This window comes from Lathyrus oleraceus, chromosome 4 (genome assembly GCF_024323335.1).
Source record: "Lathyrus oleraceus cultivar Zhongwan6 chromosome 4, CAAS_Psat_ZW6_1.0, whole genome shotgun sequence".
NCBI lineage: Eukaryota > Viridiplantae > Streptophyta > Magnoliopsida > Fabales > Fabaceae > Lathyrus > Lathyrus oleraceus.
In genome coordinates this window covers 472,847,952-472,920,040 of record NC_066582.1, presented here as the reverse complement: position 1 = coordinate 472,920,040, position 72,089 = coordinate 472,847,952, and the positions used below count along the sequence as shown (strand labels likewise).

Here is a 72,089-nt window from a genome sequence, read left to right as displayed (position 1 = left end):
CAAATTCCTCAAAGGATGATGAGAAGAAGAAAAGTAAGGGTAGAATTACATGCTACCATTATGGAAAAGAATGTCACATTAGGCCGGAGTGTCCTTAAATCATGAAAGAAAATGAAAAAGGTCATCACAAAAGATCAAATAAGCCTAGAAGGGCTTATGTTGCTTGGGAAAGCGAAAATGGTTCTTCAAATGGAGAAAGTTCTAGCTCAAGCGACGAATAAAAAAAGATGTGTTACATGGACAACAAAGGAAAGAAAAATAATGTAAGTCACTTTAAGCCTAAATCTACTCATGACTTATTTTATTCTAAATTGCAAGAATCTTTTGAAAATCTACAAAAACAAGCCATAAAAGCTTTCAAAAAGCTTGCTTCAAACAAAAGAATTTTCTCTCACTTGCAAGCTAAAATGTTAGAAAATTAAAAGAATATGGAAGATCTAAGGAAATCTATGATAAACATTTTAAAAGATAATTGTGATGATAATAAAACCTCATGGTTTGGGTGTGAGACTTGTCATATTTGGAAAAAAAAGTCAAAAGATCTTAAAGCCAAGTTGAAGAAGGCTTTACAACCCAAAGTCACTTTTGCTATTGACACTTCAAAATATGATATGCCTTCTCATAATCCTTATAGAAGGTATAGCTATGTTGAAAAGAGTTCAAATAGAAAAAGAGCATCTTATCACAATGTTTATTGCTATTATTGTTACATGAAGTGTCATACCATTACAAAGTGTAACTTTAGGAGACTTTTGGTCCCCAAAGACACTAATAAATGGTTACCTAAGTGAAATCAAGGTTTCACTAATCATAAAGGACCCAATGAAGATTGGGTACGTAGCATTAGTCGTTAATCTTGCAGGATAAATGTCTCGACACTATGAAGAGAGTATGGGATCTTTTTTGTGGAAGCTCAAGAGATAATATTTGTAACACTTCTCTGTTTCTTGACTTTGTGACAAGGAAGATACAATGTGTTACTAAAGAGGTTAATATTTAGTGTTCTTTTAATTGGCAAAAGTGTATTGATTATTACTAATGACTTCTATCTGAGAAGTGTCAGAAAATGTATTATTCTTAATGATGTAGGTTATATTTGACAAGACATACTCAAGTTCATCAAATTAGGGATTGATCAACCTAAGTTGAGAAAATGTGATGAGGAGCAAGATGATTATAATAATTGAATAAGATTGAAAGTCCAAGTATTAGGATGATCATCAAGTCAATGAGATTCTTGGGTGTATTATTAATAACACTCTCAAATACTTGTATAAAGAGAAAAGTGGTAAGAGAGTTTTGGTTCTGTCTGTGTTTGTGGTACTTGTTCTGTTTGTGTTTAAGCCCATTAGGTCACCTCTACCACTATAAATACCAGCTCCTCAGCCACGAGAAAAAGGGGGGACAGACGGACGGACACCGAAACGGAGAGACCCGGACGAAGGACGGAAACCCTGGTGCAAAAACCCTGCCAACCTGAAGGCAGCCCATCCGCGCCGAAGCTACCGCCGCCTAACTCAATCCGGCCTCCAAGCAATCAGTCCTTTTCAATATCGCAATTGCACACAGGTTTGCTTATCACCGCTGTTTTACGTTTCCAATTGATATTCTTTACATACATGATGCATTCCGATTAAAGTTTTGATATGTAATTCGATTTCGTACGGGAATCTAAGTATGAACATCCTGTATAATTGTCTATGCTATGCCTGTGATCAAATGCCATAAGAGTGCAGGTTTTCGGAAGTCATGCTGCTGTCAAATTCCAAACCCGTGGCCGCTCGCTAGCTCATCGCTAAGCGAGCCTGCAGCGAGCATTCGCTGAGCCTTCGCTAGGCGAAACAGAGGCGAACGGGGCAGTGGCCGCTTTGTCTCTTTGCTGTTCTATCTTATGTTTATTCAATTGCGATTTTCGCATCACTTGGCCTGAACTCATAACTGTTATGTCTATTTTATGGTGCAATTGTCAAATCATATTTTATCTCAATGCTCTAACCGGTGTGTTGAATGGTGTAAAGGCTTCCATATCCTCAATGAAGTGGCCGGCTAGGTACTCCACTTTACGTGTGGGAGACCTTAGTGGAGATGGATTCTAAATTACTTCACTTTAATGTGAAGATTCATATTGATTGCCTAATTAATCTTAATGTATTAATTTTTAATGTATTGATTTTAATGTGTTGATTTTAATGTGGAGATTCATCATAATTACCTAATGAACTTAAAATATGGACTTTAAATAAATGATATCGGACCGCTCTTCGTTACCCCACGATTACGTAATACGGTCATGTCCCACGAATATGGGGATACCCTTAGCAAAGACCCTTCGGTTAAATCATCATAAAATAAATCATGGTCCCTCGGATGTTGCCTTCGAAAATACGATTTTGCCCCTCGATGACCCTTCGGTGTAGCCTATGGCTAAATGATGATAGTCCCTTCGAATGCTAAGGTATCCTCACTACTGTTGCCTTCAATGACCTATCGATGACCCTACGATGACCCTTCTACATCCCCACGGATAAAGCTACTTACTTCTCAATAGTAAGGATAGTTTTACCCTCACAAGGATAGGAAATACAGTAAAGACCTCGGACAGGTATAACCCTTAATTGCTCATTCATAACCTAAAATACTTTTCACACCTCACACATTTCAAAACACCCTGTTAGAAAATCACCACTTGGCATACATCCGTACTAAGATCATTGCCGAGTTATATTTTTCTAAACTATTTCCAAAACTAAACGAGATAACCACTTTGGATACATTCATACAAGAATCATTACAAAGTTAAATTCTCCTTTTCAAAACACCTCCTACACATTTCTCAAACACTTTTTTCAAACAAGGAAAACATAAATGATTGAGCAATTAAGAGCCCATGGATAACCATGGATACAAAGGGTGCTAACACCTTCCCTTTGTATAACGTACCTCCCGAACCTAAGAATCTAAATTAAGGTCTTTCCTATTCTTTTCCACCTTTCCTTATGGGATAAAAGAAAAGTCGGTGGCGACTCTTGCTAACCGCGACATTGCGATTAAAAATCCATAAAGTCAGTTCACCGTATGACAGAACTGGCGACTCTGCTGGGGATTTACAAAGAGAGGTCCATCTTAAAAAAAAATCATTTATGTTTTCGGATTGTTCCTTCTTTTAAGGGATTGTTTGAGTGAAAGATCCTACACCCGGATCTAGTGTACCTTAGGTAAGTAGCAATAGATCATCGCGACTATCCGGCGTATACTGGAATGGTTAAAATGATGGCTACGGTTAATGTGACACTTTGGATGTCCTGATGTTCCTCGTGTTCACTTGAGGAAAAATTTGGCTTCCGCGTGGTGTCATCAAAGCATTAACCAGACCTTTAGAACCCTAATTGACTCATCCTGGCCATTAGAAAGTAGTGAGATAACTGACTTCGGTTTCGACTGGGGTTGGTTGAGACTCGATACTACACTCCTTGAGATTGGACTTTAGGGAAGCTTCGGTCAACCACTTGGTGTTGCACTGAAGTGGACTTGAGGGAAGGTCAATGATTGGAGATCCTTTTAGAACCCGGTTACTATTCTAGGACAGGTTGAACCAACTAAACTTCAGTGGGGAGGGTACTTACCTATGGAACTCATGCAAGCCTTAAAACCTAGGAATGATGGTTGTGTGACTTGCTTGTGCTTGTTATTTATTTAACCTCATAACATCATAACATCTTAACATCATACCATTTCAAGGACTTAGGGATTTAACTTTGCTCTGTTTTGTATAAAAAAAAAATAAAAGTTTCCTTTTTTGGTAGTTTATGCAAAGTTAAATTCCAAAAGTCCTTGAAAACATTTCATACATTACATAGCATAACATTGCATAACAGGTGTTCTAAAGGGATCAATGTTCTCACGGTTTTCATGCAAACAGAAAAATGGACCTCGAACAAATTGTCAAAAATCTCCAGGCTCAGAATGCTCAACTCCAGGAGATGATCTTGAAATTATCCAAGGGGCAGGAGGAACTGAAAGCTCTCTTGCTCGAGCAAAAGGAAGACAAGAAACCGGTGAGTTACATTAACCCGGGAAGAAGGCTCAAACGACAGACCGCAAGAGTCGAGATTCGAATTCCGAAGGATCAAGAAGAGGAAACAGAGACGGATTCAGAAAATGAGAATGCTGATCCTTTCAACCCTGAGGATGACGATGAAGATTACGAGAATGAACAGTACTCTCCAAAAGATGACAAGTACAAGTTGTTGGAAGAACGCATGCTAGCTATGGAGGGTCGGAAGGCGCCCGGTCTGGATTTCGAAAGTTTGGGTCTAGTCTCCGATGTGATCATTCCTCGCAAATTCAAGGTCCCCGCTTTCACTCAGTATGATGGGGCATCTTGTCCTCTGATGCATCTGAGAGCTTACGTGAGAAAGATTCAGCCGCACACCACTGATAGGAAGCTATGGATCCATTTCTTCCAAGAGAGTTTGTCTGGCACACAGTTGGAGTGGTATTATCAGCTCGAGAGCTCTAACATCCACACATGGACTGATTTAGCGACAGCTTTCTACAAGCACTACCGGTATAATTCTGAACTAGCGCCTACTCGGCTACAGTTGCAGAATATGACTATGGGATCTAAAGAAAGTTTCAAAGAATATGCTCAAAAATGGAGAGATTTGGCTGGCAGAGTCAAACCCCCTATGACCGATCGAGAATTGGTGGACATGTTCATGAGCACACTGACTGGCCCATTCTACAGCCATCTATTGAGGAGTTCCTCATTGGGTTTCACTGAACTTATATTAACAGGTGAACATGTTGAAAGTGGCATTCGAAGTGGGAAGATACAGGCGACTACCTTTGATCCTCCGGAGACTCCTAATGGCATCACTGCCCCTCTGCCTAATCATGACGAGACTGTCAATGCTGTGGAAGATACTGATAACGATTATGACTTGGATAGCTGGATTTTCCCAATAATTGATGACGGACTCAATAATTGGAAGGCTGAGGACATTATCCCGATTTCCTTTAGTCACGAGTAATTGTTATTGCTATTTTTGTGTTTCAAAGCATTGTGTCTATACCCGGGGCACAATGGTTATTTTTTTCAAGGGTTTTTGTCATTTTCATAAGCATATTCATATTCAATAAATCAATGGACTTTTTGCATTCAAATATTGCGCTCTTTATCTTTCCTGTCATTTTTCAAACAAGCTATGTTTTCTTGCACACACTCACGTCACAATTTTCTGATTCATATCCACTATGGATCCTGTTGATAATAGTTCTGCTACTGTTCATTATGACTTTGAAAATCCGGTCTACCAAGCCGAGGATGGAGGTGAGGAAGATTGTGAAGTCCCTGGAGAACTTGCCAGACTGGTACTACAAGAAGAAAAGACCATACAGCCGCAGGAGGAATCAATTGAAATTGCAATGGGTACTGAAATAGACAAGAAAGAAGTCAGAGGTTTCTTGGGGCACTTGAACTACATTGCCCGATTCATTCCACACTTGACTGCTACCTGCAAACCCATCTTCAAATTACTGAGAAAAAATCAAGAGATGGTACGGAATGATGAACGACAAAATCAAGAAGTATCTCCAAGAACCTCCAATTCTGATGCTGCCAGTTGAAGGAAGACCTCTAATCATGTATTTGGCCGTGTTAGAAAATTCAATAAGGTGTGCTGGGGCAACATGACGAGTCTGGTCGAAAAGAGCATGTCATACACTGCCTTAGCAAAAGGTACCGACTGTGAAACAAGATACTCACAGCTCGAGAAAGCTTGCTGTGCTCTGGCCTGGGCTGCTCGCCGACTAAGACAGTATATGTAGAATCATACCACTTTATTGATTTCTAAGATGGATCTTATCAAATATACATCTGAGAAACCTGCTGTCTCCTGAAAGAGTTATCACTGATAATGGTACTAAACTGAACTCTGCATGCAGTTCAAAATAAAATACCATAACTCTTCTCCGTACCGGCCAAAGACGAACGGCGCCGTGGAGACTGCTAATAAGAATATCAAGAAGATCATACAAAAAAAATGACATAACGTACAAAGACTGGCATGAGATGTTACCTTTTGCTCTTCATGGTTGCCGCACTTCGACAGGGGCAACCCCTTTCTCTTTAGTTTATGGAATGGAAGCCGTTTTACCAGTGGAAGTTCAGATTCCCTCCCCAAGAGTCATGAAAGAGGCGGGCTTAGGCGAGGATGAATGGATTCAAACTCGGCTCGATCAGATAAATTTGATTGATGAGAAGAGACTTGCGGCTATTTGTCACGGGCAGATATATCAGAAGCGCATGACCCAGGCATTTAACAAAAAAGTCAAGAGACAGGTGTATCAAATTGGCGACTTGGTGATCAAGCATATCATTCTACCACAAGGGGATCCCAGAGGCAAGTGGACTCCCACATACGAAGGGCCATTTGTGGTTAAGAAGGTATTCTCCGGTGGAGCCATGATGCTTGCTACAATGGATGGCGAAGACTTCCCGCATCCTGTGAACGCGGACATAGTTAAAAAATACTACGCATAAAAGAGACCCGCTAGGTCGACGTACCTAGGCAAAAGTAAGGGCATCCCGGCGAACCAAAAGGGTTCGGGCAAAAATTAGGGATAAATATAAAGACGTACACCCGGCAGGTCGAAAACCTGGAAAGGCGGCTTGGGCAAAAAGGGGTATCCCGGTGGACTGAAAACCTGAAAAGGCGGTCCAGGCAAAAATTAGGGATTAAAGCGTATGACTATGTCCCGTTTTCTGTCAGCTTCAACCAAGTTCGAGGGACTGAACAAGCCAATCCCCTCTATCCGACAGCAGGAGATGAGATGCTTGAAGACATAATGACAGTAGAGGAATTAGAATCGATAGGACTTTTCCTTCATAGCTTGTTTTTTGCTTTCTTGACAATTTCCTCTTACCAGGATTTCTGTCTCTTTGTACATAAATTGTCTCTTTGTAGGCCTTCTTTCAAAAATCAATCCAATTTTATTTCCAAAAGATGCTTTTGTTTTACTTCCTCCGTTTTGATTGCATAAACGTCCATTGATTTAATTTGAATTGATTTGTGCATTTGAATATGATCGATGTTTACCAAAAATGCGTGCATAAAATAGGAATAGCGATTACTACTAGGCTTCAGGATCGAGGAGAAGGTCTAATCATGCTTTCCAATGAATCCGTTGCTAATCCTATTCCCCAGCAAAGCCAGCTATTTTCCAGAAGAGGTCGGCATCACCAGACAGACTGGTCATCTCTTCTATCCCCAGCCAGGCCCTGTTGAGTGTTTCCATCGTCAGACAGAAATCAAGTATTCCCCAGCTACGGAAGGATCATCAGTACAAATGTCTCCGACCAGAAGACTGAGATTTATTCCCCCAGTAGAGTCCCCTGGAAGGACGTTTCAGACGCATAGTGCATTCATTACATCATTTCACATCACATACCTACATACAATTTTCATTCTGCATCATATACATTACATCATTTCATAACATATACATGCATACAATGCTCGCATTTATCCCAGGCGCATAATTCACTCATCACATCATTTCACAGCACACGCATGCATACAACATTTGCATCTCATGCATCATGACATTGCATGAAACTAACGTTATTTTTCAGGCTAATTATCCTCCGGATCACATTCAAGATTCTAATACAGCTCTCAGATATAATCCATCTGACGAACGTTCTGACATCCTCCCAATGGTGGCATCTCTAAGCCCACCCCAGATATTCACTGCAAATACAACAAATATTATCAGATACAGCCTAATGTACAGTTCATTCTGATTCGGCCCAACATATCAGCTCAGATACGGTCTAACGTACGATCCATTCTGACTTTCAATAACTCCAATACGGTCTAACGTACGACCCATTTGGACCTTCAAATCCTCAGATGCTGCCTAGCGTACGGTACATTCCGGGGTGTAGTCTAGCGTACGACTACTTTCTTCTTCAGATACAGCCTAACGTACGGCTCATTCTGCAACTCCAATACGGTCTAACGTACGACCCATTTGGACCTTCAGCTCAGATACGGTCTAACGTACGATCCATTCTGACTTTCAACCAACTCCAATACGGTCTAACGTACGACCCATTTGGACCTTCAAATCCTCAGATGCTGCCTAGCGTACGGTACATTCCGGGGTGTAGTCTAGCGTACGACTACTTTCTTTTTCAGATACAGCCTAACGTACGGCTCATTCTGCAACTCCAATACGGTCTAACGTACGACCCATTTGGACCTTCAGCTCAGATACGGTCTAACGTACGATCCATTCTGACTTTCAACAACTCCAATACGGTCTAACGTACGACCCATTTGGACCTTCAGCTCAGATACGGTCTAACGTACGATCCATTCTGACTTTCAACAACTCCGATACGGTCTAACGTACGACCCATTTGGACCTTCAGCTCAGATACGGTCTAACGTACGATCCATTCTGACTTTCAACAACTCCAATACGGTCTAACGTACGACCCATTTGGACTTTCAACTCAGGTGCGATCTAGCGTACGATCCATCCTGATTCCACCTTCGTCAGATACAGCCCAGTGTACGGCTCATTCTGCAACTCAGATACGATCTAGCGTACGATCCATTCTGATCTTTCATCCCCAGCAAGGCCATCCGCCCAATGAACAACTCACTCTGGTATTCAGACACGGTCTAACGTACGATCCATTCTGATCCCTTATCCCCAGCAGTATATAGCGCACTCTGACTCCCCAGCGAAGTCAACAGCATAATGGATGACTCACTATACGGTCTAGCGTATGACCCGGTATGACACCCATGTCTCCAGGTATCGTCTAACGTACGACGCAATCTGGAACCCTCATCATCAAACTACCTGGATGGCATCTTTAAGCCCATCTCCATCAAGACTAATGGACAGGCGCAAATTTTTGGGGCATTCTAGTGTTCAATAATCTTTCACCTCCAGACCACGAACGGCACATACCATTCTACTCTCTCGGTTCAAGAATATTGAACAGGGGCAGCTGTCATACCCCAAAATTTGCCCGTTGATATTACAAGGCATCTTTCAAAGCATCCCTCAAGACCCTCCGACTTGCTCTGCAAGGCACTGATATCAAATGAACAAAAGCCCAGCTCACAACAGGCCCAATCCCGAAGTGGCCCAAACTAGCTTGTTCGCTAGGCGAGCAATTCCTTCGCCTAGCGAACACTTCATCATGACACTCGCCCAGCGAAGCATCAGATCCAGAAAAAAGCCCAAAATAGCTTGCTCGCTAGGCGAGCAATTCCTTCGCCTAGCGAAGCTGGCGAAAATCTGAAGTTTTGGACCTCATTTTAAGCCCATTAGGTCACCTCTACCACTATAAATACCAGCTCCTCAGCCACGAGAAAAAGGGGGGACAGACGGACGGACACCGAAACGGAGAGACCCGGACGAAGGACGGAAACCCTGGTGCAAAAACCCTGCCAACCTGAAGGCAGCCCATCCGCGCCGAAGCTACCGCCGCCCAACTCAATCCGGCCTCCAAGCAATCAGTCCTTTTCAATATCGCAATTGCACACAGGTTTGCTTATCACCGCTGTTTTACGTTTCCAATTGATATTCTTTACATACATGATGCATTCCGATTAAAGTTTTGATATGTAATTCGATTTCGTACGGGAATCTAAGTATGAACATCCTGTATAATTGTCTATGCTATGCCTGTGATCAAATGCCATAAGAGTGCAGGTTTTCGGAAGTCATGCTGCTGTCAAATTCCAAACCCGTGGCCGCTCGCTAGCTCATCGCTAAGCGAGCCTGCAGCGAGCATTCGCTGAGCCTTCGCTAGGCGAAACAGAGGCGAACGGGGCAGTGGCCGCTTTGTCTCTTTGCTGTTCTATCTTATGTTTATTCAATTGCGATTTTCGCATCACTTGGCCTGAACTCATAACTGTTATGTCTATTTTATGGTGCAATTGTCAAATCATATTTTATCTCAATGCTCTAACCGGTGTGTTGAATGGTGTAAAGGCTTCCATATCCTCAATGAAGTGGCCGGCTAGGTACTCCACTTTACGTGTGGGAGACCTTAGTGGAGATGGATTCTAAATTACTTCACTTTAATGTGAAGATTCATATTGATTGCCTAATTAATCTTAATGTATTAATTTTTAATGTATTGATTTTAATGTGTTGATTTTAATGTGGAGATTCATCATAATTACCTAATGAACTTAAAATATGGACTTTAAATAAATGATATCGGACCGCTCTTCGTTACCCCACGATTACGTAATACGGTCATGTCCCGCGAATATGGGGATACCCTTAGCAAAGACCCTTCGGTTAAATCATCATAAAATAAATCATGGTCCCTCGGATGTTGCCTTCGAAAATACGATTTTGCCCCTCGATGACCCTTCGGTGTAGCCTATGGCTAAATGATGATAGTCCCTTCGAATGCTAAGGTATCCTCACTACTGTTGCCTTCAATGACCTATCGATGACCCTACGATGACCCTTCTACATCCCCACGGATAAAGCTACTTACTTCTCAATAGTAAGGATAGTTTTACCCTCACAAGGATAGGAAATACAGTAAAGACCTCGGACAGGTATAACCCTTAATTGCTCATTCATAACCTAAAATACTTTTCACACCTCACACATTTCAAAACACCCTGTTAGAAAATCACCACTTGGCATACATCCGTACTAAGATCATTGCCGAGTTATATTTTTCTAAACTATTTCCAAAACTAAACGAGATAACCACTTTGTATACATTCATACAAGAATCATTACAAAGTTAAATTCTCCTTTTCAAAACACCTCCTACACATTTCTCAAACACTTTTTTCAAACAAGGAAAACATAAATGATTGAGCAATTAAGAGCCCATGGATAACCATGGATACAAAGGGTGCTAACACCTTCCCTTTGTATAACGTACCTCCCGAACCTAAGAATCTAAATTAAGGTCTTTCCTGTTCTTTTCCACCTTTCCTTATGGGATAAAAGAAAAGTCGGTGGCGACTCTTGCTAACCGCGACATTGCGATTAAAAATCCATAAAGTCAGTTCACCGTATGACAGTCATCATATGTGATCTATATCTTTTGCCAACTCATGCTTACTCTTGTGTTTGCATGTTAACTACTTTCAAACCATTAAATCATTGGATATGCATAATCTCTTATTCATTAGTCATGCGTAAGTCATTGTGAGTCATCAAAAATCATTTCATAAGTCATAAATGTGGGTTTTGTCAAGTTTTGTCCATAATGCATCAATACATGGTCGCATAGGTCGACGTATAATTTGATTTTATTTGTATTTTTAAAAAATGCTTCAGGATGTGTCGACACATCCGTGGATAGGTCGACCTGTGGAACTAATTTTTCTATTCTTGATTAAATGTTTCAGTATGTGCCAACACATAACCTTAACAGGTCGGCACATTAACTCAGAGGTCGACTCATATTCCATCTTTGGTAAAAAAAAATCATTTCACATTCATGCACTAAAATCTCTAAAGTCTCTAGCTTCACCTCATCTCATAAAAGTCATTCATTTTCGTCAAATCTTGTTTGTCTCTCTCAACCCATTTCACCTTCCTTCACATTTTCATCAAATCTCCTCCATTCACCTTATTTCTTCTCTTGCACTTTCAAACCCCCTCTTTTCACCCTAAGTCACAAAAAGTTCCAGATTCTTACTTGTTTTTGGATTATTTTCTCATTATTATATACTGTTGTGATTGTGTGTCTTGCTTAAGTGTGTGGGTATTCAAAAATATTTCATACTCATTCATTGTTCATTCAAACTTTTTATGAAACACATGGTGTGCATACCTTTGCTTCAATTTTTTATGGCTTCAAAGATTTCTAAATCCAAGAGTGATGCAAAGGGTAAAAAAAAGGCTACTACCTCTACTACTGCTGCTGAAAATCCATTTACTTTGGTTTCCAAGAAGTATGTCAAGGAGTTTGAGCTAAAGTATCAAAACCGTCTTGTAGTGAAACAATTTATGTGGAAGCATGTTATTGTTTGCTGTTTGGATATACCTGATATTGTTAAGCTCGTTGTGCATCAACATATTGACTATTTCCTATAATTTGCTCAAGATTACAATGAGGATCTTATTCGTGTATTCTACTCAGGTCTACATGAAAAATAAGGTTCTTGCTTCAGGTTTTCGATAGGTAACAAAGTTTATTAATTTACCAATGATTTATGGAAAACTTTGTTTAGAATTACTATGAGTTATCATATATGTTATATACATGTAAGCATATTTCTTGTCTTTGCAAATTGCCTCTGTATTCTTTACTATGTATATGTGATTATTCTAATTGTGTGCTTGGTCTCTTTTTGATGTTGTCAAAAAGGGAAAAGTATGATGCATACATTAAGAGGGAGCTTTCCATGAACAAGAACGCATTGTCTCAAGTTTCGCCATCATCAAAAAGGGGGAGTATGTGAGTGCATTCTTCCATTTAGATATGTTTTACATGATTTAAAAACTAGGAAGTAGCATTTATGTATATTGGACGATATCATCCAGGTTTAGTTGTGCATTTTAACGTTCTTGCATTAGGAAACATGTCAACATTGTTGGAAATGGTCTACAAAACATTTGTGCATCAAAATAGTGTGTTGAGCATGAGAAACTTGGTTTTAAGTGAAAAATCCTCATTATAGGTCGACACATACGACTACAGGTCGACCTATAGATGAATTTTTAAAACTTAAGGTCGACACAAAGATGGTACAGGTCGACACGTGTGCTGTAATATTAAAGTCTGCAGCTTCTGTCTCATGTGCCAAGTCTTCAGGTCAACCTATGGGAAACACATAACCTTACAGGTCGACACATGACTTGAATAGGTCGACACGTGAGTCGTATAGGTCGATATATTGACTAAATTTTCCCTTAAATCACCCATGCATATAAATACTTCATACATGCATCATTCTTTAGTAAGGTTTCTAGAGTGAGTAAAACCTACATGAATCCAGGAATTCAAAGCATCTCATCATATTCAATTCAATCTATGCATACACACAATCAAACTACACATAATCATTTTTTGATTGAGTTCCATCTAGATTAGGATTGATAACGTCCAATTAGGTTTGTTGTATTGAGAATATTGGGTTGTGATCTTTGAGGGATTCAAATAAGAAAATTGATTTAGGGGTTTCCTTAAAGATATTTATGGTTTGAAGGTTTTTGACAATATTGTTAAATTCGAATCCGATCGAGTGAAAGCCTTGAGACTAGGTGTGTCGATAAGGGAGTAGCGTGAAATGATGGATCGTGTTGACAAATCTTGGGTTCAATAACAGTCGCTTGGGATTAATTCAGCCAGGTGAAAGCCTTGAGACAAGGAGGTAGTGCAAGAACGTAGCAACAACAGGTGAATTGAAGCGACATTGTTGGTTACATGATCATGCGTTTGGGATTAATTCAGTCGGGTGAAAGCCTTGGTACAAGTGGTGCCTTGTAAGGAAGTAGCAACAATAAGTGAATTGAAGCAACATGGTTAATTACTTGATCAAGATTGATCAAGGTTATTGGAGGTGCTAGAGTCAAGAAAAAACTTAGGGTTTGTGGGAAAACGTACAGATAGCGAGTTCGATTAGGGAACTTCCTAAACAAATCCTTGCATAATCTCTCTCTCTTTCTTTATCTCTTTTATTTTTTTATTCTCAAATTATCGATTGCTTTGATCACCAAATCAACATAGATTGGATCATAATTTTGATTATATTTTGAATCTTATGTTTGTTATATTGATCATTAACCATTTGGTTGTGATTGGATTTCTTAGAACAACAAATATCATATAAAATTCCAAACTTTGTTTTTCGCACACCAAGTGTTCGACACATTGTTTGACTTAGTTTTTTTCTGTGTGGATATCGTTGGAGATAAACTTTTACTATTGTAGAGTATTTAATTAGTTGTGCTTAATAGTTGTTGATTGACTTGTGGATTATTGTCATTCTATTAGTATTATTACACATATCCGAACTTTTCAATAGTATGTTCGGTTAGACGAATTTGGATCCGGGATGTAGCACCTCAAATTTGCACCCTCCCATTTGTACATTCATTTCATTTTAGGTCATTAACATTGCATTCACATTGCATAGTCCATTGCATTGCATCAGTCAGGACTGGCATCAGGAGAAGTCAACTGTGCAAGAGATCAAGTTTTTCCATGAGACAAAGGCCCTATGGGTGTTCCAATGAGCTTATGTGAACCCAAGGTTCATTTTGATGCAATTTGGCCAAGTGTTGAAAGCTCAAAGTCCACAGTGCATGACCAAGTCATCTGAGGCCCATAAAAGTCAACTGTAAGTCAACTGAGGGCTAGGAGGTGGAGAGATGGGTTGAGACGCTTCCTTCATGTCCCAAAGAAGTTCATCTGTCATTACAAATACTTATCTGGAAGAATTTGAGGTTAGAAATTATTTCGTTCTTTTCTCGAATTAATCTTGGAAATTCAAGTTGAGTTGGATGATCCTAGTTGATTATGGAAAAGTTGATTTGGTTGTGGAAATTTAATCATGGTTGCATTGAGCCCATTCTTTTCTTTTTTTTAAGTCCATAAGTTTGGTCCATTAACCATTTTCCAAATTGATCCATTTTCTAAACATTCATTCAATATCCACGTTTGTCCATATTTCATCTTGATAGACCATTTTCAAAAGCCCATTAACCATTTTCCAAATAATTCCATTTCATTATCCAAATCATAATCCATAATCCATTTAGTTTGATTTTAACACAATCCATTTTTACAATAATCCATTATCCATATCCAATTTAGTTTATCCGTTTAAAACCAATTGCCATTATCCAATCATACCCATATCCATTTGTACAAAACCAAAATTCTGCATTAAAAATTCTGCATTGCATTTAACAAAATTCTGCATTTTACATAAACCAAAATTCTGCATTACAACTATGAATAACCTGCATAACATTGAATTCCTGCAAAAAAAAAAAATCCTGCACAATTTAACAAACCTCACAACACCAATGACAGCAAAAAAATAACTTCTAACCAACTCAAAATGCAAACCAATTTAAAAAACCAAATTCCTCTTGGCATCGATTGAATTTCTCCAACTAAATTTGAGTCGCTATAACTAATCCTAACAGAACTTTATCTTGAATCCCTAACCGAATTTTCTAACAAAAAGAATCTAACAGAATTTTCTAATCCTCACCCCTATAAAAGCTAACCTCATGGTGATTCTTCAAGTTTCTTCGATCTCTATCTTCAATCCTCTTCCACATCTTCATTCTCCACTCTCAAATTTCTGCATTCTTCACTCTCCAAATCTATGCAACAATTCTGTTTCAATCTTCTTCTTCAACCTCCATTCATCAACCACCTTCACAAAACTCCAAACTCCATAGCCAAACCTTCAACCACTACGAATCCGTAACCGTAATCTCCGTTCACCGAAACCTTCAACCGCTTCCAATCTTCACTCTTCAATTCTTCCACATTAATTTATCATCATCACAACCGAACCGCCAAAGATCCTGCAACAATTCTGCAGCAATTATCTCCTTTCTCGGAAGTGATAAGCAGAAGAAAAAAGAAGAAATAATAGAAAAGAGAAATCCAGAAGAGATCGGAATAATCGGAAACTCACGATCCAAGAGACTTCTTCTTCATTTCGATCGGCAATACCGGTATTACGTCTTCGTCTTCATCTCAAAGCGGAGATGCGAGCGAGGCCTTCATCATCCACCAAGAACCTCAACAAAATCCGTAGAAGCTCGCAACTCGTAACGGAATTGGTGAGAAGCTACAATCAGAAAGAAACCGATAATTGAAGAAGCAGTAGAAGGAACCGAAACAGAGAAAGAGGAAGATTCGTACCTAATTGTAATTGGAGCTTTAATCTGGTAAGTTTTTCCGATCCGATTTCGATGTGGTTTTTCTTCCATCCGCACATACGATAATGGAGTGAGATGAATCGCGGATCTTCGAGTATCTGAACTATCAATAAAGATCGAACATCGCGAACCATGGTGGATTGCTTAACACCGCGAGTTCTTGAATCCTTGAATCGTAATAATCGTTGAAGACAATTCTGTGAGAAGGATAACGCATTGTTGTGTTGGAGTTGATCGTTTCTTCCGGCTGGTGCTAAATCCTCGTGAACGCAGTGGTTGAAGGCGCCGGAATCCAAGAATCCAAACGCGTCACAAGAGCTTCTCTGAATAAGTGCTTTTCCCCTGTCCAATTTGAGCTTACGTGAAGGTTGTACACGGACTCTCTCCATTCAACTGTGGCCGTTTGAGTCCAAGGCCCGTGCGTTTTCCTACTACACCCCCACAGATCAAAAGTCCAATTCAGGTTTTCTTCCAAGTTTTTTTGTTGAATTCTAACTGTTTTTGGTTTAATTAGAGTATCAATTAGTATATAATTAGGTTAATTAAGTTTGTAACTAGCGTAATTAGAGGATTAGGTGTTATTTAGAATAATTAGTAATAAGTAGGATTGATAGGATATAGTTAGAGTAATGCTAGGAATAGTTTTTTTAATAATGATTTTAGAATATTGCTTGAGTAATTGTAGAATCAGAATTAGAATTAAATAATAATTAGAAATTAATCTTAGGACTGTTACATTGAATACATTAGTATTAGGATTAACTTCAGAGTTAATTAGGTGGATTAGTATTAGAAATGTTTTTTAGAAATACGATAACTGTAGGAATTAATTAGGAAAATTAGGATTAGAGTTTGTTTAGGACAATTAGAAATTAATTTTAGAATTTGGAAACCATTTTAATTAGTTGTCAAATTAGAATTAGAATATTAGAATAAAGTCTTAAATAGGATTTAATAGATTTTAGAAATTAATTAGCAATATTAAATTTAGGCTACTGGTTTAGGTAATTAGATTTTAGAGTTAGTTAATTAGATTATTAGAATTAGAATAATTTTTAGAAATAATAGTTTTAGAACTTTAGAGTTAATTAAAAAATGTTAAAAAAATATTAAAAAGAAATATTAGAAATAGTTTAGAAATATTAAATTTAGTTTAGTTCTAATTGACTTTAAATAGAACTTACTTTCGTAAATAGAAATTTAATTCAATATTAATCCATAACTGTGAAATGACTATTCTACCCTTAGGCTTAGAAATAATTCGGTCTTGCATGCTCCCTTAATTTTAGGACATATCATCACTTGATTAAATGAATTTCACGTGGAGTTTGGGCTTCCGTTTTGGATTTTTGTTCCTCTTTGGCCCTAGTCTTGGACTAGTGGTTTGTGATCTCACTTTTGAGTTGTGTTTCAGGTTAATAGCACAAATGGCCTATGCTTGATGATGTGCTTCCATTGGAGTCGACTCGGGACTTGTGTATAACTAACATGACTTTGTTTTGTAGGGATTGAAGCTTGAGCTTGAGCTTATAGCTTACACTTGTGTGCATTAACTTGTGTTGTCTGTATAGATTAACATTTGCTGTTTACTGTTGTCTGTCTGAGTACTGATGATACTTGATTGATTTCAGGTACATTTAGTCGCTTACAGTTCTTTAAGAACTTGCTTGCTGCTGCTTGGTTTTTAACCACTTGAGGTAGGACTTCTATTCTCCATGTAGTCTGGAAGACCTGGCCTGTTACTTGGCCAGGCAACTGTCTGAAGTCCTCCTTAAGAGGCGATGTTTGTGGTTGTTTACATTTGTGCCAAGCAGGTAAAGACCTCAATGAGGCAATTGGTGGATCAAAGAGATATGCAATCTATCTCCCACTATTCTGTTGAGTCGTCCCCCTGCTCACACCACTGTGTTGATGCATTGGGACACAAACCCAAGATCTTGTACAATGTACAGTTGTGTCAGAGTCTTGAGCGTAGAAGGGTTCCATCTTTCTGAACCCACGCTCCTTTGTCTGAAGCTCTCCCTGACCAGGGATAAGAGCTGTGAAGTCTCATCTTCACTCACCTTTCATCAGCTTCACCTTGACCCTCAATGTCAAGGTTAAGAGCTAACCTTACCCCGATACAGAGGCTTGTTTGTTGAGGTTGATATGACCCCTCGACTAAAGCCTAGCCTTGATGTTTGAGCCCCTTGTTGGTGTGTTTATTTCATGCTGTATATGTTTGTGTGGTGTGATTGTATCCCCTAGGTTTGCTAGACTCCGCGTAGTCTCGTTTGCATGTCAATTAAGGTAGCACGGTTCCTTCGTATAGGACTTCCTTTCTTGCTTGAGCTTTCCTAAAACACAAACAAACATTATCCCCTCTTAAGGATACGTCAACTCCTTCTACTACAGGTGAGTAAGTCTCCAAAGGTCGAGCATCCGATAGATTGCGTAGTGACGTTATCCACTTAAAAAACACAAACCAACAGGAATAGTTTAGCCGAACTACGGCAACTCTGATTCTCATGTCCAGATGAGATACGTAGGCACGAGATGCGATGTCTTGTCGAGTTTGACTAACAACTAACACTAATTCTTGTCTCTCGCCCTCGTTGCGATTGAGACATTCCCCTTCTCTTGCCCTAGTTGCAATCGAGACCCTTTCTTCTGCCTGTGTCTTTGTTTTGTGTTGTTGTGTGCTTGGAAGCTGATGTAAGTCCATCGAGTGGCATTCGGGTTCCAGTGTGCGTGTGTTTTGGTTCGGATGCTGATGTAAGCCCAGTGATTGGCATTCAGGCTCCATGTTAGCCTTCTTGTGTGTGTTTTGGTTCGGATGCTGATGTAAGCCCAGTGATTGGCATTCAGGCTCCACGTTTGCCTTTGCCTGTGTTTGTTTGTGTGCGTGTTAGCCGAGCTACGAATGCTCTGATTCTCCTTCGTCCAGATGAGATACGTATGCATAGGATGCGACATCCTAGCGAGCATGTGTCGTTTCCCCAGTCCGAACTACTTCGACTCTGATGTCTATGCTTGATAGACTAAGTAGGCCCAGGATGCGATATCCTGCCGAGTCAGTTTCAGTCTTGTTTGCTTCCTGTGTCTCTTTCAGCCGATGTTTGTGTGTGTGTGAGCAGTGTTTTTAGCAACCATTTTCCTTCCTATTGTGCGTGGATCCCGTCGAGTACGACGGATGCGTAGGGGTGCTAATACCTTCCCTTCGCATAACCGACTCCCGATCCCATTCTCTTTGGTCGCGAGACCATGCTTTTTCCAGGTTTACTCTGAGCGTTTCCTTTCCCTCTTTTGGGATAAATAACGCACGGTGGCGGCTCTGTTGTTCTTGTTTTTCTGCCGGTTTTTTCGCGTAATGCGACACGGGAAATATTTGAAACTTGCTTCCGCGCCAAAAAATTTCTAAATAAATTTTTTAAATAAATTTTTAACTTGGCATCTATTCACCCCCTCTAGATAAAGTCTATCATCTAACATACGTGGCTGAAGATAAAATAATAGCGGCTTTAGAAGCCGATGATCATCAAAGAAGGTTGTCGAAGCACAATCGTCGAAACTGTTGAAACATTGGAACCTGGCTAGAATAACCAAACAACAACTTCAGAAATTCGCAGGCTCTACTACATATATAACAACGAGCGTTTAGGGTTTGAGAAAGAACCAATAATCTCTACTAAAAGGATGCAAGCACATGATCGTTTGGAAGAGCTAAACTTAGGGGACGAGACAATCAAAATGCCAACCAATATAAGTGCCCAAATCAACCCAAGCCTGGGAAGGAAATGATCAAGGTATTAAAAGATTTCAATGATTGTTTTGCATGGGATTATGACGAGATGCCTGGACTTAGTCGGGATTTGGTGGAGTTAAATTTACCAATTCGACCTGACAAGAAGCCCATAAAGCAAATGCCAAAAAGGTTTACACCAGAAGTCATGTCAAAGATTAAAGCCAAAATTGAAAGGTTTCTCAAAACTAAGTTCATAAGAACTGCCAGGTACGTCGAATGGATTGCTAACATTGTTCCTATGATAAAAAAGAATGGGACTCTTAGAGTCTGTATAGACTTCAGAGACCTAAATGCTGCTACTTCAAAAAATGAATACCCAATGCCTACGGCAAAAATGCTAGTCAGTTCAGTGGCATGTTTTGAGTATCTAAGTCTTTTAGATGGATATTCTGGATAAAACCAAATATTTATTGCAGAGGAAGATGTGTCAAGAACGGAATTTTGATGCACTAGGGCCTTAGGAACTTACGAATGGGTAGTGATGCCTTTTGGCCTGAAGAACACTGGCGCAACATACCAAAGGGAAATGAATCACATGTTTCAGGATTTCATATAAACTTTCATGTAGGTATATATCTACGATATAATTATTAAGTATTCATCAAAAAATGGCCATCTAGACCACCTTCAACAATCCTTTGAAAGGATGAGGGAAATGGACTTAAAATGAATCCATTAAAGTGTGACTTTGGTGTTCATGCATGTGATTTTATAGGCTTCATGGTTCACAAAAAAGGCATAGAGATCAATCAAAACAAAACAAAGGCCATTGTCGACACCATGCCTCTATCTAACAAAAAGAAACTCCAATTCTTGCTCAGAAAGATAAACTTATTAAGGAGGTTCATCTCAAATCTAAGTGGCAAGACTAAAGTTTTCTCGTTTTTGCTACGTTTGAAGAAGGAAGAAGGATTTAGATGGGAATCTGAACATCAACAATATTTCAAAGAAATCAAGACATATATATCGAATCCTCTTGTACTTCTACCTCCTGAGATGAATAAACCAATGGAGTTTTACATTTATGCATCTAATTTGACAATAGGCAACATGTTAGCACAAGAGGAAAATGATGGCATTGAAAGAGTCATTTATTACCTTAGTCGAGTATTAAATGATGCATAAACTAGGTATACCTAAATAGATAAGTTATGCCTCATTTTATATTTCTCTTGTACAAAGTTGAAGTGTTACATGAATCCAACACGTGTGTTTGTTTATTCTCACTTTGATATTATTATACATATGTTGTCGAAGCCTATTTTACATGGTAGAATAGGAAAATGAGCTTTAGCTTTAACTGAATACTCTTTAACATATGCACCTTTAAAGGACATGAAAGGTCATATTATTGCTAATATTATTGTCGACCATGCAATAGTTGAAGGGCCACAAAATTATGTGGAACTTATACCTTGGAGGTTATACTTTGACTGTTTCAGTCATAAACATGGGTATGGCATCAAAATTCTAGTTATTTCCCCTAAAGTAATTCCAACAAAGTTTAAATTTAAATCAAAGGAAGTTGTTCAAACAATAAGGTTAAATATGAAGCTTTAGTAGCATGCCTTAAGATTCTGTTAGACTTTGGGGAAAAAACAATCAAAATTAAAAGCGACTCGGAATTGGTTGTGAAACAATTGACAAAAGAATATAAGTATATAAAAGGGAATTTGTTAATGTACTATTTCACAAACAACTCACTTTTAAAGAGAGTTGATTCAGTTGACATCAAACATGTCCCTCAAGTGGAGAATCAAGAAGCTAATGACTTAGCCCAAATTGCTTCAGGATATAAAGTCTCCAAAAAGAAATTAGAAGAACAAATTGAAGTTAAAGAAAAGTTGATTTCGCCCAGTATTCTCCCCTCCAAATCGTCAAAGTCAAAACTGGTGGGGGTTGAAGGGTTGGAAGACTTGAAAAATCTTGAAAGCTTTAAATTTTTTGTCATTGACAATTTGTCGAACAATGATTGGCAAAAAACAATTATAGATTTCTTTGAAAACCCAATAGGGACAACAGATCTAAAGATCAAATATAAGGCATTAAGCTATGCTATTATTGGAAATGAATTCTTTAAAAAGACTCAAGAAGTAATCCTTTTGAAATGTCTTAGTAACATTGAAGCCTATTTGGCAATTTTCAATGTCCATAGTGGATCTTGTGGCGCCAATCAAGCAGGCCATAAAACTAAGTGGCTTTTGTTTCGACAAGGTATATATTGGCCAACTATGTCGAAAGACTGCATAGAATTTGCCAAATGTTGTCAAGAATGCCAAAACCATGCAGGGATCTAACATGTCCTTGCTAGTGAGTTACACTAAATCATTAAGCATTGGCCATTCATAGGTTGGACATTAAATTTAATTGGTAAAATTTGACCTACATCATCTAAGAGTCACAAGTACATCTTAGTAGGTATAAATTATTTTACCAAATGGGTCGAAGTAGTGCCTTTAACGAATGTTGATCAAGATGTTGTGATCAGTTTTATTCAGAGTCACATCATTTATAGGTTTGGAATTCTAGAGACTATAACCACATACCAGTGTTCAGTGTTCACTGGTCAAAATATGGTCGAGTTCGCTTCAGAATCAGGAATTAAACTGCTAACTTCTACCCCCGATTACACCTAAAGAAAATAGGCAAGTCGAAGTTGCTAATAAGATCTTACTTAGAATAATTAAGAAACATGTGGGTCAAAATCCAAAGAATTGGCATAAGAATTTAGACCAAACACTTTGGGCATGTCGAACATCTTCCAAGGAAGCAACTAACACTACACCTTTTCGACTAACATTTGACCATGATGCAGTCTTGACTGCTGAGATATACTTGCAATCAGTGAGATTCCAAAGGCAAGCTGAGATTCCATTCGATTATTATTGGAATATGATGATGGATGAGTTGGTCAACTTAGATGAGGAGAGGTTAGCTGCCCTAGACGTTCTTATACGACCAAAAGAACGAATAGCTAATGCCTACAAAAGAAAGTTAAGTCGAAGGCATTCACAATTGGAGATTTTGTTTGGAAAATTGTTCTCCCAATGGATCAAAAGGATAAAACCTTAGGAAAATGGTCACCAAACTAGGAAGGGCCATTTTGAACCACAAAAATATTTTCAAATAATGTCTATGAAATTGAAGAGTTGGGTTATGATAACAGAAGTCTAAAGATAAATGGAAAATATCTGAAAAGAGACAAGCCTATGCTATAAGAAGTGCAAATAATAGAAGAAAATGCATGTAAAGGTGTAAAGATAATACAACGTTATTATAAATTCCAAACCGACAATGTCATTACATACAAACCAAAACAGTTAAGAAGCCAAATTGACAGTTACATTTAGAAAGGAAACTCGGTTTTGAGTTTTTCAAAACACGCCTTAAAGAACTTGACTCTTGCATCATGTTTGGACTCTTCAGTCTTTAACAGTTCAATCTCGTTGTCTAAATGAGTAGCGACTTCAACATGTTGGAGACCAATGTTAGAATCTTTAACAATGCTTTATTTGGAGCAACTTGATGTAGATTTCTCCAGGCCAACTTTCTTTCATCTTAAATCTTCAATTTGCTTGAGCCTTCATCGCACCAACCTGTTGATTAGATAAGGTGCTTAAGGTCCATTCTTTCGACATAAGTTCATTCTTTTGTTGAAGTTGGATGACAGAAGCCTCTCGTAGCCGCACACTCTTGCAATCTTGTTCGAGAAAAGGGACAAAATACAACACAAACTGAAGGAGTGGGTCAGGAAAAACATGGTCACCAAACTGGGTTACTAGCTATCTAACTTCTGACTTGACAGAAGGATCGTCTCCCACAACTTTGAAGAAGTCCACATCAAAAACCTTTGCTTTCAACTGCCCAACTAGTGCAGTGACAATGCCAACATCAATCTCGCCACCAGACATGTATGAAGAGCTTAAAGTTCTCCCAGTAGAACTGGACCCCCGACTCTTTACCATCCTCCTCAAAGCCTCTGCAGGGTTCCTGGATTCGATTGTCATAATCTCTTCTTGAATAAGAGAGGTGTTGGAGTAAAGGTCGTGAACCAAAGGGTGAACAACCACATAAGTAGCTTGGGAAGGATCTCCAATGCTTGTTGATGGTTTTGCTTGCATAACCTGTGTTGGTGTCGCATCAGCAGTGCCAACCCCATTGGATATTTGGTCCAGGTCTTGTTGTGTTTAATAGGTAGGCTCTGGCTCTTTTGAAGTGTCGATGAAGCTATTTGACTCCTCAAAATCTTGATATCTTTGATGGGTAAAACTCCTAGAGTCACTTCGACCAAAATTGGATCGTTCTTTCCCTTCAAATGTGTCGTTGACTAGACTCACATATTTGTATGGCTGGAATGACAAAGAGCTAGTATTTTTTGGTGTCTACCAATTTGTGAAGGAAGGGCGAGTCGAAAAAGTGTTGGTGTCTTGGTCCATAGATTATTGGACACTGGGGGAAACTTGGGTTGGTGCAGATATGGTGGAAATTGGATTTTCCTGCAAAACAAGAAATGATTATTGACTCGAGACTTCAGTCAAAGAAAGTATTAGACAATGCAATGTCATTATTACCTTGAATATGAGGATTGTATCACTCAGACCATCATCAGGAGAAATGGGCTTTGCCCGCCCTGTCTTTCTCTCCCTGAGAAGGGTAGTTGGAATGCTCTTTTCACCCTCTTCACTGGCGATACTGGAAGTTCTTCTTCTTTGTTTTTGTCGAAGGGACATAAATTGAGGCCTTCATCATATTCTTCTTTTTAGATTGATGGGATTCAGGAGCGCCAACAAAAGACTTTTTCTTCTTAGCTCAACTAAAGCATGTGTCTGCATCTGTGCCTTCCAAAGCTTATTGAGGTTTAGCAAGAGCAAGGTGAGGAATAACCATCAACGTTGTCATCAGAAGGCTCGACCTCTTTGGGTATGTCATTCTTAGCTTTCTTCTTTGGAAAAGTAGTGGAAGTACTACTTTCCCTTTTTCGACTATGGAAAATGATCAAAGTAAATAGGGGTAAACTAAACTTGGTTAAAAGAATATATATATATATATATATATATATATATATATATATATATATATATATATTATATATATATATATATATATATATATATATATATATATATATATATATATATATATATATATATATATATATATATATATATATATATATATATATATATAAGACATGCATGTTTGGGCTCTTGTATAGGATCAGATTTGGCAATCTCCTTAGGTGCTTCTATTTGTTTTTTCGGTTCCTGAGCATTAAGACGTGCAACTACAAACATTCAACATAAGTAAAAGGCATAATGGAAAATTAGAATTTCCTAAAGAATCTTGTACATCACTTGCTAATATAGGCAACAAGACTCAACCATTTTCAATGTCGACATGAAGGTGGCCCTTATAATTATCCCCATGATATTTACTCGAGACTACTCTATGATGGGGTTTTTTCAACACGTTATTTAAAGCTGAAAAAGACCCACAAAGGAGCCAGACTGGAAATGGCGGGTGAAAGGCCAAGACAAGTTCACAAATCGGCAATGGTGGGAATTTAGAAAAGTAAAACTTTAAAGCAAAACTATACCTATCAGTCACATAAGGTGTAATTTTTAAAGTCAAAAGTTTCTTAGTGATTTTTTTTAATGTAAGAGTTGCATCATAGATAGTTCGACGAATATCACAAGGATTATATAAGGCCTTAAAGTAACGTTGGAAAGCTTGCATTTATTTGATATGTGTACCCATTCTTTTCTTCATCCGAGTCTGCACAATTGAAAAAGCATATGTCAGAAGCTGTAGAACAATCGCAAACGCCACATAATGAGCACGGTGATATTTCGACCACCATTCTTTGAATTATGGTGTGAAGAGATAATTGACTTGAAATTTAAAAGGAGTCATAGTGGTGGTGTTTATTCTCATAAAATTCAATTGTACTTGGTATTCATCATTTGTGTAAAGGGTGGTGGTTGTGATGATTTTTGTCTTGTGGAGAAAGAATGACTTAGGCCGGAATTGATAGAAGCCAAATTGTCGGATTACCAGGTTAGGCTTATAACTAACAAGGCTCAAACTTTTTCTTCCCACCAGAAATCCTGGTAGACAAGACACTGAGTCGAAGAAACACTAACCAGATGTTAAAGGCATCAGCCCGGTGATCAAGAAAAGGAGGAGGAAACTCTTTCTTAAACCAGTCGGGACCATGAAATCGACTGACAAATGGAGCCATAGATGGTTCAAAAACACCACATTCTATGAACATAAGGACATACTTCTTGAAAGCATATGTTATTGATAGAACCACTTCTTTCGGTGTCAACAGAGCAAGCCTCGTGGCTTCAACTCGCCTTCTTTCGACTTGTTGCACCAATGAAGATGGGATGTTGAATTTCAGGAAGGATTCAAAAGTGGCATTAATCCATAGTTTTAGAAGCCACATAAGGCCATTGATATGGAACTTGTATTCCAGGTCGTCAATATGCTTAAAATTAGAAGCAACAAGCACAAGAGCCTGATCGGTCACCATTTCCATTGAATTCCCACCTTTAATCCGGCATATTTTCATCACTCTGGTAAGATTTGTGATTGTTTTTAGTTGTTTTAAAGTCATTTAACATGTTTTGTTAGTTTATTATTGCATTGCATTTTATTACATGTTTGTGTCAAAAAGTCTCTTTTATGCTTCGATTTGGTAGTGCTAGTGTTGCAGGTTGTTGCATAGGTTCAAAAGGACTAATAGCTGAGTGTTGGATGCTCCGGAAGGCCAAAAAATGAAGATGCAACAGGTCAACACGGGCTCCCGTGTTCATCAACACGGTCCATGTTGTTTGCCAGGAAAAGAGCACTCAAAGAGGTAAAACAGAGGGTTAACACGGGCAACCATGTGAATCCACACGGCCCGTGTTGATGCCTCTGTAGCTTGCTATAAAAATACAACTTTTGAAGATCAACACGGGCACCCGTGTGAATCCACACGGCCCGTGTTGATGGGCGCGGCTGAGAAATTCTACTTCATGTTTTGTGGATCTGCCCTGTTCATTAAGGGTATTTTGGACTTTTTGCTGGGAGAAAAACCATCTGAGGCTATTAGAAGACTTGGGAGAGAAAAAGAAAGGCACTTTTTGACGTACGAAAAGAAAACATTGCACTGGAGAAGATAGCTACTACGAAGGATTTGAAGACGGCGAGATTCAAGGGCATCAACCATTGAAGATCAAAATCTCCTAATTCTTTGTAATGTTTAATTTCCACATTGTGATTTCTTTGAATACTATGAGAGGCTAAACCCCCCAATGCTAGGGGGGTGGTCCTGACTTGATCTGATGTTGTGAATTTTAACCATGGATTTCCTTATTACTATGTTACGTATTTCAATTCAATTGTGTGATGTTATTATGCTTTTGTATCGGAAAAATACAATTAGATCTATGACTATCAATAACAGGATTGTGATTGTTAGGGTTTTCACACAATTGGGTTTATAATTGCATCACCTAGGACTAGGAACTTTTGTAAATCACCTTAAACCTTGATATTGTTTATGATTAAAACCAATGATTAGTTGAATGGACATTTGAGTAAGAATTGGTAGTTTAATAGCTTCTTCTTTAAGGACTTAAGGAAGAACATTATGAGGTTAGGTAATTGAATGCTTCATGTGTATTGAGGAAATCTTGACTTGAAATCATATCTGGTTAAATCAACCACTCACCCTAGCATGTTTTATATTAATAAATTATTCTCTACTATCTTTTTGTGTTTATCGTTATAAATTCTCAAAAACCAACCAACCCATTGTGTTTTTGTTCAAATAGAATCATAAGTAAAATAAGTATTTCCTACGCAATCCTTAAGATCGATACTTGGGAATAAAACTCCTTATTACTACATCGGTAAAAATAGTACACTTGCTATTTTTCCGATCAGAGCCCCACAAAGAGAATCCATGATTAGCTTGCTAGGTTGTTCTTATTTCTTTATAGAATTATATGCCATTAGGATTTCCATTGGTACATATTTATTGCATAGGTGTAGGTTTTGTTAGAATCTATACTTTGATTTTGTCTTATTACCATTAAACTTGAAAATCGTAGTTGTAGAATTTTATCATTATTGGTAATTGAACGATAACACTAGTTTAATTGGTTTACTTTTATCTATTTGGGGCGATCATAAACCAAACATGAAGATCATATTTTCCCTAGTGATATATGGGAATGGATAGATAGAAAAAAATAAAAGAAAGAGTCTGTATTAAAAAAATCGCATCCAAAGTAGTAAACTAAGTTATTACAGAATCCTCTAGAAAGGGACATACTAAAAAAAGGGTTAAATGTGAATGATCCGTTAAAGGACCTATTCGTCGTCCATCAGCTGACCATCCTGAACCACCTTGAACAGGTCCATCCAACTTAAATCTAGGTCCAGTTAGAAAAAAGCCATCCGTTCATTCGCCCTTTCAAAATACTGATAAGAGGGCAACCACAACTTCTTCCTTGAGGGATGATGCCTCCTCTTCCAGATCTTTTAGGGAATTAAGGGTTTCCTTGAACGATCCCTCTAAATGCTTCACATTCTATAAGAGAGCAAGATCCTTTGAAACCACATCCACGACGCGGCCCCTCAAATTATCATATTCATTCTCTTTGAATATCAATGTCTTATGACGCTCTTGAATGTCTCCTATAATAAAGTCCATCTCGGATTGCAACTCACTGATCGTCTGAATATTTTTTCCCATTGGACTCTATCCACCAGATGAAATCTCAACATTTGAACCTCTAAGAGGTTTGTTAAATAGGAGAGAGACTTATCGTGAAATGACTGTTAGTCACCAAGAAAATTCTCAGGGAAATAGAGGCAGCGTTCAAAGAACTTTACTGCATTAAAATAGGGGTCACTCTAAAATGAGGGTCGAGGAACTCTAGTCATGGAAACATGCCCTCCACCTGTCTTTCCTCCTTCATTAGCTATCTGTTTCCCCCATGAAGGTCATATAGGACCCTTCTTAAGCCTTTGACTATTGGGAGGGCGATCCCCACCCTCACGATATGTCTCACCTCGCCGCTTCTCTCTAACCAATTTTAAATCCCTAGGGAAGGGAGGGGGTAAGTATTCCAATCTTTGTTTGGCTTAAATCCGAACCATGCACTCTCTCATATCTCCGAGCGAGATTCTATCCACATGCCTCGCAAAGAAAAAATTCCATTAAAACGTATAAACAATAAAGGTGGGATTGAGTCAGAAGATCCATTTCATACATTCAATCTTACCCAGGTACTTATCTACCCCGTTATCGTCTTCTCGACCGTAGGTAATTAGAGTATGGAGCTCATGACCTGAAAGCAACTTAAAGTCTGGATGACCTCTCGTTCAAGAGGATAATGGGAATTGAAGTCCATCCCTTTTATGATGTGAGGGTCCGTTATCCATGATAGATGAAAGCGAAGATCATCTATCACCCTTATTCGTTGACTGGATACTATGATAACACTCTTGAGTGCTCTGTTGGTCTTCTTAAATCGTCCCGACTAACCCACCAAGCAGTGAGTGCTTGAAGACAAGATATCGAGTGGAAATGACTGCCCCATCGCATTGATGGTGTGTCGGATCAGGATGATGTTGTAGGCGATATGGGGTCTACTATGAGGTATATGAATTCAATCTCTTTGACGTATGCTCCCTCGTCACAAGTTGTCTCTAAGTTATATGGCCCCTAACTTGTACATATTCACCTGACAATCCTATTAATAAACCCCGTAATATTTTGATGTGTTAGAATAAAGCTGAACTTTCTGGAAAGCATCCCAGAATAGGACGTCAGTAGAACTCTTAGGATCTATCATGACTCACTTGATGTCTCAGTTTCCATGTTGCACAGTGATGACCATGAGGTCGTTATCGTGAGAGAGAACTATGAGGCCATCACTACTAGTATAGGTGACGTCGATTTTCGATTCTCCTTGCTCCTCTCTAAGGAACCCTGGGGATATAACATTCGTGGTCAACACCTTTCTGGCATATTTCCTTCGGGAAAAGTTGGAACTTCTTTCTCCAACGAAGCCCTCTACTATGGTGCTAACCCTAGAATATGGAGTTTTGTAGGCCATCTTTGGGGGAAGATGGAAAATATGATAATGAAAGAGGTGTAACCCATGTTAGTTTTATCAAGGCCCCACGATGGACGCCACCATACTTGTAAAAAAGTAATGGTTTGTGTGTTATCCCTATGCAGATATGGGATACTCAAAGACCTTAGTAATTGATGGTGGTTAGGGCTTGCTCACAGTGGTGAGAGACCCTATTTGGTGATATTTACGGTGGTAAGAGATGGCCAACTGTAAGACCCCAATTTTGTCCCTAAGATCCATCATGGCTTCATATCATAACATTGCATAGCCTCAAGGATCATTAGACACCTTGCTTCCTTCCCTGTGGGGGGATATCTTTTTGAGAGTGATTCTTGATCACCAAGCATTGCTTTCATTTTGTATATCATTGTTTTTCTTTTAATCAATAACCAAAAGTACAAAAATATGTCATTAACCCTTGTTACTTGCAGTTGAAGCAATTGCAGGTCAAGCACATCAAAGGCATCCACTGAGCAATAGATGGTGGTTATTCTTGAGATATGGATCATGAGATCATTTACAAGAGTTCATATGAATTATGATGTCATTTTGAAGCAAAATCCCAAGTGGTAGAGGCTTAAATTTCATTAGGACATTTTCAGGTCATCTGAAGACCCAGAAAGTCAACTGCAAAGTCAACTGTGGATTTGGAGGTGGGAAGTGATTAGAAATACTTCATTCATGTTCAAACAAGTCTCATTTGACATTTCAAACACTCACATTGAAGAATTTGAGGTCCAGTCAAAAGTTTCCATAAATGGAAAGTGACCTATAATTACAAGTTTCCAAAAATGGAAGGGTTTTAGACCAACTTCAACTTAATTTTACATCACCAAAAAAGCTTCAAATGAAATTTTGTTGAACATGAAAGTTGTAGATCTTTCTCTCCCATTTCCAAAATGTCCAAGATCATGAGCATCTGATGTGTGGTTGAGGAGATATGGTCAGATCATTGCCAAGGGTGCATGGAACTTCAAATGGACATAACTTTTGATTCATAACTCCAAATTTGGTGCCTCTTTTTCTAAAATACTTCTCATGACATGAACTTTTCAAAACATTCATCGCATTGCATGAATTTTCATCATATGATCATTTGTGCTTTCATGCCAATTTTGGAGGGAAACTTGAAAATTTAAAAATGGTGCATCATGGGAACTTTCCACCATTGCCAATGTGTTTAAAAAATGATTTTGAGTGAAAATGATCAGCCTCTTGGTACTGTTCACGAGTATTCTGGAGTTGATTTGGAGTATTCAAGGCCTTGGATCATGCATTTCAAGAATTTGCTCTTCAAGAGGTTCAGTTTTCAACTCTCATAATTCTTCAATTCATTAACATGTTAGTGTAAATCTCATGTTGCTGATGATTCTGGTGAAAATTTCGTGTGAAATAGACAATTATTGAGAGAGATATGCGTGATGGAAGTTTTGAGTGCTAACTTGATTTTGCTTCGTTTTGCATGATTGATGATGAATTAGCATGAAATAATAATTGATCTATAACCTACATGTCATGAGGATTAAAATGATATGCTAATTTTAGAATTCTGCAAAAAAAATTGATGCATTGCTACTGTTCATCACCGTCTTCGCGAGGAAGACGGTGTTTTCCACCGTGAGCGGCTGTTTCAACCGCTAGCGTCCACCTAGCGTCCGCGTCTGGTTCTTGATGACGTGCCTAGGGTTTTGTCTTATCCACTGGTCCACGTGTGCGCCATGCCAGCACTTCCATTGGCTGTAATCTTCTTGACTTCGCCACACATTCCATTGACCGTCACTCAGCTAGCCAGCGCATTAGTGATGTTGTGCGTTTCACATGTCCCTCAGTTCGATTCCTGGTGGTGTGAAGTTTGTTTAGCGCGCTCCATTTAAATGTGAACCAAGTTCGATTCCTGGCGCCAGCAACCTTTCAAATTAATGCATCAATATGCCTTTTCCCTCCAAATTTTGTACATGTGTTCATTTTCATTTCAAATATTTTTGCCAACTTTAAAAATGCATAATAAATTGAAAAATGCTCCAAATAATCCCTGGTTTTTTGATACTTGTTCATTAAGATGTCCTCTATTTGATGATGTTAAATTCTGAAGTTGTGCATGGCTGGATTTTGAATTGTGTTAGAATATGTGAACATGTGTACATTTGTGACCTTGCTCCATTCATCTTATCATGAAATGCTTGATATTGATCCAAATGCATTGAAATTTTGCATGATTATTCTTAACATGTTGATGGATGTATGAGGATTGTTTTGGTATTTTTCTCATTTGCCATTTCTGTTTTATACACATGTTTGCATGGTGTGACAATTTGTGTCACACAATTGGATGATCAACTTGTGCAATTTCATTTCCATATCAAATGACCTTTGTTGATTCTGATTTTTTGTATGATGATTGTATTGGATGTATTGAATGCTCATAATTTTTTCCAGAATCATTTGAATCATTTCTATTTTAATTTGGAATTTTCATTCTCAATGTCCATTTGAATGCTTTGAAATTGTCTTTGATTTCCCTTGCACATGAAATGCCTTTGCTTGATGATTTTGTTTTGGTCCTTTTTAGGACATGTTAATATGTGTTTGAAGTTGCATTGTGTTGAATATTAGCTCCTGCTTTGAATTTTTTCTTCACCTTTGACCCTAGGCTTTGACCTAGTGGTTTGTACTTACATGTGAGCTTTGAATTTCAGGACCAAGCACCTAATCTCCATGGTTGATGTTGCTTCATCATTTGAATGTTGATATTTGTTATTTATTGCTAACATTTGTTTGTTTTGTAGGCTTTGATGATAATTCACTTGAGTTTGCCTTATGGCTTATATGTCGTACATTGGGATTGTCTGTTTGTTGTTGACTATTGTCTGTTTGTCTAAATACTGTACTGATTTGTTTAGTTGTTTACACAGGTACCTAAGTTGCTTTAAGTTCATTTGAATTTTGCTTTGCTTGTGGTTGGCATACCACCTAGGTATAATCCTTGATCTTCACGTAGTCTGGAAGACCTACCATTTGGTAGGCACCTGTCTGAAGCCCTCCTTAAGAGGCCATGTTTTTACTTGTTTAATTTTGTGCTAAGCAGGTTAAGTCCTCTTAAGAGGCAATTGGCAGATAAAAGGGATGTGTAATCCATCCCCTGCTACTCAGTGTGTCATTCATCTTGCTCACACCAAGTGTTGATGCATTTTGAATAAAAACCCAAACTCTTGTTGTGTCATTCAGTGGAGAGGGTTCCCTCATTCTGAACCCCCACATTTTCATTATCTTAAAGCTCACCCAAGCCAGGGTTAAGAGCTATGAGGTCTAATCCTCATCTCCCATTTCATCTGCTCACCCTAACTCTCAATGTTAGAGGTTAAGAGCTTCTGTTTACACTGATACAATGGCTTGTTTGTCAAGGTTGATATGACCCCTTGACTAAAGCCTACCCTTTGCTTGAGCCCATTGCTTGTGTATAGTGTGTGATAACTGATTGCTTGATTGCTTATTGGTTCATCTGTGTATATTTGTTTGTGCGTGCCTTTGTGCATTTATCTTCATTACTTGTATATCATTTCATGATCATTGTTCATTACTTTGTTACATTTTGTTTTGTCCATTGAGGAGTCAATTGTAAGTCCATTGATTGGCAGTTGTTTCCTGTGATATGGTAGGAGTCGAGTGTAAGACCATTTATTGGCAACTTGTTTCCTATTGCTTATTGTTTTGTTTTCTTTGTGAGACTAGTGTAAGTCCATACATTGGCATCTGGTATCCATGTTTTGTTTTCTTTGTGAGACTAGTGTAAGTCCATAGATTGGCATCTGGTATCCATGTTTGCTTTTGTGAGACTAGTATAAGTCCATAGATTGGCATCTGGTATCCATGTTTCTTTGTTTTGTGAGACTAGTATAAGTCCATAGATTGGCATCTGGTATCCATCTTTGTTTTGTGAGTCTAGTATAAGTCCATTGATTGGCATCTGGTTTCCATCTATTTTGGTTATCTCTGATACCATGTTCTATATTGCTTATTGCTTTGTGTTGCCTTATTCCAAAGGAACTTCCTTGGATCATTTCTATGATCTTGAGAAAGCAACTCCTATTCTTGTGGCTTTGTTCCCTTAACCTCTTTTGTGTATAACTTTGAACCTTACTTTTCATCCTTAACCCAAAAACCAGAAAACTATTGTGCAAACATTTTGACTTGTTTTCAAACTAGAAACCTAGGTCTTATGCCTTTGATTTTCAAACTTGCTTTCATAAATACTCATTGTGAATTGAACTTTAATGTCAACTTTGACTTCATTTTTGTGAATAATTCTAATTGGTTAATTCCACTCACTCAATTGCTTTTGTGATTCCAATGATCACTTCTTAATCAAATTTTCATGCATTAGCCATAGATCTGATTTATCTTAGTGGTTGATGTGAATCTCACCTTTTGTCCTTAGTGATTGAATTGTAAGACTTCCTTGCTTATTATAGGGTTACCCCCCACTAGCACGTTGAAGTTGTTCTCACATGGTGGACTTGTTGCTGATATAGGTTGAGTTTTCTCCCTTTGATAACGAAAGACCTTAAGGCTTTTGTTTAAAATCAATTCATTCACTTTTTTGAAATCTTTTAGCCGAACTACGGCGTTTTGATCCTTATCTTTCATGAAAAGGTACGTAGGCAATGGGTTTCATCCATCCAAACACAAAATGTAAATAACTTGTACATTCTTTTCTCATCCCTTCAATCAATGTTTGCACAATAAATATTTCATAAACAAATAACAATTCGTACAACAAGTTGTGAAAAGGGCTCCCTAGGAGTACCTAGGACGTTTTGGGTGCCTAACACCTTCTCATTGCGTAATTAACCCCTTACCCAGATCTCTGATCTTTTATTAGTTTTCTCTGTGTAAAACTTATTAGACTTTTGTTCGCTTTCTAGCCATTCCTTTGGATAAATAGAAGTGCGGTGGCGACTCGATTCTTTGTATGCTTTGCTTTTGATTTAATCAATAAATCATAAAGTGACGAATACACCGCTACACCAACCAATGTGAGGTGAGAGACTCTGTGTATAAGCGTTTTACTTAGGATATAATGATTTGTCCTTTGCCCCCAGGGGGCAAGGTATATACAAAGGCTCTTAGAACTAGGGTTTTTAGGGACTTGTAACCGTCCACTTGATCAATGGTTGATGGTTGAATTCCTATTTTCAAAGATAACATGAATCAATCTATTGACCCCGACTTCCTTCTAACTAAAGAACGTCTTTTTCCACGCATCCTATGACTAGACGAGAAGGGCGTGCACTTAGGGTAGACGGTTCCTAATGGGAGGCGACGTATATGTGTCACCCCTTCCTAGGGTTGCCACTATCCCGCCTTTACTAGACTTTTTACAAATATACATTACAAATTCTATAATATTTTTATATTTCACACTTAATTTATTTTATAAGATATGAAAATATTTGATTATGCCAATAATGTTAATTCTATAAATTTGCAAAGTTATTCTTATAATATGAAGAATATGGTGATATTCAAAACATGATTTTATTTTATATTTTTATTATTTTATTTAAATTATTATTTTAACATGTTTTTCTAGAATGTTGACTACTATATATATATAAAAAGTCATCTGATTCACTTTTACCATCTATATAATAAATATTTTTTAAGGAAACAAATTATTTATTTTATAAAACGTAATTTTTGAATATACCATACTATGAACTTTATCGTAAATAATAATCTAATTTCAAAAAAATAATTGCATTAAATCTTTCTGTTTAGTTAAAATGTGATTTAGTTATTATTATTTTTAGGAAAAAACTTATAAGGGAAAATGATGATGTCTAAGTACAAATGATTGAAAAATGTTATAGCTTTTAGAGCATTTTCAAATACAATTTTTGTATATTTATTCCTTAAACTATTAAAATTTAAACATAGATCCAAATTCTTTTTATCATTAATAAAATCCTTAAAATTTAAATAAACATCTATATTAAAATATATTAATTTATTTATTAAAAAAGAAAAAGTAATACACGAGCATAGTTCTCCTTAACCATTCAAGATGGGATTCAACAAACTATTTATCGTAGCTTTTGTACGTAAGTAACTTTTTATTTCATTATGTCTCAATGTATTGAGTTTAATGTTCAGGTTTTTTTTATTTCAATTTATAACTTTCCACTTTTTTTTCAAAATACTTAATGAACATTTTACTTACATTTTTTAAGTTAGACAATTTCCTTACGCACTTTTTGAATAATGCATGCATTTAGAAAAAAAAGTACATAATAATAATAATAACAACGAATATAATACAAACTTATAAAATTCGGATATTCCTAAAAATAAAATTGACACATAAGTTAAAAATGTAAATTCAAAGTTGAATAGAAAATATTATATTAAAATTATATTCCTATATAGATACACATAAATTCAATGCATTTACAGTTAGACTCTTAATAATTAAGTTATATTTTTTTTATATAAAAAATAAACTATTATAAATACACATTCGAAATAAAATTTGTGGCAGTGAAATTAATTTGTAAAAGGTTGTGTTTCTCTCCCATGGCTATTGAAGAAGGTTTCATAGGTATGGAGGAAGGAGACATAAAAAAGTGGAAGGAGACAATGAACAAAAGCCTCAAAGAGAGAAAGACATCACTCTCTATAGAAGCGGGAAGAGTCTCCACTGTAATTGATCATTCATCCAAGGTGAAAACCTTGACTTGTTCGTCCTAAGGCCCAATCCATTTTATCAACCCCGGTTTATTGGATACATTAGATTATTTTGTGTTATGTGATTAAATTTATAATGACATGTTTATTGAATGTTGAGTATTAACAGATGGGTTGGATAGCTACTCTTTCATTGGCATTTCAAAGCTTGGGAGTTGTATATGGTGATATTGGAACATCTCCACTTTATGTGCTTGCAAGTGCTTTCCCAAATGGTATTAATCATAAGGATGACATTCTTGGATCCTTATCTATCATTTATTATACTATTTTGATCTTCCCATTGCTCAAATATGTTTTTATTGTACTTCGAGCCAACGACAATGGCAATGGTAAGATAAATCAATCTACTCTAGTTTTGTTTTCATATTTACTTCATTGTTTAAAAAAATATTCATATTATGAAGATTAAATATGTATAGGTGGGGCTTTTGCACTGTATTCACTATTATGTAGACATGCCAAAGTGAGTTTGATTCCAAATGAACAACCAGAAGACATGGAGCTTTCTAATTACAAATTAGAAACACCATCCAATAAACAAAGGCTTGAGAATAGTTATTTTGCACGTGCTTTTCTTTTATTTATGACTATATTGGGAACTACCATGGTTATAGGTGATGGAATTTTCACTCCACCAATGTCTGTTATTTCTGCGGTAAACGGGATCAGTGCTAAATTGAGTCAAGGTATTTCATTTTTATTTTTATTTTTTATTTTTCTTGTAACTATTATAATACGGGAAATGTTAACGAATGTCCGTTTGTTACTTTCAGATTACGTGGTTGGTATCACTATATTGATACTGGTATTCCTTTTTGGTGTGCAAAGGTTTGGTACTGACAAAGTAGGATTTTCATTTGCTCCGATTTTAACCGTGTGGTTTATATTAATCGGAGCAACGGGTATTTATAATTTATTCAAATATGATGTTGGAGTATTACGAGCTGTTAATCCGAAATATATTGTCGAGTTCTTTCAACGCGATGGAAAAAAAGCTTGGATGTCTTTAGGTGGAGTGTTTCTATGTATTTCAGGTATAATTCCGATCTGAATTCAATATTTTTATGAGTTATAATTGTAACCATTCTAATAAGTTTATCCATGCATGATTTTAGGTTGTGAGGCTATGTTTGCTGATTTGGGTCACTTCAGTGTTCGAGCCATTCAAGTAAGTAAGGTTTGAACTGAGTTTGTTTTTATTCTATAATGTAAAAATAACAAGATTTTTTACATATTCGCTGCAGATTAGCTTCTCTTTTATTACACTTCCAGCAATATTGGCAGCATATAGTGGACAAGCAGCTTATCTTCGAAAGTTCCCTGACACAGTGTCAAATATTTTTTATGAATGCATACCTGGTATGATATTGGTTTGCTTGTTGCTCAAGGTATCTCCGAAATCCCTATTGTTAATTATTTTTTCTGTTTGTTTCTATGTAGGTCCCTTGTATTGGCCAACATTTGTTGCTGCTGTGGTTGCTTCCATTATAGGCAGCCAAGCAATAATTTCAGCAGCATTTTCAATTGTATCTCAAGCTATGAGTATGGGCTGTTTCCCAAGAGTAAAAGTTGCACACACATCAACTTCACATAAAGGCCAAGTTTATATTCCTGAAATCAACTATATTCTCATGGTTGCATGTATTGTAGTTACCGCTATCTTTAGAAGCTCAGAAAAACTTAGTAATGCTTATGGTAAGTATGATTCAACATCTCTCGTGATAAATTTGAGGTCATGTGCTATATATCTTCCACACCCTCAAAGACGACTATCGTAACACCTAATTTCATGTTATGTTTGATGCAGGGTTTGCAATAATTTGTGATATGACAATCACAACATTCTTGGTTTCGGTCGTAATGTGGATCGTATGGAATAAAAAAATATGGCAAATAGCTCTCTTTGTCGTACCGTTTGGTAGCATTGAACTTGTTTATTTATCAGCACAATTGATAAAGTTCAAAGACGGTGGATTTCTTCCTCTAGTATCCGCGATCGTCTTCACCGTGATTATGGGAATATGGTTTTATGCGCAAAAAGAAAGGTACATGTTTGAACTCAAAAACAAAATTTCCTCGGAGAATTTAATAAAACTAGTTGATGACCTAAACACAAATCGCATGCCTGGAATTGGAGTTTTGTATTCCGAGCTTGTCCAAGGAATTCCCCCAATCTTTCCTCACTTCATTGCCAACATACCGTCCATTCATTCCGTTGTTATATTTGTTTCCATTAAGACCATTCCAATTAGTAGAGTTGTGTTGAACGAGAGATTTCTCTTTAGACACGTGGAGCCGAGAGAATGCAATATCTTTCGTTGCATTGTAAGGCATGGTTACGACGATTTAATCGGAGATTCCATAGAGTTTGAGTCTCAATTGGTGCAACATCTAAAGGAATTTATTATCGAAGAAGAAAGTAATTATATGCTTGAGGTTAAAGAAACAACAATAGAAGAAAAAGATTCAATTGAAGCATTGAATATGGTAGAAGGAGTTGACAATGAGATACAATTTATAGATAACGCTTTTGAGAAAGGTGTGGTGTATATGGTAGGGGAAACAGAGGTGCTGGCAGATCCAAATTCATCATTCTTCAATAAAATAATAGTGAATGCATACAATGTTTTGAGAAGAAACTTTCAACAAAGGCATGAGTTGATGGCTATCCCTCATAAGAGGCTTCTTAAGGTAGGAATGACATATGAAATTTGATGACAATAGTAAACTAGTAGTTAATTGAATAATAAGTTATGGACTTATTGTTATATTTTGTTTGTCTTTGAGCTTATTATTGCAATTGTGGAAACTTTGGTTTTTGTTTTTCAATTTCACATATTTAATGCAGACTATATTATTAAGTATGGAAATATTTTCTTTAACTCAAATGAATGCTATTTGTATTTCAAACATCAATATAAATTTTATAAGGGGATCACCTACCACTAAACCACTTTGATTCTTTTGATTTGTTTTCCCTTCAAAATGTATATATTATATAGTTAATATTTATTTTCAAAATTGATTACTTCAGTTTAATATACATTTATTTCATTAAATTGAATATATTTAAACTAAAATAATTATTTCATATATTTTAATATTAAAATGTTATTCCAGTTTAATATTGATAAACTAATAGTGTAATATTAAAATATATATTATAAAAAGTTATTTTCACATATTTTAAATATATTAATTTCACATATTAATGAAATAATAGATATATAATATTTTAATATTAATTATATTATAATATGACATAATTATTTTAATATTTCCCAATTATATTATAAAATGATACAATTATTTTAATATTAAAATATATTAATTAAACGTTTATCAATATTTGTTTACTACGTTATTTTAATTATTTCATATATTTTAAAATAATTACTTCATTAAACTGAAATTAATATTAATTGAAAATATATACTAAAATATAGTAAAATAAATATTAAAATAATAATTAAAAAATAACACATGTAATTAAAATAAAAAGAAAAAATATATAAAAATTCAGTTGGTAGTACATGTCACAAAAGAATTAAAAAAATCATCAAAGTAGTGTCATCACAAATTCTGTTGATCAAATCAACTGAGAGGACAAAATGGAAGAATCTTGAAATGACAAAGATGAAATTTGTGTTCTTTTATAGGGGAAAAACTAGAAGACCCCTGAATGGCAGATGGATAAATATCTATTAACCTTTTTTTTAATATGATATTTAAATGGATCCAAATACAATTGAATATATCGGCCGTAAATACCCATTGACTAAAGGTGATTTAATTTACATTGTAAATTTTTTTAAAGCTCAAGTATAATTTAAAATATGAATTAACATATTTAAATTTAAGTGAAAAATCAATTAATATGCAAAATGGTAGGTTGTAGGTTTAAATGGTTTTTAATTAATTTATAAGTAAAATTAATTTTTAAAACATTAAACTGGATTTAAAACTTTTGAAGTCCAATATATCAAACAACAAAGATAAAGATAATATAAGAACACAAGTATTTTTATTATGGTTCGCTATTAACGAAATTATATTCAACTCACCCGTCGGAGTGATTTTGCCATCTCAATAAGGACTTAATCTAATAATCAAACTGATTATACAATTCAAAGACCAATTGTCTAAGACTTCTTGAGAATTATGACTATACCCTAGTCTCTCAAGGAAAAATAACTCAAAGACTAACTTTCAATGGCTTCTTGAGGATTATGACTAAACTTAGTCTCTCAAGGAAAATAACTCAAAGACTAACTATCAATAACTTATTAAGGATTCTGACTAAACTTAGTTTCTCAAGGAAATTAACAATTGTTAATGAAATTGATTGTGTTTACAAGAGTGCTTCTTAACAAGCAGGTTACACACAGAAATTTAGTTTATACACTTGAGAATATTTGAAATAAAACTCAGTGTTTCTTCAATCTTTTCTTCCTTGATGATGATTTTCTTTAATGGATCTTCTTCTTCATGAAGTTTCATCTCATGAGCCTTTTTCTTTATTGGTCATCCATCATAATTGTATTTTTACATAAATCCTTTGAACTCCATATATAATAAAAAATAGATTCGTTGGAGGATATGATTGGAGCTTCCTTCGAGGTACACTATTTCTATAGAGTAGATAAGATCAACTGTAAATCTTGGATAGTAGGTAGAAAATATTATATTACCGTTTGAAGAGTACTATTGATTTGACGTTTGATAAGCACAAAACATAGTAAATGTTCTCCCAATTAAACACTCTAGAACATTGTATTTGCATACAAGTGATCAATCATATGTTCGGAGTCCATAACCTATCAAAGTCTGGTGACTAGATAATGTTAGGATGATACAAAGGGCATTAGAGGTGTCTTTTTCATAAGTGTTTACTAGCGATAAATGGAGTTAACATTGTCTTCAGAACTTCTACAAGGATAATATTGATTCAGATTCTAATGAAGTTCAAAGTTCAGAGTCTCTTTTATCAGAGTCCAGAGTCTCTACGTCCAGAGTTTGATTTGATCAACATTGTTCAACATCTTAGATTGTTCAAAGCTATCTTCATTCAGCTCCTTTTTGGATCAGATTTACCTTTACTTCACTTTAAGTAAGCTCTAAGTTTGCACACTCAGTAATTTGTTAGAAAACAAGAGTATTTTTTATACTTTGTTATCATAAAAACTTAGGAATAATTGTATAACCAAACTATTCCAACAATCTTCCTCTTTTTGATGATGACAAACATTATAATTTTGACGAACAATTTTGGTTTTTTACCAAAACAATTAATCACCTAAAAGACAGAATTAGGTTTCTAAGCTCGTCTTGAATTTTAGACATCAAGATTTTGAATAAAAGGATAAGAAAAGAATAGAGTCACAAAAAAATGTTTAAACAAGATTTCATGGTTAGGGTGGAAGTCTATAAAGGATTGTTGATAACATGCTTTGAATCTGATTGTTCGTCTCTTCTTAGCGATCCAACTTGGCCCTTACAACACCATCCTCTTTATTTAAATCATCAAGAGTATTCATAATTATAGAGGTAACAGCCTCAGAAGCAAGAGGTTCAGAAGATGCAATCCCAGAAGTTGATCCAACTTCATGCTGAGAATCTAAGTTCTGAACAATTCTAGAAGATGTTATGGCAACAGAAGAAACAACCAAGTTCTATTCAGGAATATGACTCCCAAAAATTGCTTCATTATCTTGCCAAATTGCTAAGAGCCGAGCAAAGGGAATTTTAGCTCCAATCTGAGGTAGAATTCAGGTGTTGGGAGTGCCAAAATATTAGACCAAACTAAGGAATCATCATCATACTTTTCATGCTTGATATACACAATACATTGGAAATTACTAACCTCTTGTCATATTTCCTAATAATCAAAACATCACCAATACCTTCAACTGCTAGAGTATTGCCATTTGCAAGTTTTACCATGTTCTTCATTAAGGGTTTCATGTTGACAAACCAATATTTCCTATCAGTCATGTGTGATGAGCATCTTGAGTCCAAGTACTATTGATCCTGGAATCTTTCTTCATCTCTTGTTGTGACCATCAACAACATTTATTCTTCTTCATGCTTTGTAAACTTTGCATCATTATCTTGATTCTTTTGTTTTTCCGGACAATCACTAGAGTAGTGACCATACTTCTTACAATTGAAACACTGAATATGGTTTTTGTCAGGTTTTGGCCATCACCTCTTCCTCTACCTAAATCACCACCTTTTTGGTTGCTTTGGTATGAGACTTTTCTCTGATTCGACCAACCTCCTTCTTGTTGATTTCGACCAGTTAAATTATTGAAGCCTCCTCTAATTTTGTTATCGAACCACTTCCATTTACCTTTCTTTTCTCTTGTTGATTGCACATGCAAAGCCATATCACTCTTCGACTTGCCTGCACTTCTTTCAGTCATTCTTTGTTCATGAGATTCAAGCGTCCTTTGAAGCTCCTCCTTTGTCAATGTTGACAAATCTTTCGAATTTTCTATGGCTACTACCATGTGGTCGAACTTTGGATTCAATGACCTCAAGATCTTTGAAACAATTGATCTTAATGTACATATTTCTCCATATACCTTGATTTGATTCACCAGTTTTGTAACCCTAGTGAAAAAATCAGTTATGTTTTCATTGTCTGCCATCTGAAACAATTCATATGTTCTTTTGTGAATTTGTAACCTCACTTCTTTCACCTTTTCTACGCCTCCAAAATATTTTTCCAGAATTTCCCATGCTTTTTTCGTCGATTCGACATCATTAACCTTTTCGAAATTGTTTGCATCGGCACGTTGATGAATTATAAAGAGAGCTTTATAATCTTTCTTCTTTAATTCTTTGTGTCCAGTCTTTTCTTCATTCATCGCGTTTGCTACAAGTGGTGTCACAACCTCCTTCACAAGATCCCAAAGATCTTGATAGAAAAGGACAACATTTATCTACTTGCACAAATTCTCATAATTATGATTCTTCATAATTGGAAGACTCGCTTAAAAATACTCGTTCGGATGATTCATCACCATCGCGTTTTGCTTCCCACGAATCGCTCAGCCAGTGCTCTAGATACTAGATATTTGAAATTCACCAATTTCCCTTCAAAAAATTCACCAAATCTATGCAGATTTCCGAACAGAATCTTGATGAACGAGAATTAATCTTTCTGATTGATTACTCCTCTTGTTCTTCACTCTTCACTCGAGTGAATCAACCAACCTTGATTACAAGATTTTGTTGCACAATGATAATGAAAAGAAACAAAATTGAATTGCGGAAGAAAGAGAGATTATGGTTTTCGAATAAGGAAGAAGAAGAAGAAGAATTTCTACAGAGTAACTTTCTGCTCTTAAATTGAGATTTTATTCCTTTGCAACTGCAAGTATGTATTATCTTACAATCAATAAGGGTTACTCCATATTTATAGAGGTGAAAAATAAGGTCACATTCACAGAAATTTTTCCTGAACCCAAAAACTTTTCACCTTGAAATCCATACACAACAACACCAAACACAACAATAACTCGGCAACAGACAACAAAAAGCAACATTATAGAACAAAAAATGACACCATTATCGGACCAACACCATACAACCTCCAAGTTTCACTACCACCACATCAAATCACAACTCAAGAAATGACAACATCACAATTTTGAAAAGAAACGAAGTAGAAAAAGAAGAGGAGAAGAATTTTTCAGATTCGGTAATCACTTTCAACACCCTCTCTGCAATGCGAAACCGTACCAGCGTAAGAAATAGAGATTCACCCTCACCATGCATTTTTCGGCCGCCCTCAACACCTCACAGTCGCGTCTTAGTCTTCTTCGCCGCTCCAAGTACAATATTCACATCATTTCACATTCCAACAGTTGTTATGTTTTCTTAAAAATAAAAAATAAAAAATAATTGTAGATTTATTGTACTATATTGGGGAGAGAAGATGAAAGAGAAAGAGAAGAAAGAAGAAGAAGAAGGTGACGACTACAAATTTCATTAGAGAGTCATTTGAGTTTGTTCCAAATAATGAATATAAATAAATAAGTGTAAAAAATATGAAATATATGAAAAAAAATATGAAATATATTAAAAAAATATGAAATATATTAAAAAAATATGAAATATATTAAAAATAAAAATAAATAAATTATTAAAATTAAAAAATATCAAACAAAAAATCATGTTAAAGTTTTAAAAATACCACTTAGACAAGTTAACATTTTTTTTTTAAATTGACGAAAGAGACTGCTTAGGCTAACGGCACAGTTTTAAAAGACTGCATTATAACGATTTTTAATTAAGTGACCAAAGTGGAAAAATAAATTAAGTTAAGACACAAAACATGAACAAACTTGAATAAAGGTTCCAATCAGTTGTGATTTTGTTACCTTTGATTCTAATTTTGAGTTCGTAGCCTTTGATTTTGAACCTTTGATTGTGAAAGTGAACTTATATCAGGAGAGTATACACCAATTTTATATTTGATTCAAAACCGAAATGTGATTTGAGGGTTTCCGATTTTCACAAATTTGGGACTTAAGGTTCTTTGACCATGTTTTGATTCTTTACCATTCACAGATTCACACGGTTCGCTATTTACAAAGCAACAAGTAATAACAGTTCGGTTCGGGACCAGTTTAGGATTGGTTAATTTCTAATCAATTTGATTCACTAACCATATATAATGATTCGGTTATTTTAACTCCAGTTCAGTTCGGTTCGACGGTTCGGTCCGATTCAATGGTTTTCTTTTAACAGTCCTACTTCAAACTAAACGTGCTCAAAATAATTACCGGTTTAAATAACAGCAGTATATCAACATATAAGAAAAGAAAAAGAAAGCAAGAGATAGGATCCAATAGATCATGATCATTGCATTATTAGTAAGTAAAGTCCTATAAACGATATTGCAAAAGATTTACCAGTCTAAAAACAAACATTCCTCACCCTCGTTTTACTAACCATACAAAATGCAGTTCTATTTCAGGTGTGGGGAACAAAATATAGAGGGGGCAATATGTAACTCATTAACACAATATTCCTGAAAAATAATTGGGTAGTAAGAAGAAATGTCTATGCATCCCCCAAGGGGATCCAGTTTTCTCATGTCTTGGCTCCCTTAATATAAAGGTAAAAGGTTTCTATACCAGAAAGTCAGCCTTTCTCAGAAGTAACGCAGGATAGTTTTTTTTTCATAATTTGTCTACAAAAAGTAGGCATCACCTACTCTATGTAGGGTTCCCAAAAAACTGAGCAAATTTTGATAGTCCTATATGAGGAAGACAAGTCATGGCCACACAATCCAGGTTTACAATGTCATGCTAAGCACGATCACCAAATTTTGTTTTTGAGCCAGAAAAGCAGAAAGACAACTCCAAAAACAATAGCAACAGGAGCCCATTTTCGAATCAGAGCCTGCAGCAAATATTTCATTTAAAGTTATTTATTCACAATGCTGGCATTAGAGTATAACCTAAATATATAAGGCAGAAGATTTTAAATAGTGCAGCAAATCTTAACACTAGGCAGGGTTATATCATCTCCATCAACTTTTTTTATTATTACAAACATACTTTTATTAAAGACCCATACCATTGGAATAAAAGACATGGTAAACAGGACTAAGGACTCACAGTGTATATAGCAGCTACAATAACTGGAGTTGTAGTCAAAAAAATGTGACAGTTTTGTTCTCTTTGGTTCTATCCTTTTCAGTAGAACCAAAATATATCACTTTCTTACCCAAGACCCTTAACATGTACAAAAAAAAAAAGAATAAAATATAACTCAAATTATTTAGAGTTCATGTGTTTTAGTTGTGGAATTAGCCTGCCTCTTAATAATACAAGACAAACTGTTTACAATAGACCCAAAATGGACTTGGCCCTTACTTAGAGCCCACAGTGACTAGAGCTTTGGACAACCCTGTTGCCCTAAGATTAAAATATATCCAAAGCAAAAATAGCAAAAATATTTTACCTACATATAGAAAACTTAAGCTTTAAAAAAAAGGAAACATTGAGGGAAAAGAAAGGAGGAATTTAGGTGGAGAGGGTTGTGGAGAGTTTATTTTTATTCGTAATACAGAATCCTACTAGATTTGGAGAACTACAAAATTGTTTTGGAGGAGGAGGTGTTTGAAGGGTTTTGAAGGGGTTTAGATCAATTGTTCAAATATAATCTATGTTGTTATAATACTCCAAAAATTAAAAATATGTCAATGATAAATATTCAATTATCATTCTATACAAAATCATTCTTTCAAAAAATGCAAGATTTTTCTATATTTTCTTCAAATTTTCTTTCTACATAGTCTTTCAAAGGGAATACAAATTTTCTTCAAAATCATTCTATAGATTAACTGATGGGCACACAAACTAAAACTTGCACATGAAATGTATATTTCAAAGGGAATACAAATGAAGAATATTTTTTGAAATAGCAGACAGAATGCGTCATATTTCAAATCCGGAAAATGATAAAATATAGACTCTTTTATTCTAGCTAATAGAGATATCACCAAAGGGTAAATAAAATAACATGTTTCCAACCTGTTAAGAGTTGAATAGGTAAAAGGCAATAAAAATGCAGTTATAACTGCGTGCTTTTCTATCTATTCTATCTAAATTGTAAACGCAAATAGCATGAACCAATTTACAATTGCAGCAGAAAAGCTTTGTAGGTCAAAACCAAATTAACATGCGTCACTGTTTTCCAATTACCGTGCGTCACTGTTCAAATTACCATGCGTCAACACAGAAAAACTGAATGACTAACCTGTCTATTTAAATCTTTGGCCTTGTCAGCATATATGCGAGATTCTGATGATAGGCGACTGGACATTTGGCTGACCTCTGCATATTTGATTTCAAATCATATGTAGAACATAAGCTTCATAAGTCACAAAGGTAAAAGCAGTAAATTTACCAACATACAAACAAAAATTGCAGCCGCATGAGAAGTAGAAATAAGAGGAAACCAACTATTAGAGATATGTTAGGGCAAGCTTAGCTTAGGCCTATTATGACTAGCTAGACTGACACATGTCAGTTGTGTTGCGCTTTCCTTTGTATCCGTAAATACCTATATATCCTACCAGTGTTGTACCCTTTTGCGAGCAAGTCAGCCTCTATTTATTAAACCCTTTCTAGAGTCACCAGCTAATCCTAAAATCCCTCGTGCGTAAGCAAGCTACCCTTTAGTAGTAACCTGGGATCTTTTTAAGTGGGATCTTGTTAAGCTCGTTATATGAGTAATATTTATAAAAAAAAGCCAAATTGCATTGAAACAAAAAAGCACAAGAAGTGCTAAACCAGTACAAATCACAAAGCAGATAAAACACTGCAAACCAACACAACACACACCAAAACTGAACTAACATAAAAATATAGAAGAAACAACAAACTAACACAGTAACCCAGAAGCTCCTAGTAGACCTTATACTAGGAAGCTCCTGAGTCAACCTCTAATCTATAAGCCAGACAGCGGGATAGATGAATATGTACTTCTCTAACAGTTCACCGTGTTTAATTTAATTCCCTCATCTGATCAGATGGTTATTACTATAAATACAACCAGTTGCCTCCTTTTGTAATTAACATTTCAGTTAATCAAAATCAGTTACAAGTTACAACTGAAAATGAAAGGTGTAACTACCTATTCTATTATGGTATCAGATTGCTAAAGTCGACCTTTGGCTATGTCTACTCCTTCACCGGTGTCGCCGTCTGCTTCCACTAATGTCTCTACTGCTACTGCTCCGGCTCTACCAACCTCGTATGTCAATGATGATTTGTGTCGCCTCAATTTTTCACTCAAGATTGCGCAGAAGCTCAATGAGAAGAATTTTCACCTTTGGCGCCAACAGGTGGAACCGTACATCTATGCGCACAATCTCACCGAATTTCTTGTTTGCTCACATGTTCCTCTCTAATTCAAAGCAAGCAAATGTGACCCCTCTTTCTTTACATATTTCTCTAATGGACACACCATCTATCTTTTAGTATATGTTGATGATATCATCCTAACCGGCAGATTCCAAAACTCTTCTACAAAAGGCCATAACAAAGCTCAATCTTGCTTCCTCTCTCAAACATCTTCGTGACCTAGACTATTTTTTAGGAAATGAGGTCAAACAGTCCTCTCGTGATTCTCTTCTATTGACTCTGTCTAAATATATCACGGATCTACTGCAAAAGACTGATATGAGTGATTCTTGCCCTGTTAATACTCCTATGCAATCCACATGCAAGCTCACAAAAACTAGTTCATCTGCCTTTCCTGACCCATACATGTTCAGGTATGTTGTGGGAGTTTTGTAGTATGCTACCATCACAAGACCTGACATAGCTTACACAGTCAACAAGGTATGTTCGTTCATGTCTCATCCTCTTGAGACTCACTAGGTTGCAGTGAAGAGAATCCTCAGATATCTCAAAGGCACAATTGGCCAAGGCTTACGTCTATCTCCTCATTCACCAACCATTCATCCATCCCTTCAAGTATTTTGTGATGTTGATTGAGCCTCAGACCCTAATGATAGAAGGAGCACCTCTAGGGCAGCCATCTACTTTGGTCCAAATCTCATTCCCTGGTGGTCCAAAAAGCAGTGGTCCAAAAAGCAGCAAGTTATGGTCAGGTCTAGTACTGAAGCAGAATACATAAGCCTTGCAAGCAATTGCAGATTTGCTTTGGATTCAAACACTTCTTCAAGAATTATGTGTCTCCACCAAAAGCTCTTGTCATCTTATGTGATAACCAATCAGTTGTTATGCTTGCTCACAATCCCATCATGCATTCCAGGACTAAGCACATGGATATTGCCCTGTTCAATGTCCTTCACATCCCTGGCTCTGATCAATTGGCAGATGTCCTCACTAAGCCTCTAGCCTCCTCAAAGTTCCTTGATTTGGCAAGCTTAGCTTATGCATATTATGACTAGCTAGACTGACACATGTCAGTTGTATTGTGCTTTACTTGTTGTAGCAGGTCAACTAGTTATTAGAGATATGTTAGGGCAAGCTTAGCTTAGACATATTATGATTAGTTAGACTGACACATGTCAGTTGTATTATGATTTACCTGCTGTAGCAGGTCAACTGGTTGTTACTATAAATACAACCAATGGCCGCCTTTTGTAACTCACACTTCAGTTAATCAAAATCAGTTACAATTGAAAATGAAAGGTGTAACTACCTATTCTATTACCAACTATCAAGCTCGTGTAGGTGAAAATGTGGAACTAAGAAATTTTGGCAGAAGTTTCTGAACAATATTTATACTCAACAATGTATCCAAGTCAAGAAAACAAGAATGGGAGATCACATGCATTTGAAGATGATATTGTCAATATATAACCAACACCCTATTGGAGAATCATCTTATGTTCCTTCCATTTAACAAGTAGGGCAGACTTATATTACTGTTTTACTGCAGCTACTCTTTTCAAATTATAAGAGGGTCCAAGGCATCAATATTCTTTAATTTAACATACTAATTATCCCTTAACTTAATACCGTAGCTGCAACTTGAGAAAGAAAAAGTTATTTTTTATCAGAAAAGACAAAGTTATGGTCAGGTTAAAAAGGGCAGAATATTGAACATCGTCAACCCGGCCTTATCAGTTTTGAAGCCAATTGTTTGATGAATCAAACTAATATAAAATTGGAATTAAGCCTAGTTTACTGTAATAAGACCAACCAAGTAAGCAGACAAATGTATGTAAACAATTTTTAGTACAGAGCACATATAAGCCAACAAAAACACAAACATTTTACAGATCCTAACCATGCTTCATTTCTTATGAATGGATTTATTAGCCATATATCAATCAGGAAAACCCAACACCATTGGGTGCATATATAGTAGAGGCCTATATTATGTTCAAATTCTTAGGCAATCAGCAGCTAAATTGGATAAACAAAAACTACAATTATTCAAAAATACAATGAATAACTTACGATCCAACTGTTCACCAACACCAAGAACTTCCTGCACATTTCGAGTCATAATCTGGTGGACTTCATAAAGTTCATCATTCAATTTTGCAATATTGCGCTGTGTATGGGTATCCTGGTAAAGTTTCTTTGTCTTCTGTATAAACGTGTCTATTAAACACTCAAAAGAAAAAAAGATTAATTAAACTCCATTGGAAAAAGAGAGGAGTATGCTAAATGGTATGTGACAGTGCAGAAACTGATATCTACCAAACTTAATGAAGGCATAAGGTCTGGCAGCAGTTTCGATTTGAGCCCCATTAACACGCTCAAACTCATTCCTGAGCTCTTCAAGATATTGAAATGCTAGTTTCTTAGGGTATGCCCGATCACACATTGTCAAGTAACAGACCCGTCCTTCTATAATATAACTTGTTTGTGTCAAGGTCATATTGGGCTACGGAATTTTTTCAAATATAATTAAAGCAAAAGAATACTAATTTGAAATATAATAGACCACAAAACTTCAAGATAATGAAAACAAGATCAACTTGCTAGGGAAGTAAGGTTTTGGAAAAACAATATAGCATTACACTTTTCACATGCATGAGATATACAAAACCACCAACTTAATTATGATTCAACTGAGATAATAGATATCAATCAAAACAAAGAAAACAGATCATGGCTTCTTACAATGAACAAAACTATATGATTTGCAGACCTAGCCTAAAAATATACATGTCGATAAATAAAGTAATGTGCAATCAAGCATCTCATTCTGAGGATGGCATTTAGTGGAAGATAACAGCTCCCAAAGTGACAACTCCACAGTTCTAAAAAATTGCCTATCATCCGATCCTGCATCTGATATTTTATCAATTCTCAAGCAAATATCATTGCCTACACTACACATTATAATTGCTATACTCAAGCCATTCTTACAAGACTACTAGACATGATATATGAGAAGGATACTGGAAAATGTAAGGACCACTTTCAACTGACATCCTCGACGCCTCATTAAGCCCTCTTGATAGATTCTTAAACAACGCCTTGACTTGCTGTTTGTAAAATTCACCATCTTTAAGATCTCGACCATCATCTAGTCCTTCAGCCAGTGGAAGACCATCAGTAACACGAGCAATCATAGTCAACTTCACCATCTTTCTCAGTTTACAATCTCCCTCTCAAAGTCTTGAACTTTGCAACCGAACCAAACCAGACTACATTACCAAACAAAAGTATAGTTAAGAGTAAAACCTGATCAGAGTTAAGACCCAAAAAAAAAATTAAAAAAAGCAAAACACAAATTTCTTTACTTTCCTTCATTCAATTATTAACCGAGGTACAAAAAACATAAAAATTAAGTAATGAATAAATTCCTCATATACACTACCACAAAACAGCATCAAAATCATAAATTTGGCTCCACTAACGCGACTAAAGTGTAAAATAAGAAAACCAAGGGTTGTTTTTTTAACAAATTCATATTTTTATGATGTATAAAATCCACCTTTGATCTGTTAATCAAGGGTAAATTGAGTTGATGTCAGATCCCCAAGTCATGATACCCTAGTTTTTTTAGCCTGGGTGGATTTAACCAAAAAAAGCAAATTTCAAACTATTCAATTAATTTAACCCTTGTACAATACAAAGTTCCAAAGCTATTTTTTACATTGCAAAATATAGCAATGAAATTGAATCCCATAAAATCGTACTGAGGCGATAAGAGCCAAAACTAAACGAAAATCTGTAAGAGAACTCATGCATGTACTGCGTAAAAGTTTGCATCGCCAATTACGACACTACGTCGTTGGTTCTTATATAATTTACTAGATCTGACAAAACAAAAAACGCAACAAAACCTAATTTACGTCATTCAGATCTGGCGGAGTTAAATCATCATCTTCATTCCTAGATAACTAATATAGATTAGGTTTTTTCTTTTCAAATTCTGTAATATTGCAAAATTAAGGAAAACTAAGATTGAAGTAAAGTGCAGGTAGAAAGAAAAATGTGGCGGCGAAGAAACCTGAAGAAGAATGAAAGAAGGGAAGGGAGAAGGTGGCCGGAGCTGCGGCAGCAATCGGCGGCGTTGATGATCCAGCCGAGCCGAGCCGATCGATGAAACTTTCGGGAGATGTTATGTTCACGTTGAATTGAAATGGAATGAAAATGGAGTGTGAGAATGAGAGACTCTCCAAAAACGCATGCACTTAATTTGTGTCTTGGTTAACTCCTTAGCAAGAGCGTTTCTATTAGTTAAAATTATAATTGCCACGTGGACCATAAGCACTAATTAGCAAGACACTTTAAATAGAAGATTGTTTATTGTGTATACAAAACCTCAAAATGGACTTAGAAAATGCATTTTCGAATTTACCAAAATTTAAAAATAAAAAAAAAAAGTTGAAACTTTGTTTTAAAAAATTGTTGTACTTAAAAACTCGAGAAAAAATTACATTAATAGATAGAGAAAATTTAACATAATTAACATTAATTATTGTTATTACATATATTAACATTGCATTAGATAATCGTTAATATAAATTTAATATTTTATTTTATAATGGTTTAAGACGTTTCAACATCTTTAGAATATTTTCGGTCGATCTTGCGACCTTCGCATCCATCTCGATCGGACTTTTTGTTTTGATACGGTGAAATGTACTTCACATAACAGTTTGCATTCATCTTCAGCTCAAACTTTTTAAAATGTATATTTCCTTCGTTGTCAATCGAGGGTGAACAATAATAGAGCTTCACAAATCTTCGATTGTTTGGGTAGCACAACAGATTCTCAAATGCGGATTTTAGATCGACGAGTGGGTGAACGATAAGAAAGCTTCACAATTCTTCGATCGTGAACTTAAATTCAACAGGAGATTTCTCGATGTTTAAGTAGACAAACGCGATATATGAATATCGAGACATTATGTGTGTGATTTTTCTAATAAGATGAGGGGCATCCATATTTATACAAGTTTTAAATCAATGTGGACCTTAGAAACTCAATTATGTCTCATAGGATATTCCGAATATGTACTTCCAAATACACCCTATTTTGTTTAGTAAAATTAAGGTGTATACGAAAATATAGTTCCGAATTAACCCCTGTCAGCATTTTTTTAGAAAATTGTGTGCGTCTGGAAGTACATTTTTGGATTCACCCCTAACTGCTGATATAGAAGTTGATATGGAAACATAAGAACTTGTTATGAAACACAAAAAGCTAAAACAAAATTAAAAAATTGAAATATACATTAAAAGGTATTAAAATGTATCAAATTTACATCGTTAATACCAATCAACTGTTACATACAAAATATATGTCACCACCTAAATACATTATTAGATAAAAAATAAAATGCATCAAAACATGTGTCGCCACCTAAATCTATATCTATGGGTGATTCCACCTTTGACTTTTTCTTATTAGATTATTTTTCAATCTCGCTCAACTTGATGAATTTTCCATCTTATCCAAAAAGTTATTCGGCCAAGTTTCAACTTCCTTTGTGGAATAAGATGTCCACTCTAGTGATGTTCGTGTATATAGCATCTTGATTTCAAATAAATTTGAACAAAATATAGTGATTTTGAAATTCATTCAATACACATAATTGTCTGATTGGATTTTGAGGTGGGCCTCTCCGAAGTGAAAAAAATGTTTTCAAGAAGTCGTATCTTGTCAAATCAATGCAGACCATATTGTATGTGTTTGCTATAAGATGACTCATCTCATGGAAGCACGTCCATTTTTTCTCTGGTGTGGACCGCTAACACAAGGAATAAGAGATTCATGAATTGCATCGAAATGTTTCTTTTTTCTTGTATAACATTGTGTATGACAAGTGTGTGACTCCCCTCTTATTTACCGATCAAAGTTGAAACATTGTGATAGTCGCATTTACCGTCACCATTAACATCTACAATCCGTTCAATGTATTTGTGCATAAAAACCGACATCTCTTCAATGTGTTTTATTTTTGGTAAACGTGGTGGAGGAGATGGTTTACTAATGTGATTTTTTTAGATTTTGATGTTGGAGAATTCGGGAAAAAAAGTGTCAACATGTTCGAAATAGGATGGAGACCGTATCATCGAATATCACTTTGTGTTGGTTTAACCTTCTTATGAGCATCTTTTGTTTTTACTGGTTGCGAGGATGGCTTTTAATATGTGGTGTTTAGATATGAAATCTTTCTTAGTCGCTCTTTGATGTTCAGTTTCATATTGTCATCACTTTCAAAAATCTCTCTTGAATTATTTCCCATTCGATCGTGATAGATATATTCGATTTACCATCCTTCATCACATTGTCATCATCAAACTGAAGCATTTTCCATTGGGTGTAAACCTTATCCATTTGTATGGGTCTATCAAGTTTCATCTTTTTTGAAATTAAACAATCACATGGAAGATCGTACTTCTTCCTAAGTGTACAACCACAGTTTGATTTATCTTAACCTACTTTCTCAACTCGTTTGGCTTCGTGATGAATAAAATTCAATATCGCTCGAGATATATTGCCCAACAATTGTAAATAAAAGATTGTTGTCTCTGAAATTGTGTTATAACATTGTAATGTTACAACCAAATGATGTTTGTATCTCGTTATACAGATTTTAGATCATTTGGTTCACTAAGCCTCAATCTCTACATGAATCACATTTATTATTTTCCACTCAATTCTTCAATGTAGCATGAGCATATTCAACTTTATTAGTTGTTGCATTTTTAAAGTGTCTAACATGATTTGTCCAAGCACAAATAATCGTCTCCTTCACCTAGTATAGAATTGTACTTTCAACATATTTTAAGAAATTGGAATATTTCTCACACACCCTCCTGAAATGTACTATAGAATCGACATATAACTCTTTCGTAGGAGAATTTATTATAACATTCCAAACATCCATTATCCTTTCCAATATCACATTACATTTGACCATTTTCCCATATTCACCCTTTATTTGTTTGGTCTTTACCACAGGCTTAAGTCTACTTCTCACATTTTTTGTTATGTGATAGCTACAAAGTAATGCATATGATGTATGAAACACATTTACAACATAACTCATCAGTGTGGTGTCGCGATCGGTGACAATGAACTTTGACTTGTTTTCTTGATCCTTCAACATAGTCCAACACACTTATAAGACTTGAGTAATATTGTCCTCTTTTTCACTTTCCAAAAATGCAAACTCAACTAAAAAATATCATTTCTTTATAAGTAACAAAAATAATTTCTAAAAGTGGAAGCATGCACTTGTTGGTCTTATATGTTGAATCAACAATGAATACAATGGGAAATATGTTGAACAATTTTATGGAATCAAGATGACTCCTAAATATATCTTGAATGGTTTCTCCATTATTGCACACTCTATACCTATATACATAATGGTTATCATTCAAAAGCTTTAACAATTGTTGCATTTCAGTTCTTGGACCTCTTGTCACCTTATTGTTTCGGACACAAAATTTGTATACTTGCTTGATATTTGAGATATTTTAAGGTACTTTACCGTAGTAAAAAACTAGGTAGCACGCTACCTATTACAACGGTTATCATAAATAATTATTGTGATATATATAGGTCAGGGTTCGAAACCCAACAACAGAAATTTAATTAAAGTGGGAATAAAATTAACATTTCACCACAGTTATATATTTCAATCATGGTGGTATATATATGAGCTTATTATAAAACATGTGGGCTGCTTGTTTTTGCTTACCCATCATTAAACATATACAACTATTCAAATTGATTTAGTAGATAATAATCTGAAAAAATAAATTATTCTTGAAAAAACAACTTAGACGATCCACTGTTCTTCGAATTGTGTACATCTTGTAATTCATCTCTCGCTCTTTAACATATAAAATTTGATTCAATGTTTGAGTTCTTCAAAGCAATAGTTCATTCTCTTATAGTTTATTTTTCAAAGCATCAATTTGTTGACTAATTTTGAGTCATAATCATCATTATCATCAACATTATTTTAATCGATAATAATGATTAATATGATGACAGTGATGAAGATAATTCAAAATTTCTCAACAAATTTTATGTTTTGCAATATAAAATAGAAGATAATGAACTGTTGCTTTGAAGAACTTAGGGAATTGAACCAAATTCTATATGATAAATAGCGTGAGATGAATTATAAGACATGTGTAATTCGAAAAACATTGATTGATCTAAGTTTGTTTTCAAAGATAACTTAATTTTCAGATCATCATTTTCTAAATCAATTTAAATGAATGCATGTTCAGTGAGGGGTTAGTGAAACAAGTAATGGATGTCAATCATTCCTAGTTTGGCTTGGAGAATGGAGAAAGGACCGAGGTGTAATGATTTGGTGAGGATGTCAACAATTTGTTCTTTAGAGGTAACAAGCATGAGATGCACAGTTTCTACAAGGACTTTGTCGCGTACCACACGACAATCAATCTCAATATGTTTGGTTCTTTCATGAAATACCGGGTTGGTAGCTATGTGCATGGTGGATTTGTTGTCACAGTAGATGATGATAGGGGAATGATGAGAATGTTGAAGTTTCTAAGCAAAGATGTAAGTCAAATGCCTTCACAAGTGGCATGTGTTAATGCTCGATATTTAGCTTCAGATGAAGATCGAGAGACAGCATCTTGTCTATTGCTCTTCCAGCTGATGAGTGATTTTCCAAGGAAGAAACATATGCCAGTAGTGGATATGTGAGTGTCTGGGAAATCTCCCTAGTTTGGGTCAGAAAAGCCCTTGAGGGATAAAGTAGAAGACGAGTTGAAGAATAATCATTGGCCAGGATTATGTTTTAGATAACGTAATACATGAATATCAGCTAACATATGTTTACCAGTAGGGGCATCGAGGAATTGACTAAGTTTTCTTATTGCATAAGCAATTTCAGGCCTCGAGCGAGTGAGATAGAGAAGTATTCCAATGAGTTTGTGATATGCAATAGGTTCAAAAATATGAGTACCATATGTTTTATGGAGTTGTAAGTGAGGTTGCATTAGTGTGTTGCATGGCTTGGCACCAATGAGGCTTGCATCTTGTATGAGATCCAATGCATATTTCCTTTGACAAAGTGAGATACCTTGAGCATTGTGAGCAACTTCAAATCCTAGGAAGTATTTCAAAACTCTTAGGTCCTTGATACTGGATTTTGCATTGAGAAGTGTTTTCAACTAAGTTATTTATGCAAGATCGGTTCCACCAAAAACTAAATCCTCCACATAGACAAGGATTATTATGAATCATGTTAAGGAATTCTTGGTAAATAGAGAATAATCAGATTTTGATTGAATGTAACCATTTGAGATGCGAGTATTTGTTGATTTGGTATTCCATTATCGACTATTTTTCTTCAGTCCATATAGGGACCTTTGTAGTTTGCATACAAGGTTAGGATGTGGTAAATCCAAACCAGGAGGAGCTCTCATGTAAACCTCTTCATTAAGATATCCATGAATAAATGATGTATTGACATCTAATTGGAACAATGGCCAATCATGAATTGCAGCAGTAGCCATTAGCACACGAATGATAGTCATTTTAACCACATGACTGAAGGTGTCCACGTAATCTAACCATTCAGCTTGTGTAAAGCCCTTGGCAACTAAATGTGGCTTGTACCTTTCATCAGTCATTGGCATGCATTTTCAGCTTAAAAACACACTTGGAGTCAATGGATTTCTTGTGAGAAGATAAAGGTACCAAAGACCGAGTATTGGTGGCAATCAAAGTATTCAACTCAGTTTGAATAACATCTTTCCAGTTGGCATCATAAATATTTGGATCACATGATTGAGGTTCAGTAATGGCAGATAAATTTAAAGTCAAATGTTTGTGTGTAGGAGATAATGCATGTATGATAAGAAAGATGATAGAGGATACTTACATTGGGAAGATGAAATGGGAGCAACTATTTAGGAAACAGGGATTATAGCTGAGATTATATTACAATGCTAATCTTGGAGATAAACAAGAGGTTTGGCTTGTCCGGAAGGCTGTTTGATAGGAATTGGACCTTAAGGACTGGTATTCATATCATGAATATTATAAGTTAAAGGATGAGGTGGTGTAGGCATAAAGGTATGTGAAGAAGAATCATGAGGGATAGGTCTAGTAGGAATATGATGAGGAGAAGAATGAAAATGATTGTGTGAAAGATGTGTGTTTGGAGGACCTAAAAAATCATCAAAGTAAGTATGATGTGGGTTCTAAGATTCATTAACATGATGGTGAGTATCATTGGAGGATTGTTTATAAGGGAAATGTTGTTCAAAATATGAAATATCTCTTGACACAAACAATTCCTTCAGTGCAAGTCAAATAGAATGTGACCTTTAGTGCCAGGTCTATAACCTAAATAAATTCATTTTCTAGCTCTATAATCTAACTTCTTTCTGTGAGCTTTTAATGTGGAAGCAAAACATAATGAGCCAAAAACTTTGAAGCTTGTGATTTTAGGTAGTTTATTGTATAAGCTTTGATAAGGTGACTTGTGCTGTAAGAAACAGTAGGCAATCTATTTATAATGTGAATTGCATGGTCAACAACACGAACCCAAAAAATATGAGGTAAATGTGATTGAAAAAGAATGGCCTGAGTGATACCTAGAATATGTTGGTGCTTCCTTTCAACAATGCCATTTTTTTAGGAGTACCAACACAAGAAGTTTGATGAGTTATGCCACATTGTTTGTAAAAATCTATGAGAATGAATTCACAACCATTATCAGATCTAATGCACTTAATGGTTATGTTGAACTAAGTTTGAATCATTGATACAAAAGATTTGATGAGGGATGATGATTCATATTTTAATTGCATGAGAAATAACCAAGTATATCTAGTCTTATCATCCACAATGGTAAGGAAGTATCTATATACCATCATAGATGGTGGACCCCAAATGTCTACATGCACTAAGTTAAAAGCAGAATTAGAAACATGATAACTTAAAGGAAATACGAGTCTCTTTTGTTTAGCATAAAAACAAACATCACATGGAATAGAAGAAGGTATATATTTGATAAAAGAAAAATGTTTATGTAATTGAATCAATTTTGCGTTAAATGGATAACCAAGTCTTAAGTGCCAAATATTACAAGCACGAGGTATATCTAAAGATTGGTCATATAAAGTATTGAATGAATGAATGAATGAGTGGAGTGTGATACAAAGTAATAGAGGGGGAGTCTAAAATGTACAATCCATCATTCAGTCTAGCCGTGTCAATCATATTTTGGAGTGAGCATCCTTTATCATGCAATCATTATCATTAAACATCAATTGACAGTTCAAATTTTTTGTTAGCTTTGTAACAAAAATGAGATTAAAGGAAAAATCTGGCATATATAATACATCAGTGATATATAAATGTTTATCAAAATGTATGGTGCATGCATAGTTAATGGTAACAAGAGCCCCATTAGGCAATATAATGGTTATGGGATTGATTTGTTTGATGCAATGAAAAAGGGTCTTGGTATGACAGACATGATCTGTTGCACCAGTATCAAGGATGAAACGTTCATGTTTAGGGGAGTTATGAATGGTGCATATGATACATGAGCCATTGTCAACCTGAGTTGTCAAATGGTTGATATTGTGAGCCTGAGGAAAAGCTAATGAGGAGGTTCCTTTAAGAAGAGATAGTAGGGCTTCATGTTAGTCAGGTGTAAATGCCAGGTTGCTTTGAACTTGTTCACTAGCTTCATTGGAGTCATTGTGTGATGCATTTGTTGTTCCAGGAACAACTGAATAATGATTGATTGTGCCAGTCTGCTTCCAATGTGGTGGATAACCATGCTTTTTGAAGAAAAAATCAATTGTGTGGTTTATCATTCCACAATGAGTGCAGATGTGTGAATATCGACCTCTTCCTCCAGAAGATTTGCCACCTCTAATGCTTCTTCCATGAAAATTTCCATTGGATTTGGGTTGGGCGCATTATGTTGAGATTGAATGTTAGGAAATGCTAGTACCTTTGATTCATTAAGAGGTAGAACAACATGCATTCCTTGTTGCACAAGAAGTGAATAAACTTTGCAAATGGTGGGAAGAGGTTCCATTAACATGATTTTTGACATCACAATTGAGTATTGGTCATTCAAACCTTCAAGAAATCTAATAACTTGGTCACCATCTTTGTAAGCACGAATCTTGATAACAACTTGGCTAAGTGATGTTGCATGAACATTCAGGAATTGGTCGAAAATTATCCAATTCTTACCATAATTTATGGAGTTTGGTATAATAGGAAGATATAGAGGAATCACATTGTTTCAGGTTGTGGATTTCTTCTTGAAGATCTGAAATTTTGAAAACGCCACCTTGGTAAAAATGATCTTCAATTCATTCTAAATGTCAATTGCAATGTCCATCCATAACACACTTTGAGCAATCTCTGATTCAATAAAGTTGTGAAGTCATGACATAATCATGGTGTTGTACCTATCCCAAGCAATAAAATCGTGATCTTTATCCGGTGGTCGAGGCAGGCTGTCATTGATGAAGTGGAGCTTATTCTTGGATCTTAGAGTCATTATCATGGATCTTGACCATGAATGATAATTACGGGTCGAAAGCAATGGCGAAATGAGTACCAATGTTGGATTTTCATTGGTGTGCATGTGTCGCATCCTGCGAAAAATCAACCGGCGAGACTCAAAATAAAAACACACAGAGCCGCCACTAAACGTTATTTATCCCAAGATAGGGAAAGGAAACGCTCAGAGAAACCTGGAAAGACATGGTCTCGCGACCAGAGAGAAAAGGTTCGGGAGTCGGTTACGCGAGGGGAAGGTATTAGCACCCCTCACGTCCGTCGTACTCGACGGGATCCACGTCCTAGAATAAAGAAAAGGTTGCTAAACATCACACACACACACGGGGAACGCAGGTGGGGTTAAGAGAAACGGGCTCGATAAGGCGTCGCACCTTAGGCCTACATATCTTGTCTGAACAAGAATCAGAGCCACTGTAGTTCGGCTTACGCACGCCAAACAACACAAAACAATCATACACATGCAAGGGTGGCAAACATGGAGCCCGACAACCACTGGATGGAATTACGTCGGCATCCGAACCAAAACACACTCAAAAGGGCAAACATGGAGCCCGACTGCCAATCCCTGGGCTTACGTCGGCATCCGAGCCAAAACACACAGTCAGATAACAAGTAAACGCACGCAAAAAAGAAAAAAGTTGCCCGGAGTGGTCTCGCACGACCACCTGCCTACATACCTCGTCTGGCACGAGGATCAGGGCGATGTAGTTCCCCTGAAAGGGACTAAATTGCTAACCAGAAACCGGGGAAAGATACACAACTAGGGAGCTGAGACTCGAGCCTAATGTTGTCATGCATCGTTAACCCTAAGTTCGGTTTTCTATCCTACTTGCATAAGCAAACTAACCTAACCAGGAAAGAAGCTAGCACACGAGCATACAATCATATCATACATCAAATGAGAACAGGCATCTCAAACAAGCATGTCAATCAGATATTCACAGAGCACACGCTATAACCAAACAAGGGGCTCAATCAATCAGGTTTGACTGCCTAAGCAAGTCGTCTGTACGGGCTGTGTTTGCTCTTAACCTTGCCATTACGAGGCTAAGGTGAAGCAGATGAAAGGATGAAGTGAGGATGAGACCTCACAGCTCTTATCCCTAACCAGGGAGGGCTGACAAATGAGCATGGGTCCAGAATAGGGGAACCCTTTTATACTCGATGACTCAGACACAATGTGCACTGCACAGGATCTTGGGCTTTTGATCTCAATGCTACAACCATGTAATGGGAGCAAGGAGAAGACTCAACTGAATAGTGGGGGACAGGTTGCTTGTCCCTACCTTCCACCAATTGCCTTACTTGAAGGGCTTTTCCTGCTTGGCTTAAAAATAAACATACACAATCATTGCCTCTTAAGGAGGACTTCAGACATTTATTTGCCCGGCCCGGTAACAGCCGGGTCTCCAGACTACATGAAGTCAAGAGGACTTACCTCAATGCAAGTTGCTTAAGCAACGCAAAGCAAAGCAATAGTTCACAAGGAACTGAGCAACTAAAGTACCTGGAAACAATCAAACTCAGTCAATACTCAATCAGACAAACTATACAGCAAACAATCAAACAGTTTAAACAATACAACACAAAGCAAGCTCAAGGCTCAAGCCCAAGCTCCAACCTACAAAACAATGTTATGTTAGTGTACAAATATCAACAACATCAATTAAAATTGATTTGGATCATTCTCCATATACATTGCTTTTTTGATCCTGAAAAATCAAGCAAATATTAGCACCTAGACCACTAGGCCAAGCCTAGGGTCCAAAAGCAAGAAAAAATCTAAAACAGCAAGGTATTCATCAACCAACATCAAATTATCATCAAACAAGAGCCAACATCATTGGTCTCATGTTTATATCATCCATCATATTCAATTCATGCACAAAAGAAATCAAATGATGCCAAATGAACCACCAAACATACAAACAGAAGTATTGCATTCAAATCCCTATCAAAATAAATCCAAAAATTCTCAAATTAAATACACCTAAACAGGGGTCAATCAAGGTCTACCATGTCAAATTTGAGCTTAATTGGGCAAATGGAACCATGTCAATGAAAATCAACAAAAACAGACACAATTTCATGCTTCAATTCACACCATCAATGCATACATCCACTTCAAAAATTCATATCTCATTGAAAACAAAAAAGAAATGGATGAGACCAAAACAGGGAGGTCCTAACATGTGTCTAGTTCATGCATATCAAATTTCATGGCCATACAATACAATATGAGGATTTCCCAATCAATCTACCAACCTATGTCACATGAGCTTGCAATTTCAACGACCAGAAATGAAAAATCAAGATTAAATTGAAAATACAGTGAAAAATCCTACAAAAATTCATCAAGCATCCTAACATGTCAACAAGTCATCATGCAAAATTTCAGCCAATTCCAACATGCATAGGTCATCCAATTAAATTCAACAAGTTGACATCGAGAGGTGTGACACAAATTGTCACACCTAAGTTCCAGAATTTTCTGCTCTCTAACCAGGTATCAAAAATTCATGAAATTTACATATAAATAATCCTCAATGAGTCAAGAACCACCACAAAAATTTTCAAGAATTTATTCTACATTATGAGCATTTCATGATCAAATTACAAACATGTATCAAAAATGGACATACAATGGAAAACCCTAGGTCAAATAAAATATTCCCCAAGCACAACTTTGACCAATAGGTCAAAAAAAACCTACACTCAACAAGGAAGCTATAGAAAAAAATTCCATATTTTTCTGAATTTTCTACAATTTTTTATGAATTTTTAAACATGTTAATGATTTTTTATGAATTTATTAAATTAAAATGAATATCCAATGGCATTATTGTAATTAATTAAGGCGGGAGCGGGAAACAGGTAGTTTAAATTTTCAAACGAGAATGAAGATCAAACTCAACAATTTTCAGAAAACTTCCTCTTCTTCCTCCAGCACACGAAGAACACATGAACACAAAACTTTCACCAAAACAAGCAAATGGATAACCGTTGGACTCGTCTCACCACGTAGATCTCAAATATCAACTCAATTTAACCTAAAAGTTCCTCTATCTCATGAATCGATCAACTTAGGGTTTTGGTTCCTAATTTCAAATCCAGATCTCTTAGCCTACAGTGCATCATTTGCTAAACTACTCACATCACCATAACCTACGTTCTATGCTCTACAAAACGCACCTAAGCACTTGAAGAATCGTGACACTCGAAAAAATCACATACCTGTAATGGCAGTGGTGTTCTAGCTGTTCTTTGCGTGCTTCAACCTCAAACAGATGAACTAGATGCTTCAGGGAGTTGAATGATGCGATTAGGTTTGATTGAAACAGCTCCTAACGCGCGAAATCACAATCCACCATGAATGATGCTTCTTTGAACAGTCGTGTTTGGAGGCTTGATTGATGATGAGAAGCAAAAACAGATGTAGAAGATGATGATACAAGATCAATGCAAGAAGAATTTCGAAGATTGATCAAGATTTGATGAAGTTTGATGAAGTTGAAGGTTTTGTATTCTTGAGGAAATTGAGAGAATGTGATGAGTTTTCAGATCTGGTTTTGGAAAGTGTGTCTTCTCTTAGGAGTTTGTTATGATTAGGAATATATACTCCAACTTAATCCATCCTTAATCACCTCAATTAGCAAAATGAAGTGAAATTAGTGAAAAATGAGTTATGTGAACAAAATCTGGAAAATAACTAACTTAACAACCAAAAAACAGCTCCACACAGCAAAAAATACCCAGAAAACTGCATTTTCGCGCGAGCGGTCGACTCATAGCCTGCTATGCGTCGACTCATAGCCTGCTATGCGTCGACCCGAAGCCTATGCGCTGACCTATGCGTCGACTCATAGCCTGCTATGCGCTGACCTGTGGTCTATGCGCTGACCCTATGCGTCGACTCATAGCCTGCAAAAAAAAAAATTTTTTTTTTTTTTTTTTTTTTTTTTTTTTTTTTTTTTTTAAGAAGAGGAGGACAAATTTTGAGATGTTACAGCTGCCCCTATTCAATCCACTGTGAACCTGTTGATATGAACAGCCTCGGCTTTCAGATGATCAGGATGAAGAGTGATTGAATACCAAGAACAGACGAACAATTTGCACTCTGATGGGAAAATAATTAACAACGCCTGTCAGCATCGGCGAAGAAACAATCTCTGAACAACGTCGACCTGGATACCAAAATAAATGGTAACACAGGGATAACCATGGTCTGATCACCACACCTCCACGCGGGATTATCAACTCCTCTTTTTATGCTTTTCTTGAACCCCGAAATTTTCTCTTCTCTTTTTTCATTTTCTTGAACCCCGAAAATTTTCTCTTGTGCAAACGATCCTCGGATCTCTGCATTTGAACCCCGGAAAATGCCTCAGCACTCCTTTTTGCCAACATAATGAACCCCGATCTCCAATTTGAACCCCAGTCGCCTGACGATAACCCGCGATCGCCAATATGAACCCCGTTCTCCAGAAAATGCCGCAACATATCCTTTTCTCCATTTGAACCCCAGAAAATGCCTCAACATCTTCTTTTCTCCATTTGAACCCCAGAAAATGCCTCAACATTTCCTTTTCTCCATTTGATCCCCAGGAAAATGCCTCAGCATGTCCTTTTCTCCCATCTCTCGTGATAATTCCGCTAGCAACGTCGGAAATAACACCAAACCACTCTGAGGGCGACATGTCAGAGGGTATACCTTCACAAAGGAAGGTAACATGTGTATCTCTTCCTCAGAAGACACCTATAACGACCTCCATTGGCCTCAGCCAGAGTCTACGGTGACACATGAACAGAAGATAATCCTAAGGACCTCATCCCGGATATAATCTTCAACTCCATCTCCATTTGAACCCCAGAAAATGCCTCAGCATCTCCTTTTCTCCGTTTGCACCCCGAAATCGCGTTGATCGCGTAACGTCTTCTGATTTTATTTCCATCTCTGCCCGACGGAAACATTTCCTCCAATATTGCACTACTGGGGAACACTGCTGACCTGACGTCCTGATGCTAGACTCCTCAGAGTAACACCCTCACCCTCAGGCGAAATAAAGACTCCAAGCGGTAACCACGGCTTGAATTGCGCTGAACGCCAAACATTTCCCATCTCGGCTCGACGGAAAACCTCCTCCAGTATCGCACTACTGGGGAAATACCTTTACTCAAATTATAAGGCTAAACTCCTCGGAGTAACACCTTCACTGTCTGGCCAAAACCACTCCTCAAACGGTAACCACGGCTTGAGACTAGCTTATGCTTGCAATGATGTATGATTGATTTTTCTGCGTAATGCTCCATAATTATGGAAATGCTACGCTATTATTTATTTTTCTATGCAATATGCCATGTTATTTTTTCATGATGAATGCATAAAAAACAAAAACATCCCCCTCAAGGGACCCTTCTGGGGAATACGAGACACTCTGCTGAGAACTCGCCACCACTCGGATTTCCACCCTGCTGGGGAATAACGCTGCTGCGGGGAATAAGGCAACCCTTGCTGGGGAAGAACCTCCTTTGCACCCAATCCACTCGAGAAACTGCTGGGGATAAGCACCACCAACACTCTGTGGGGAATACAACAATCTTTGACTTGCTGAGGATATCAATACTGACTCCGCTTCGGGAAAACCCTCACAGATACCTGTTGACTTCACTGGGGAAACACTCACAGAGGCTCTGCTAGGGGAATAGCAATCTCCGGACTCACCTGGGGATGCCCCACTCTATCACCTGCTGGGTAACCATCCTGACCCTGCTAGGGAAACGAATACTACTCCGCTGGGGACAACCCATGCAACCCATAGGTATAATCCGCTCAGCTGGGGATGCAAAAATCCATCCGTCCGCTACGGAAACTTGTCCAATCCTCAGGTAGGATGAACACTGCTGGAGATATATTTCATTGAAACCCGCTCCACTCGGGGAACTGCTACCCTCAGGCCTGGCTACTGAGGAACACCATTGTAAACCTGCCGGGGATAACCATCCTGACTCGGCTGGAGAAGTCCACAGACATTGGATCTGCTGGGGAGCTAGCCCTATAACTCTGCTTGGGGACCTAGCTGGAAAATGAGAAAAGTTGGTATAGAACACCCATCGACGCATCGAACCACAGTATCCACCTTCCAGTCTCGTATCAGCTTTCCACTTTTGAGAATTCCCAGACTCATCTGGACCTTTTCTGCTCCATCATCTTGTATTCCAAGTCGCTCCGCGCTCGACGAGAAACGTACTCCTGGGATTTATACAGAAATTTCAATTTTCCGACTTTGAAGAGTCTTCTTGATTAATTTCAAAGGTCGCCGGACGTCTCTCGTCGTCTCTTCGTCACCCTTCTTCGTGCACTCGTCCCTGATCGAACTCTGCGGGGAATTACATACTTTCCAATCTTCCGATTTTGAAGAGTCTTCTTGGTTACCACCAAGGATCGTCGTACGCCTCAACGTCACTTCGTCGCTTTTCATTCATTCGTCCCTGAGCGAACTCTCTAGGGATCTGTTACAAAGCTTCCATATCACAACCTGCAAGTGAGTGACGAATACCTAACAGTTCCTGCAAAACAGACCGTCAGATAAAACCGTGCCCCAGGCGTGTCAAGATTTCAACACTTGGGTCACTCAACCTTCCAAATAAGATTTCAAGCTTTCAATCTTATAAACATGCATTGGAAGGAAACCTGTATGTTTTAAAATGCAAAGATTCTTTATCAAAAATATCTGGATGTTTTTGCAATCAAAGCGGTTATGAAAAACAAAAACAAAATTATTTGACTGAATGTGCATTTTATTGATTGGAAAAGTGTGTGGCTCAAATGAGCAATACAAAAGGAAGCAATTCCTGAAAAGAGGTAATTGCGCTCAAAAGGAAAAATCTATCCTAATGGCAATGTGAAACCCGTGATCTCATCGAGTTCCAACTCGGTTACACCCCATATGTCCTCAGACTCTCCATGCTTTCTGCTTTCTGAACAAGACGATTCCAACTGATCCCTACCGGGTATTATCCATGATGCTTTAACCAAAGCGCAAACGATCATGCTAGACGCAGTTGTTCGTTTCAATCCCTCTTTTGCCTGGACCCCCCTTTCGGGTTTTCAGTCCACCGGGATACCCATTTTTGCCCAAGTCGCCTTCTCAGGTTTTCGACTTGCCGGGTGTACATTTTCATTTTTATCCCTAATTTTTGCCCGAACCTCTTTTCTGTTTTTGGTTCGCCGGGATGCCCATTTTTGCCTGGACTATTTTATTCTTTTCGTCCAGCGGGTCAATTATACGAAGTATTTTTTAACCGCGTCCGCATTCACAGGGGATGGGAAATCTTCACCATCCATGGTCGTTAACAACAAGGCTCCACCAGAGAAAACCTTCTTGACCACGAACGGACCTTCATAATTCGGTGTCCATTTGCCCCTTCAATCGTTTTAAGGAGGAAGGATCCTTTTCAGCACCATATCACCTACGTGATATACCCGAGATCATGCCTTTCTGTCCAAAGCACATTTCATCCTCTGCTGGTATAATTGCCCCTGACAGATGGCTGCTAGCCTCTTTTCCTCTATCAGGCTCAACTCTTCGTACCGGGTCCTTACCCATTCAGCCTCTTGCAACTTGACGTCCATCAGAACTCTCAAAGAGGGAATCTGAACCTCGACAGGTAGTACAGCCTCCATCCCATATACCAACGAGAACGGAGTTGCCCCAGTAGATGTGCGTACCGACGTTCGATACCCATGCAATGCGAACGGCAACATCTCATGCCAATCCTTGTAGGTTACCACCATTTTCTGCACAATCTTCTTTATATTCTTGTTGGCTGCCTCAACCGCCCCATTCATCTTCGGACGATAGGGAGAAGAATTGTGATGCTCAATCTTGAATTCCCGACACAGCTCTGCCATCATCTTATTATTCAAGTTAGAACCATTATCAGTAATGATTCTCTCGGGAACTCCATATCGGCAAATGATGTCTCTCTTGAGAAATCTAGCAACAACCTGCTTCGTCACATTCGTATAAGAGGCTGCTTCTACCCACTTGGTGAAGTAATCAATAGCCACTAATATGAATCTGTGCCCATTCGAAGCCGTAGGCTCTATCTTTCCAATCATATCAATGCCCCACATAGCAAACGGCCATGGAGACGACATTAAGCTCAACGGATTTGGAGGCACGTGCACCTTATCAGCATAAATCTGGCATTTATGACACTTCCGCACGAAATTAAAACATTGGGCCTCCATTGTCATCCAATAATAACCTGCTCTCAGCAGCTTCTTCACCATTGCATTCCCACTGGCATGGGTACCGAACGATCCCTCATGAACCTCTTTCATCAATTGGCTTGCTTCTGCATCATCAACACATCTGAGCAAGACCCAATCAAAATTCCGCTTATACAAAACCCCATCCTTATTCAGGTAGAACACCATGGCTAACCTCCGCAGAGTCTTTCTATCTTTCTTCGATGCTCCCTCAGGATACTCTTGAGTCTCTAGATAGCGCTTGATATCATAATACCACGGTTTCTCATCATCAGAGGCCGTATCAACAGCAAACACATAAGCCGGTCTATCCAGACGTCCCACTTCAACATGGGGGAACTGATTCCACCTCTGCACCTTAATCAAGGCGGCCAGAGTAGCCAAAGCATCTGCCAAAGGGTTCTCCTCTCTGGGCACGTGATGCATCTTCACCTTAGTAAAAAACGTCAACAATCTCCTCGTATAATCTCGATACGGAACCAAATGAGATTGATGCGTATACCATTTTCCGTTAACCTGATTTATCACCAGAGCTGAATCTCCATATATCACAAGGTTCTTGATTCTCAAATCAATAGCCTCCTCAATACCCAATATGCAAGCTTCATATTCAGCTACGTTGTTGGTACACTCAAATGTTAGCCGGGCAGCAAAAGGAATATGGGATCCTTTCGGCGTAACCAAAACAGCACCAACACCGCTTCCGTTCACGTTAACGGCCCCATCAAACATCAGAATCCATTTGGATTCAGGGTCAGGCCCCTCCTCCGGGATCGGTTCCTCGCAATCTTTCGATTTGAGAAACATGATGTCCTCATCAGGGAATTCAAACTTCATCGGTTGATAATCATCAATGGGTTGCTGGGCGAGGTAATCAGACAATACACTCCCCTTGATCGCTTTCTGAGAGGTGTACTGAATATCATATTCTGTCAAAATCATTTGCCACCTTGCAACCCGTCCGGTCAATGCTGGCTTCTCGAAAATGTACTTGATCGGATCCATCTTGGAAATCAACAAAGTGGTATGAACCAACATGTACTGCCTTAGTCGGCGAGCAGCCCAGACCAAAGCACAGCAAGTTTTCTCGAGCAGTGAATATCTTGTTTCACAGTCGGTAAACTTTTTGCTAAGGTAGTATATGGCATGCTCTTTTCGACCAGACTCGTCATGCTGCCCCAATACACACCCCATAGACCCCTCGAGGACTGTCAGGTACAGAATTAACGGTCTTCCCTCCACAGGAGGCATCAGAATCGGAGGCTCCTGCAAATACTCTTTTATTTTTTCAAACGCCGCTTGGCAATCATCATTCCACCTAACCGTTTGATCTTTTCTCAACAATTTGAATATCGGTTCACACGTGGCTGTTAAGTGAGATATGAACCGTGAAATGTAGTTCAATCTACCTAAGAAACCACGAACCTCCTTCTCTGTTCTCGGTTCAGGCATTTCTTTTATTGCTTTTACTTTTGCAGGATCAACCTCAATTCCTTTCTCACTTACAATGAACCCCAGCAGTTTACCGGACCGCACTCCGAACGTGCACTTATTCGGATTCAACCTCAGTCTGAATTGTCTCAGCCGGTCAAACAACTTGGCCAGATCTACCAAATGCCCCTCTTCTGTCTGGGACTTTGCTATCATGTCATCAACATAGCATTCAATTTCATGATGAATCATATCATGAAACAAAGTCACCATAGCTCTCTGATAAGTAGCACCGGCGTTTTTGAGACCAAATGGCATTACCTTGTAACAAAAGGTGCCCCACGGTGTAATGAACGTTGTTTTCTCCATATCATCTGGCGACATTTTGATCTGATTATAGCCAGAAAAGCCATCCATGAAGGAAAATACCGAGAATTGAGCTGTATTATCTACCAACACGTCAATGTGAGGTAGTGGAAAATCATCTTTCAGACTAGCTCTATTCAGATCTCGGTAGTCCACACACATTCTCACCTTCCCATCCTTCTTCGGGACTGGAACAATGTTCGCAACCCATGGCGGATAATTAGTGACAGCAAGGAAACCAGCATCCCACTGCTTCTGCACTTCCTCTTTAATTTTCATTGCCATGTCAGGTCGAGTTCTGCGCAACTTCTGCTTCACTGGAGGACAATCTGTTCTCAACGGTAGCCTGTGCACAACGATATCGGTATCCAACCCTGGCATATCTTGATAAGACCAGGCAAAGATGTCGACATACTCTTTCAACAACACTACCAATCTGCTCTTAACACTTTCCTCCAAAGCAGCCCCGATTTTCACTTCTTTCTTAACCTCATCGGTACCCAGATTCACAACCTCAATCTGTTCCTCATGTGGCTGAATCACCTTCTCCTCTTGTTTTAACAACCTGGCTAATTCCCCTGGCAGTTCACAATCTTCTTCGTCTTCTTCTTCAGCAAGATAGATCGGATTGTCGAAGTCATACGAGGGTGTAACAGGATTGTTATCAATGAGATCCGGAGAGGAATTGCATCTGCATGAATGTTGATTCATGCACTGCTTTAGAACCGGTGTGAGAAATCGAAAAAGAAAAATGAAAACCATTGCCATTTTTATTTCGTTTTTATTTTTTAAACTGCAAAAATAAATGAAAAACAGGGAACACCGCTTTTGACTAAAAAACATCCTTTTATTAATGATGCAAAATCTTACAAATTTATGAACATGAGGAGGCCCTTAC

At 37.1% G+C, this 72,089-nt stretch overlaps 2 protein-coding genes and 1 long non-coding RNA gene across 3 annotated transcripts; 1 reads left to right on the top strand and 2 right to left on the bottom strand.

The window, feature by feature from the left end:
• Positions 1-15,461: 15,461 nt before the first annotated feature.
• On the bottom strand, positions 15,462-16,225 carry LOC127076237 (uncharacterized). The gene is made up of 3 exons (XR_007786783.1): positions 15,905-16,225; positions 15,675-15,830; positions 15,462-15,561 (listed from the first exon to the last, which is right to left on the bottom strand). It is a non-coding gene; the product is annotated as an uncharacterized LOC127076237 (long non-coding RNA).
• Positions 16,226-36,410: 20,185 nt separating this feature from the next.
• On the top strand, positions 36,411-39,423 carry LOC127076235 (potassium transporter 5). The gene is made up of 8 exons (XM_051017831.1): positions 36,411-36,567; positions 36,701-36,923; positions 37,014-37,280; positions 37,368-37,628; positions 37,710-37,762; positions 37,839-37,953; positions 38,035-38,289; positions 38,402-39,423. The coding sequence occupies exons 1-8, from the start codon at positions 36,421-36,423 to the stop codon at positions 39,307-39,309; spliced, it is 2,229 nt and encodes a 742-aa protein (XP_050873788.1). The 5' UTR covers positions 36,411-36,420; the 3' UTR covers positions 39,310-39,423.
• Positions 39,424-45,445: 6,022 nt separating this feature from the next.
• Positions 45,446-52,814, bottom strand: LOC127076234 (25.3 kDa vesicle transport protein). Its single transcript, XM_051017830.1, has 6 exons — positions 52,567-52,814; positions 51,510-51,757; positions 50,802-50,962; positions 50,556-50,702; positions 47,374-47,450; positions 45,446-46,011 (listed from the first exon to the last, which is right to left on the bottom strand). The coding sequence occupies exons 2-6, from the start codon at positions 51,695-51,697 to the stop codon at positions 45,928-45,930; spliced, it is 657 nt and encodes a 218-aa protein (XP_050873787.1). The 5' UTR covers positions 51,698-51,757; positions 52,567-52,814; the 3' UTR covers positions 45,446-45,927.
• Between the last annotated feature and the right edge of the window lie 19,275 nt (positions 52,815-72,089).

What these genes read in the sequence shown, in the direction of transcription:
- LOC127076235 (XM_051017831.1), top strand. Translation starts at nt 36,421, where the DNA reads ATGGCTATTGAAGAAGGTTTCATAGGTATGGAGGAAGGAGACATAAAA. An exon ending in AGTGTTTCTATGTATTTCAG is followed by an intron (nt 37,629 to 37,709) that starts GTATAATTCCGA and finishes GCATGATTTTAG; the next exon opens with GTTGTGAGGCTATGTTTGCT. An exon ending in TTTTTATGAATGCATACCTG is followed by an intron (nt 37,954 to 38,034) that starts GTATGATATTGG and finishes GTTTCTATGTAG; the next exon opens with GTCCCTTGTATTGGCCAACA.
- LOC127076234 (XM_051017830.1), bottom strand. Translation starts at nt 51,697, where the DNA reads ATGGTGAAGTTGACTATGATTGCTCGTGTTACTGATGGTCTTCCACTG. An exon ending in TTATGCCTTCATTAAGTTTG is followed by an intron (nt 50,703 to 50,801) that starts GTAGATATCAGT and finishes AGTGTTTAATAG; the next exon opens with ACACGTTTATACAGAAGACA. An exon ending in TGTTGGTGAACAGTTGGATC is followed by an intron (nt 47,451 to 50,555) that starts GTAAGTTATTCA and finishes TCAAATATGCAG; the next exon opens with AGGTCAGCCAAATGTCCAGT.